This window comes from Carassius auratus, unplaced genomic scaffold (genome assembly GCF_003368295.1).
Source record: "Carassius auratus strain Wakin unplaced genomic scaffold, ASM336829v1 scaf_tig00214790, whole genome shotgun sequence".
Classification (NCBI taxonomy): Eukaryota; Metazoa; Chordata; class Actinopteri; order Cypriniformes; family Cyprinidae; genus Carassius; species Carassius auratus.
In genome coordinates, this window is record NW_020527805.1 from 178,890 (window position 1) to 250,978 (window position 72,089).

The window sequence follows — 72,089 nt, forward strand, 5'->3', positions numbered from 1 at the left end:
ACACTGAGAAAAAAAAAAAGACTCTAAAAACTATTCCAAAAACAATGAGTCTCCTCAAGTTCAAAAGCAAATGAATTGTCATGAAGCAAGAAAAAAAAAATTGCTGGTCTATCTTTGGGTTATAGACACTGTTTCTACAAATGGAGAACCTGCAGCTAAAGGGTGCATCTCACGAAAAACACGTCCAGATCACATTTCACCCTAAAATCAAAGCAAAAAAATATTTTTGCATGACGAACATGATGCCTATATTTATGTAAATTTAAATGATTTGCAAATGAAATAATTTAAATTTAAGCATCATTTTCTTCATGCAAAATATAATTTCTCATTTCTTATTAAACATGACCTGAATATGTTCCTGACAGGTTTTGTGATATTCACCCTGAAATCCGTTTAAATGAACAAACCCATTGGCATAACATCTCACAAAGCTGACACTGCCCCACACTTGCATTATATGATCATTTCAAGACTGTCTCAGCAAGTTTGGAAAGTACCTGAAACTCGTGGCTAGCATTTTTGTTCATCATCATATTTACACACTGAAAGTCCCACAGTCCGCAGCTCTGTGAAGCTCTTTCATATTGTTTACAGGAACTTCCTTGTGATTGCAAAGCACTCTGGGAATTACAGCTTTCAGGCAGAATGGTTTGTAAGGCTGGATGAATTGGTTTTTTTCCGTGACAGGCTCATCAGAATATGTCCATGAAGCACCTGACATTTTTTCTTTGGTTTTTCAGCTTTTTTAGTAAGAAAAGTTGCTGATATATTACTATGGGATGCCTTTTCTTATTATTTTTCAATTATAATCTTTCTATATACACCTAATTTTCCTGTTAGACTTGTGTCCTCCTTTAGTTTTGATCAACGGAGGTCCATTTCTGTCCCGTATGGCGCGTTCAGAGCAAAAGCTCTTTCATTTCTGGTCTGGATCACTTTGGTTGTCTTAGAAGCGATTGTCATGTCATAGAAACGAAGAAACAAAACGATCAAACATGCAAGACTTTTCACCTTAAATTCGACCTCTTTTTTCCCACTATTTCTCAGTAAGGCCTCCAGACGGACTCGTCTATGCGTGTGGATGCACTCATCGCTGTGGGCGAGTTGCTGTGGCTACCGTCTGCATCCACACCGTCGCTCTGGTTGCCGAGGCTGGCGTTGAGCAGGCTGTTGTTTCCAGCGCCAGTGCCTCCGGCTCCGCCCGTCCCGGTGCAGGACGTCAGCATGCGAGAGGGCGACCTGTCGCCTCCCGATCCGGTGCCGCCGGTTGGAACCATGGAGAACTGGTAGGAGCCGGATCCAGTGCCGTAGTACAGGTGATACGGTGAGGAGTTGGTCTGGAAGTGGGAGTTCTGGTTCTGGTTGCCGGGGTATGGAGGCGGAAGGTAGGTGTGGTAGCGGCTGGAGGTGGGCATCCCGGTCACGCTGAGACCGCCGATTCCAGTGCTGGACGGGTTGGCAGAGTAAGTGAAGGGACCCGGATAATGCATGTGTGAATCAGAGAAGCGAGGAGCCGTTAATGGAGAGAGAGACGGGAAAGATGACCTCTGAGGGAACAGATCTGTACCTGGACGACAAAAATAAAGAAAGTGTCACTTTAACATTTAAACAACAAAAAGAGTAACAGAATGCAAGTCATGTCAATATGATTCCATGCTTTTCCATGATACCTAAAAACATTTACATTTTGAATAATTTGTAAAAAATTCAATACAATTGAATAAAAAGATCACATTTCAGGCCAAAAATAAATAATTAAAAGATTTAGCATTAAAAATGATGCATGTGATTTTGTAAATTTAAATGATTTGCAATTAAAATGATTACTTTTCCACAGTAATGACAACAAGACTTATAATACTAAGAATTTGAACAATACATGTTTTTTCCCATGAATGCTAAATAGTGTTTACATTTTTATTTAAATAATGTGTAGAATAAAATATATAAAAAAGACTGAATTGAATTAAAAAAAAATTATAATTTTTTTAAATAAATTATCAATTCAATAATTACAATTATATATATATATATATATGAACTGCCTAGTGTCACGAGTGAACTCCACATGATCGATTGAGAAACTGTTGAAGTAAAAACAGTTCGTGCAAGCCTATTATGAGTATGCTCTGATGTCTGGAGTTTCATTTAGCGTTCAAGTCCTGTGCGTCAGAATTTACGAACAGGTGTAAGAGAAACGTCTGTGCACCTGCACACAAGCACAAAGTGCTGCCTGTTTCTGGCTTTATTTTTCTGCTTATTGGCCACATGTGAGCAGGGGCTGCTGGGATACTGGAGCAGACTTTGGCATGCCAGTGCCTGAGGGAGGAGAATGGCGTCTGTGCGTGCCACCGACTCATTTAAAACACTCTCCCCCCATTCATCTGGGCCACTGGGTCCATTTGCAAACAGAAACAGAGAAAGAGAGAGAAAAACATACAGTTTCATTTTGATTTCCTCAAACCATGCTCTCCCTCTCTCTTTCCCTCAGAGGGGTTTTGACTTTCTCTTTTACCCGTTTGGGGGGCCAGAATCTGATTTGAACTAAGGAGAATTCAAGGTTTCAGCTGCCGTAGATTGAACTGAAATGGCAAGAAATTCCTGCCAGTCTCCACAGTTTTACTCATGCATACACACACACACACACACAAACACACACACTCGTTTGTTTTTGTGAAAAGTGGGGACATCCCATAGGCGTAATGGTTTTTATACTGTACAAACTGTATATTCTATGGCCCTACACCAACCCTAACCCTAACCCTCACAGGAAACTTTGTGAATTTTTACTTTCTCAAAAAAACTCATTCTGTATGATTTATAAGCGTTTTGAAAAATGGGGACATGGGTTATGTCCTCATAAGTCACCCTCTCCTTGTAATAAAAGTGTGTCATTCCTATGTCATTAAACAGAGTTGTGTCCTGATATGTCACAAAAACAAGAGCACACACACACCATACGAGATTAATTACTCGAAGCGGAAATCTGACAAACGATTTGAGAAACAGCTGCAGACCAGATATAACACCCAAACTGTAGAGGCTGTTCACCCTCATTACCCTCACAGACACACGTTCACTCAGACTCAGTGTCTCCCTCTAGTGCCTGACAGGATACTTACAACATGAAAGTTTCCAGAACAGAGGTTATCAAACTTTTCAAGCCCCTTGGTGGCTTAACCACAAAATATTTATTTATTTATTTTAATAGAAGTAAATTTCTTACACTCAGTATTTTTTTTCATTATGTTTACACTCACATTGACCTTATCATGTTTTATATTAATATCAATATTACCATTAATATCAATGTTAATATTATAAAAGTCTATTATTGGGAAAATAACTATTACAATTGATACTAATCAACATTCTTAATAAGTAAATATTCATAAAAATACACTTTTTTATTTTATAATAATATAAAATAATAGTAATGGATTTAATGTTGAACACACTTTTATCCTCACAAGATGTTTAGGTTTCTCTTACAAATTTGCAGTGACATGTTAAATATAAATATTAATAAAATTGTTATGGGGAAAATAACAGACAGTTCTAAAGAAAAATATGAAATATTAATAAATTAATATAAAAACGGTTTTGGGAAAAAAGTTCAGCATAAACAATATTAATAGTAATTATTGTTGTTTGGAAAATAACAGACATGTTTAAAGAAAAATATTAAATATTAATACATTTTATAAATCAATTAATATTAATAAAAATAGTTAATGGGACAAGTTCTACAGAAACAATATTATTATTCATTCTAATGCAAATATTTGAATGCTAATATTAATAAAATATTTCAAGGGACGTTTGGTCTTGGCACAACTAAGCCATGACTAACTGAGGGGGAAAAAAATCCTTCTGTGCAGTCAATGGCAGTTACGGCCATAAGGTGGGAAAAAGCGCTGTTTTAAAGTTCAGCATTAATTTTTCTAAATGAAAATAAATGGAAAAAATGTACATTCAGCTGTGAACGGCCCCTATCAAATGCTGTTATCCTTCCCCCATTGTGATTTGGCCCATCACAGCGATCAGTTCAGTTCCACTAGCCCACAGTCAAGCGTGTAACCTGGATCCCTAAAGAGGTCTGCTTCATTTGACTGCTGTAGAAACTGATTTTGTTTGTTAACAGAAGAGCAAGCAGTAGCTAGGCGGCAGGAATTGTGCATGTTTTGTCTGGGATCAGGATTCTGGTGAGGATGCAAATCTCGGCCCTCACCTGGAAAATGGCAATGCAAAAACCGACGGATTACACCTGGACCAGGCAAATCATGTGGCCAGGAGAAAGAAAGACACGGAGACATAAAGACTGAAATATATACTCCAAACTCTTTCTAATCTAATCCAGTCATGTATATTTGCTTCAGAATATAGGATATCAAAAATACCACATGTCCAACAATCATACAATGATGTGGATCCCAGACTTGCGTTCTAGTTCATGGTTTGAGTTTCTACTATGTGGTTTTATGCTCAACTGGTGACACAAACCCACAGGAACCAACCAAACAATCACTAGATGTAGCTTCTAACTATTATTTTTAACCAAATGCTGTTGCACAGTGAGTATTAACATGTACCACTAGCGTTTGATCATTTGTCTGAACATCTACAATTTAAATAGTTTTTTATACCAGGTACATTCTTTTTGTAAAATATCTTGCTTGTAAAGCATGTTTGTGCTTTATATATAGACTGAGCTTCGAGACACTGATTTTTATTGATTTTTATGAAGCTAATATATGTGTGTGTGTTTATTTATTATATATAAATGACATTATTATAGATAAAAGATAACACAAACACACTTTATAAGCAAGATATTTCACAAAAAGAATGTTGAGAGCAATAGATATGCTAGTACAAATGTAGATGTTTGGAAAAATCATGGTGGCAATCTCATTTATTTGTCCAAATGACAAACGGATGGTTTCCAAGCAGGTAGAAAACTGGAGCACGGCTGAAATGGCTAAATGTTTGCACGGGATGTTGATGAATGATAACTGAAGGTAATGGCATATCGCTCCAACAGGCAGAGAACATGAGACGCAGGCAAACATGGAGATCTTGTGTGTTTATGTTAGAGCTGTAGTCCATAAGACAACACGGCACGTCGCATGCAAACTAGCTCATCTCGGACATGTCTCATACATCAGGACGGCTCAGGTTACCATTCACAAACATCTGATACTGTACTGGAGATTTACAAATCAGGTCGTTGATTCAGGACCTGGATCACAATGAAATGCATTTGTGAAAAAATCAGGAATGCCCTTTTTTTTCTCCAGTGAGGAATTTTGAACGTATTGACTCTAAAATCCATTTGTTGAAACGACTGCATTATTATTGATCCAAAAATCACAATTATTAAGCAGCTTTAGCTGTTGTAGGACATTAAAAGGAATCAATATTCTTTCAGAAGCAATTACTATGAAATATAAGAACTGTTGGATCTTGTTATTTCTGTAGGCGTTTCTGATCATTGCCGTTAAGAGCGGTGAGTCAACATAACACTCACGCAGGTCTGCAGCACAGAACCCACAGCACAAGTTAGATCTATTTAATATCTCAATTGTTCCTCATGGACAGCAATGGAGAGCAAAATAAAGCTCCTCTACTACTCAGATGTTTCTCCTAAGAAAAAAACCTCAATAATCTCCTCCACACAAATGCAAACATTTGTTCAAGTTCTTCTAAACCCAAATGATCTGAGATTTTAACACTGACACAATAAACTTATATTTTAAGGACTTTTAAGAGAAACATCTGAGACAAAATAAGTACTTAAAGGGATAGTAATACAAAAAAGACCATAAAAGTTTATTGTTTCCTCACCCTCATGTTATTCAGAACCAGAATACATTTATTTATCATGTGACACACAAAAGAAGAGGTATGCGAACAGTTCTGGGTCCCACTGACTTCCAAAGTAAGAGAAAATATATATATATAAAAATTATAATCTTCTTTTGTGTTCCACAGAAAAAAGTCTTGGGGGAGGGGTGAATAATGACATAATTTACATTTCTCTTTGAATTAAACATTTAAAAACTTAATTAAATCTTATGATTTTAAAATGATTTTTTAGGGGAAATTTTACATTAGTTGTATATTAATCAGATTTAATATTGACCTGAGGTATGCTGCGAAAAGTTCAAATCCATATTTGGCAGTTCTACAACAAATCTGGGAATTGTGCAACAAAATCTTGCCTTCCAAACATGTTTCTGTGTGTGTGTCAATCTCTCTTTGGCCTCGTGCACACTGTAGAGTATCAAGAGAGACACCCACAGTTAAATGTTGGAGTGAATACTCTTAATTACCCTGTGATGGTTGACAGTGAAAGACTGTGAAAAAGAGACATGTATTTTGAAGAATGTTCATGTTCACATAAATTGACTTCCATTTTATTTTTGTCTATTAGGGATGTACGACAACTTATAATTTGCGATATACCAGTTATAATTCTCCTCATGATAAGAATTAGTCTTCCCGTGATCAGAACGATAAAATCTAGTTGTTACAGTATTTCTGTATGCCACCGTGCAGAGCAAAACGGTGGAAGGTGGACGTGAAACAGAGGGGGTTTATGGGTAAATAATGAGCTACCTCTACAATCTGGAACTGATTTGGTCAGGGCTGTAACGTGCAACAAAAAAAATCAATCTGTGCGATAAATGTACTACAGTAGCACATATGCGATACAGTTTTGCATGTGACTTTTTACAAACCTCTTGTCCAACAAAGAGATTTATTGACATACTTTTACTCCAAATTCACTTCATTCCATTAGTGGCATGAAGTATTTGAAATAACTTCTTTTTGTAACCCGATGAGGTTTCATATCACAGAATGAGGTAGAAATCATACTATTTTATAGTTTATAAAACAGTTTAAACCGTGATAAAGTCTATGTTGATTAGCATTGCATTCTAAATGTACTTTATTCTTAAATACCTAAGATGGTTTAAGAAAACAAATAAACATATTGTCACACTTGTGTGTTTAATGTCTTCATGTTTGATTAGTTTAACCATTTTTATCTTCTTTTTACTCGGCTACAGCAATAGCTATGTCTTTGTCCATATTAGGGATTTCCTGGAATGTCATGAGTTCTCTTACTTCTGTGATGCATTTGTGGAATTTCTGTGTGAGTGCAGCCCTCTAGCGTCCAGTATGAATGAAAGAGACTGCATTACGTTTGTGCTCACAATACTCTATTTTGGGTAAAAACAGGAAAGATAACAATTCTCTCTAAAGAAACAGAAGTTTTTTTGTCTCTCAGTGGATGCATATTAGTTATCATAATTTATATCATCGCAATAATTATCCAGAAAATATTGTGATATAGTCCATATCTCCCATCCCTATTGTCCATACTACGGAAGACAATGGGAGCCAAAACTGTGAGGTCACCAATATTCTTCAAAATATCTTATTTTGCATTCCACAGATAAAAAAGTAAAGCATACAGGATTGGAATGACATTAGAGTGAATAAATGATGACAGAATTAGAATCTTTGGCTGGACTATGCCTTTAAACATATTTGAAAACTTCCAAAATGATTTTCTTTACAACAACATAAAGGAATCTAATCTAATATTGACTGACCTGAAGTATGCTCAGAATTTTTATAGAAGTTTGTGTACCGAACTAAATTAAACACACAGTAGAGGAGTGACAATATTTTTAGCTGCAGTGTGGCTTTTAATAAATGTCAATTATTTCTTCACCTTGCAGAGCATGAATTCTGATGAAACTGCCATCTGGTGTTTTGAAATATGTCACCTGATACACAGCGAGTCTATTAGAAATTATAAATCAATCAAAGTGCAATTAAAGAAAGCTATAACTTAAATGTCACAGGGGCTGGTGTGACAAAGAGAATCTTGTGTGTGTTGGAGATAAAAATGACTCAGCTGGTTTGGATGTTTGGGGTTTGCTGGAACAGGAAGGGCAGGAATTCTGCATCGCCGTGGGGAAGGAAAACCGTGCCAGAACCAGGTACGTGGCTGTGTGTCCATGGCAGCCAGAGTTTGTGTGAATGTTTTCGAGTAAGAGTGTTTATATGTGTGTGTGTGCCGAATCAAGAGGGTGTGTGTGTGTGTATTTCATACACTAAGAATGTTTATAGATGTTTCTGGGTCCATGCATGTGGATGCGTGTGTGAGCAAAAGCAGATCATTTTTTATTATCTGTTTGTTTCAGCCCCTCCACAAAATGCTTTGTTCTGATCAGATTATTAATTTTATGATTCACCTATTATGAGGGAAAAACACCCCCACACGCATCATCTGAGGGGCAATGGTGTGTGTGTGTGTGTGGTTTTTGATGATCTGTTTGTTACAGTGATTCATACTTTCTTTTAACTACCAACAACATATAAGAGCACCACTGAACGATCATGGAAAATAAAAGTATATTTCTGAAACAGTATGGCTAAGAAATAGATCAAGACGAAATGGAAATAAAGAAAGTCAAAGTAAGACTGTTTCTTACTTGACCAGCGTAAGTCGTCTTCCACTTTGCAAGTCTTCAGTGCAGGAGGGTCAATCTGATCTGGCCATAATGCTACAAAAAAAAAAAAAAAAAAAAATGTAATCACTCGTCATTTCCTTTTTTTTACACTCACTCTCTCTTTCACACACACACACACACACTAATATATATATATATGTTAATTTATCAAACCAAAATATGCATTAACAGTTTATAATTGAGGCACAATGTGATATAAAAAAAATCACAAAATTATTTATCAATTATTTAGTATATTTTAGATATTTATATATTCCCTTTTAAAAGTTGCAGTAAATGTAAATCTAAATAAAAAAAAATATATAAAATAAACATAATAAAAATATTTTTCATTTATATACAGCAAAATAATAATCCAGAATATTAAACAAATGCATCAAACCAAAATGTTAATTAATGCAATAAATTATAAAGTGCTGTGTGATATCATTAAAAGAAAACTTAATGTTTTATATCCTTTTGATAATATTTAAGATTTATATGATGACATTGTATTTGCTCTTTAAATTGCTGTAAATTAACACAAATATTAATAATAAAATAAACATTTTTGTTTACAAGCTGCAATATTCTGAGATATTTTAATGAACAGAGATTTACCAAACCAAAATATGCATAAATGGAATAAATTTATGTGTGTGTATTTGTAGGATTGTGACACAATTAATTTGTCCACACACGTTCAATGTGATAGAGATGCTAGTTTTTATCAAATGAGCCGAGAAAAACAAACATGAAATCTTATGCTGGTGTCACATCACACACACACACAAACACACACACATAGAACCCCATCTGTCAAAAAGTGTGGGTGAGTAGATAAAGATAAAGACAACTTTATATTGCTGACGAGCCAAGAAAAGTATCAGTGTGTCAAGAGGAATGAAGGTGTGTGTGATCAGATATCTTATCTCTAGCGTGTGGTGCCTGTATGTGTGTGCATGATCTGAATGCTTTAAAACACAGCAGTCTCTCTCTTTAACAGTCACTGCACGAGTCTAAAATAAGATACTTTGGGATTTATAGAGCATGTTTGTGTGTGTGTGTGTGTGTGTGTGTGTGTCAGTGCACTGAACTGCCAATTTGACATGCAAATAAATCCTGTTTACTCTCAAACCGAGATCAGATAGTTGTTACAAGCTAATTGCTGTGACAAACACACATACACGTTTGAGATACGAGACGTATGTGAGTCGATTTTTACATTTTCGGAGATGTGAATGGTGCTTGTCCATGCAAAACCTAGATTTTGTTTTCTAGGGTGGTTGATTACTAGTCCAGGACAAAAGCTTGCGTCCCTTCAATGCAAATCTATGGGAGTTTGTTTTTAACTTGAAGTATCATTCATGTCTGTAACTCCAAAGTTTAATACTTCATGTTAGGAGTTTGAATAAATCTTGAGCAATAGTAGTAGTGATGCACTAACAACATGGTGTTCTCAGGCTCCCTCTCTGGTTTTCACCGCACAATGATACATTTTTCAGTATAAATGCTCTTGTTCAGGCCACAGCTGGTGCTTCTGCTGAAAATAAACATCTCCCTCAAATATTTTGATTGGCTGATACACAGCGTCAATAACAGACAGATTTCTACCACTATTAAAGCAGCATGTCACAGAAACAGTCTGTGAGCAGTACAATATGTGAGCTTTGTGCATCTCTGAGAGGACTAATGCCACTAAAAGTAGCAATGTAACTTAATAGTAATATGACTTTAAAAATATAAAATATAATTTGCAAATCTGCTCTAAAATATATATTATTTTAAGTGTATATAATACAATATACATTTAAAGCAATAAACAAAATAGTATTATTGTGCAGAGAAGAGAATGGAGAGTAAGAGAACTGGCTTTCCTCAGAACTGGCAAAATATAAAAATATGATAAATCAAACTATTATTATTATTATTATTTTTTTATAGGCAATGCCTTCATGAAGTTTCAGGGAGAGAGAGTGACAGACAAATTTTAACAATGCAAAAAAAATAAAAATAATAATACTAATAACAAATGGTCCATAAAGTAGACTTTCTTGTCATTATGCAAAATAATGACTCTTTTGCACAGACATATTTCATGTGCATGTCTGTTCTGCAGTGTGTGGGATATGCATGAGTGCATGAATACACGCTGCCAAAATAAACACACCGCTCTGCTCGCACCTCTGTGTGCTTGTTCTTTTTTATCTTCATTAAACTCCCTCTGCATTTTCTTTTATTCTTCATTCGTATTTATTTCTGTCTGAAACATGTTGCTGCATGTTAACTAAAGCTGAATTTAATTCGCGTCCCTGCTCCACCGGCATGACAACAGGTGTGTGTACGTGTGTGTTCGTGGGACGGTGTTGTGTGCTTTGATAAATCTGTTTAAGTATGAACCATGTCTGTGTTTGTGCTGTGAATTTTGTAACTTAATATCTGTTTACAGTCATCAACAATCTGCTAACCTCAAGACTCCAGGATGATGCAGTCAACAGTAACACACACACACACACACAAACACACACACACACACAGAGTTTGCATCATTCAGGTGGAATGAGAAACCATCTAATTACCCTGCGATGAGTGTGGTAAATCTGATTAAACATGCCTATTTTACACATGTCTGTCCGCAAACTTCATACCACACAGAGCTGTCTGACAGAATCTCTTGAGACTTAGGCATAAAGATGAAGTTGGGACGACGAGAGAGACAGACAGCCAGCCAGAGAGACAGTGCCCTGAGGTGAGAGATAACTATGCTAATATCAAACAATGAGGTTTTGATGTATCACACACACTCACACAGCACTGTTAGACAAGCAGTCTCCTGACAGCTAAAGCTCTGTTAATGTGTTATGTCTGCTTCAGAAGTGTGTGTGTGTGTGTGTCGGCAGTCTTGGTCTCTTGACAGCACCACGAAGACATAATTCCTCTTCTAATCCACCAGCAGATATGGATACTAGATGTGCTTCACTAGTTCAAGCACACTCCTGATGCGGTAAGCGTAAATCTCCCATTCTTCTCGCGCTGAGCTCTGGATGAGTCACAGCTTTGGTTTTGCAGGAATGCTTGTGTAAGCGTCCACCCTTCAGAAATCAGGTCAGTCTGATGGAGGAATTTACCAAAAACCCCAAACAAAAACACCAGCGATACATTCACTGGCTCACTGTGGATACACTGCTCATCAATAATGAAGGTTATGAAAGTAACCACATTTTTATGGGGTCCGGTTGACCATTACATTATGTCCTAACCAGACACAAGTTACAAAACAAAATTATATATCTGTTGTTTTAGATTTATATATAAATGTTTACATTTATTCAGCAAGGATGCATTCAACTGATTAAAAGTGTGATTAAAGGCATGCTAAAAATATATATGTGACCCTGGAGAACAAAACCAGTCTGAAGTCTCTGGGGTATATTTGTAGCAATAGCCAAAATTATAGATTTTTATTTTATGCCTAAAATCATTAGGATATTAAGTAAAGATCATGTTCCATGAATATATTTTGTAAATTTCCTACCGTAAATATATTAAAACGTAATTTTTTATTAGTAATATGCATTACTAAGAATTCATTTGGACAACTTCAAAGGCAATTTTCTCAATATTTAGATTTTTTTGCACCCTCAGATTCCACATTTTCAAATAGTTGTATCTCGACCAAATATTGTCCGGTCCTATTAAACCATACATCAAAGGAAGGCATATTTATTCAGCTTTCAGAGGATGTATAGATCTCAATTTCAAAAAATTGACAATTAAGACTTAAGGTTTTGGGTCACATATAAAAAAATATTTTTATTAAATAAATGCTGTTCTTTTGGTCAAAACATCTATCTAGTATCTATTCATCAAACAATATGAGGAAAAATGCAAAAATATGAATCAGCACCAAATCATCATATTATTGAGCAATATACCGGCATATTAGAATGATTTCTAAAGAATCATGTTACTTTGAAAATGAATTGCTGTTGAAAAATCAGCTTTGTCATCAGAGAAATAAATTACACTTTAAATTAAAAATTTTAACTTATACAAATATTTTAAAATTTTCCTGTTTTTACTGTATTATTGGATAAATAAATGCAGCCTTGGGGAGCAGTACAGACTTATTTAAATTTTTTGTTTAAAAAAATCACTTTTTGTTATAACAAATATATATTTTTTTAGAAAAGACACCTCTTGAAGTTGTTTTCACAATTGTTAGTCACACATAAATCACTACATAATTCTCATACGGTGTTACTTAAAACCAATAATAAGAATGGAACCAATGAGATTTGAATGTGGGTGGAGCTACCTAACCTGACCCGATAGAAATAGAAGCTAAGTGACTGACAAAATCAATGTTGTACACCCATCTGGTTTTAACATTCTATCAGAACTTACAAGCTTACTGTAAGGCATAAATGAATAGGATTTGGTTCGCTTTTTGGATTTGCGAATGGTCAAAAGAATGAAAAAAAGATAAAAGAACTGCAGCGGGACATGATTTGACCTTTGGGAACATTTGGTCTTTCTCGCTTTTTGATTGATCGCAGAGAGAGATGTGTGTCACGACTGCTTAGATAATCGTAAACACACGACAACTCTGTTTGAGTTTTTAAGAAAATATGAGCGATTCTGCCTACACTACAGATGCAGTGAGCAAACAAAGATAAATAAAAAAGGCGTAATTGTTTAACAAAATGACAAAATCAAAGAAGTTTGATATATAAGATTTCATTGTGTATCCAGCTTACAAACAGCATCCAACTTAGAAACCGAGAGAAGTAAGGAATAAATCCATAGGTTTAGGACCCGAATGATTGAAAGAACTAAATAAAACTCATTTGAAGCTCTTGATCTTAGATGAGAGTTGGAGTGAGATGTGAGTCAGACGGCTGTAAACACACACCAGTCTGAGTTCTTTTGAAATGTGATTCAGTCTACTCTGCAGAAACAGTGAGCAAACAGAAATGAATAAAAGAAGCACATTTCAGCAACACACACACACATTACCGAAACGGGTGCGGTGTGAAATCTGCCTGGGTGTGTATGTCTATTTGAAAATAGAAAGATAGACTGCGAGCGAAGTGCATACGTGCTTTTGAGAGTGTGAGAGTTTTGCTGGTTTGCTAGCAGACATCATGCTCAAAGGTCTTTATATGCATCTGAGAACGAATCCTCAGCCACTATCGCACACGCTGACGTGGGAGCACAGCTTGAGAGGGCTTGCTAGATTCCAGACATCGAGGTGCGAGTCGTTGTGATGAGTCTGAACGTCTGACTCACGCAAACACATACACTGGATCTGTAGGGCATCTAGTGACAAAACACGCACCTGGTATCGGTGTGGAGTTGGAGGGGTTGTAATGGGTCTGGTGGGAGCGGGTGGTCCCGTTGCCAGGGTTCATCCTCATGCTGGCCCTCTGGAAACGCTCGATGTCACTCAGGCGATCGGTGAACTGCTTATGAGGGTCGTCCGGCTTCACTCGGTGACCTGCAGAGAGATGGAGAGAAAAGCAATGGGTTATTAGGATAGCAATATCCCGGGTACGATAAAAGTTAAGCATAATAAATCAGAATGATGCTGGCACAATGAACCAGAACATAAAATTTTGTCTCAAGCCTAAGTTTCTGAAATGTGAAACCTTAATGACTAATTTCTGAAAAAATAAATCAATCAATCAACGTGTCACGTAACACGTCTGGTCATTTTGTTTATGCACATGGAATTTCTGGTTATTTATTACTCGGGTGATTTCTGTGAGTGGAGTTTCTTCATGTAAACATACCCTTTTTAGTATCATGCACATATTATGTGGATGTTATAGGGTTTATTGGCTTTACAGGCATTAATAAAACTTAAAGATTGCATATCAAAGGCTGTAATAAATTCCATCACACAAGTCTCAGAACAACTTATTACCTACCATTCAAAATAATTCTTAAAAACAAATCATATAATTTGTGATGTAAAGTAGAATTTTCTGAATCATAACTCCAGTCTTCACAGTCACATGTTCCTTCAGAAATCATTCTGAACGGTGATTACTGCTTTAAGAAACATGTATTATTATTATCAGTGATGAAAACAGCTGTTTAATATTTTTGTGAAAACTCTGATACAAGTTCAAAAGATCAGCATTTATCTGAAATAGAAATTTTATGTAACAGTGTATTTACCGAATTATTATTATTTTTTTCAATAAAATCTTACTGACTTAAATATTTTGAATGGTAGGGTATAATGCAAAAGCATAATTTTTATTTTTATTTTTTTTTATGTTTTATAATGAAAAATAAGTAACTGAAGTAACTGAAATAACTGACATGCAGTAAATAGAGTGCAAACAATTTAACAGATTTCAAATAACATCTAAAAATAAACACTAAGATACACAGGCAAGACATCATCCACTAACTAATGGAACCTGTTTTGGAATGTTTCACATAGACAGCAGCTCAGACAGGAGCAGACACACTCACAAATGATCGCACATCAGCGTTCTAGTAAGCATAATAATACAAATATTGTGCAAAAAGGATCTGAAAAAGAGCTTATTGCTTTAAGACAGAGCTGTGTCCTCAGTCATGACTCATGTAATGCTTGATGATCCACAGAGGAAATCACCAAGAAAAACATTGCTGTGACTGTGTGTGTGTGTGTGGGCTTATCACAGAAAATAATTTGCCATAGCCATTACAAACACACACACACACACCATCATCATCATGCGTTTAGTCTGCTCAGCTCTAATGGATGAGTTTAATGTGACGATCAGTGGTGTGTGTGAGGAACATGTGAGCATTTTGTGGTTTTTAATGTGGAGTAATGGCTGTATTTGAATATTTTATTCATATATAGAGGAATAACAGACGCTGTGATATGGATTTTGTGTGTTCTTCCCCTCTCTTTCACTCAAGGGAAATACATCACTTCATGTTTTGGTACCCCTGAGGTAATATTTCTGTCAGTTTATCCCTCCCTCCATTTGTTGATGCCGTCTCCCTCTCTGATTTGATTTAAATGGTAAACAGTCATTTTTGTACTTTTTGGCTTGTTTATGAAGTGTGATATACACAAAACAACAATCCCAGAGAAAGGAAAACATCATTTCTCAGTTGTTTCTCCTAGACTGCAATGCGATTATATTAACTGTAAAAAATCCACTTCAAAATAACATCATTTAATTATATGTGCCGTTTCTTTGTAATTATTTGTGAAATGAATAAGCAATTTCTGAGTGAATGTTAAATACTACATATAGGCTGAATCCATTTAGAGACTTTTATTCTCCAACTTTTCGAAAGCTTCTCTTGTGAAAAGGACTGCAGAAATCTCTTATGTGCAATCAAACATCAATTCAATTTCTCATCAAATGATCTTAGCTGCTATCCATGTTCATTTTCTAACTCCTCTCTTTCTGTAGGTCTCATTTGTGTCATTTCCGTAGAAATTTGAAACAAAGTTGATGCTAAAATGCTAAACAACTGATATCTCTCCACTGTAGATTCCGAGGTATGAAAGAGAAAAATCAAGTCAAATGTAATGCATAGTCACAAATATAAAATGTTTAGCCCCTCTAACATTTTTAAAGCTTATTGCAGTTTAAAAAGTTACACAGTTGAAGCCTTTCTGTTCAGGCACTAGCGTGGGCAGTTTCTCTCCTGGATGGTCATGGGGTCAAACCCTACATCTGCCCTGTCAACACTGACCCTGTCTGAATTATTATGGATGAATGAATATTTCATAGGTAAGGGGCACTTAGACAGGAATGTTGACTTTTGTGAGAATGATATCATAACCACAGGACACACTTATTAATAATGAGTGCATCCCTCTCATATCACAGGGAAATGATCTGGGATGAACTCAGCACAACTGCAACAGACACATTATGATATACACAATATGCATGTACAGTACACCATTCTTATAATAAAGTCCTAAATGCTTTGAAAATCGCATCTTCACACGCATTTATTTTTTTTTGTATGAATTAGAGTATGCATTATTTTTAATGAGATAGGTTAACTTAGAATAATTCATACTGAAATGGTCATTTGGAAAAAAAAGTAGTGTCTTTTTTATCCGATTACATAATTTAGTGAGATTTATTTTTGTCTATTTTGAAATACATACATACATTTACCCATCGGAGTCAATGATTTAATGACTCATAAAGACTTGAAATGATTTCTGAATGAATCAATGTTTTGGAATGAAATGGTCGAGTAACTGATTCAATGAGCACTCATAAAGAAAGTTACTTGAGTAGTTTCTGAACGAATCATTTGAATTAATGATTCAGTGACTCATTCATGAATTGGAATGGACAGTAACTCGTTGACATTTACTGCCGTAATAATGAAACTTGAAGAAAGAGTGACTGAAAGCACACTAATGATGGAAGAACAGATCATTTGACAGACTCTCTCATCTGATCTTGTACAATAAAACAATGAACAAATTGTTAATCATTTACTCATTTTGACCAAAGTTAGATGTGAATTTTTTTTCAGTAGGGCAAATTCCCTGTACAAGCTCACAAAATAATCTTTCAACATATTCCAAATTAAGAGATAATAAAAATGCAGCAAAAGATAAATTACAAGAAACATAAATAATTAGTTCACTTTGCAATTCATTCTTTCTTCATGAGACAATTTCAATGAACTAAACTTTTTTATTATTATTAATTTCTTCACGACCCATCACTAATCTACACCACAGATGCACAGACTGACACACAAACACAGACAACAACTATTTTTCGCCAGAAATTCAGTGTAAAAAGAACAACTACAAATGTAGTGCACTCTTTAATATTAAAGTCTTCCTCATCTTGACCCATTCGGGACATGACCTGCTCTGTTTTAGCATTACTTAAAGTTTCATTGGCACTCTCACATAGTGTAAAATCATCCTGCCTAATAAATACTGTGATATCAACAGTATAGATATCATCATCATTCATTCGAGTCCATACTTTCTTTGAGTGGAGCGTGTAAACAGTGGCCCTCTCAGCACAGTTTCGGCTCTCATACTCACACTGATCAACTGATACGCCCAGCTTCCTTCCTTTTCCTCCTTCTCTTCATTTTCTCTCTCTAACCATGAAAAGAAAGAAACATATGTTCCCTTTTGGACTGAAAGAACACAGGCTCTTTAAGCGGTGTCAGAGTGTGTGTGCATTTGGGCAGGGCTGAAACTCGACATCCACTGTGGAGGGTATACTCTAAATATTTGTACGGGGGTCTATACATGGGACTGATAGGTGCTTGATAACATTGTGAAATCGATCTGCACAGACTGAGGGTAAAGCATGCTTTGCCGACTGACTGAAGAACGTTTAGTGATCTGTAAAATAAGCAGTGCTTATTTTGAAGTAATATCTGCAAAAACATTGGTAACAACTTTGGTAATTCAGCTCTTTTTTTCTTCTCCTAATTTACAAAAACTAATTTGGTGAATATTAAACTTTGTAAACATATAGACATTGGGCAGCTGAGGATGAGAGCTGTTAGAATTTGTTCATTGGTGTTATCAAGCTCTGAAAACGAACTATAAAGCACTTCTATGACTTTAAAAATGTCTTAATATGTTGAATAATGCAGTAATTCTCTCCACAGTTGTAGCTGACAGTTGGTGATTGCGAGTTTTTGCGTACGTCAGGTGTGGAAATCAAGGCCTCAGATGAAAGTGTACTTCCGTAGTAACGAACGCTGGAGACGTTTCTACATCTGTTCAGATCGCTGAACCTGTCTTCCTGTTTGAAACACCCTGAATTTGGTCTCTCTCCGTCTGAGAGTTGTCATGATGTTAGGCCAGTGTGTGACCAATCCCATCAGCCCATGACAGGAAGTGGGTTAGTGCCAGTTGAGTGTGTTGGGCGGTAAACTGAAATCCCAAACAGAGCCTCTATTCAAACTCAAACTGCACTGTTTCTGAGGTGTTCTGACTTTTTTGCACCTTAAATATGAAGGGTCTCAAAAGTACTGGTAGCAGACCAATATCTAATGAGAAATCTTTCCACAGTACTAGCAATTCAGAAGACAGAATTTGTAATAGAGGTAATACAGAGATTGGTAGGTGTCTGTCATACTGATTTCGGATATGTGCATGTGTGGAAATGTGGTCAAAATGCCTGTCTTGGCAAGGTATTAATGTAAACACAGTCGGTTATGTCTTAAGAGAATGTCAACAGATAGGACAAAAAAATCTGGATATGTGTCAACATTTTTAATCTGTGTATTAGATCTTGCTGTGTAAGTGCATAAAAATAGACCTGCCACTGTATGTTATGTTGTTGATACTGATAATAAAACAATAAACCAGAAGATAACCGCTCAATGCTTTTGAATGGTTATCTTTAGTAACTTTAATAACCTCCTTCAATTGAACATGAAAAAAAAATATTTGGTGAGTAATTGAAGATGTGTACTAAATACAAATTCATATCAATACATATATTTTCAATTGAAGCAATCAACCATGTGTAGTGGTTAAGGCATGTGAAAATCATATAAACAATCCCAATGGTTCCTGTTTGCAAGGAAATAGAGATTCTCTTTTATTATTATCTCTAATCCTTGGGCATGTTGGAGCAGGTGAGATAAAGAAAGACCCTTCAGTAGTGCCCATATCCATCAGACAAAACACCAGCCAGATAGAGTCACCCACCGCTTTGAGTTTTCTATGTCTGTGTTGTTACACCCTGAATGTGCTTTTCCTGTTCATGTCTAATGCAAAAAAGAGCATGAAAAACAAAAAGGGTGTAGCAACAAACGTTTGTTAGTGGCTTTTCATGACTTCAGTGAGAAATTACATATGTGTTTACATAGGTGTAACATGTGACATATATATTAATATATTTCACATATCTGAAGTTGTTTTATGAATGTGACTTATTTTTTAACTGCTTCTTTGTCTATTCTATCTCTAGATAAAGAAAACGCTCAAAAATAGCATAATTCATTTGTTTCATTAAAATGAATCACATATAATTCAATACATAATTCTCATACTGTTATTTCCCAATTTTTGATTTTTCTAAGTTGTGTAGAATGAGTATGTGCATCCAAACCTTTGAGGGGCAGTCAGTGCTCTTGTATGCATATATTTACCTGCTATGTGTGGTTTGGTGTTTGGTTGGTTTTGATTGAACTACTTGTAACTCAAACCAAGAAACCCTTCTGACCCTGAAGATGCGACCCTGACTGTCTTCGAACAAAAATGCATCTGACAGAGGTCTCCTGCTCTCTGCTGGCTGAACGCAGCTGGAAAGTTCAGAAATCCAATGCCTGGAGATTATAGGACATAAGAAATAGTGCACTTTGTCTAAAGAGCGCAATTAAGGAGTGCATTCCTGTGCCAAACTAATGAAATTCAAATGCAACTGAGCTTCAGTGTGAGGAATTTATTTAATATTCTCTTTATTTGAGAATATTCTGGAAGATGGAGTGGAAATTAGGGAGGAGATGACAGAGCAAGAGGCAGAAGTGTTCTGATGAGAACTGCTAGAGGTGTTAAAGGGCAGGAAGAGACCCTTGACTTCAAAACGCAAGCGCCTACGCGTATATGTGCGTGTAACAGGATTTGACGCAACTGCAGCTTGCAGGAGTGTGAGAACTGAGATGTATCTGTCATGTAGAACAGGTTTCAGTCTTAAAGTTCACACACTTAAATCTTTACTTTAACATCTAAATGAGACTTAACGTAGATATGAAGATTATATAGAGTCTAATTATAATGTGTATGTGACCCTGGAACAGAAAAGCAGTCTTAAGTTGCTGGGGTATATTTTTAGCAAAAGCCAAATATATTTTTTTCTTTTATGCCAAAAATCATTAGGATATTAATTAAAGATCATGTTCCATGAAGATGTTATTTAAATTTCCTACCATAAATATATGAATACATCGCTAAGAACTTCAATCGGTTAAAAATGTTATATAAATATAATTCTTTATATTTTTAAATAATAATATATATATTTAAATATATGTAATATATATATATATATATATATATATATATATATATATATATATATATATATATATATATATATAAAATTAATACATTAAATATATTAAATCATATAAAATGCTTTTTATATAATATTGAAATTAATTTTTATTTAATATATCATTTTATAATAATTTATAAAATACTAATGTTATTTTATATATACATAAAATTTATTTAGCCTTGACCATTATACATCGGCTTTGTCTTTGTGAATGTCCTCAATAACAAACATTATACTGCTTTTGCTTACAAGACAATCCACATGATCTGCAGAGTTTGACAGGCATTCCTAAATTTAATCTGATCTTTAGATCTTCCCATATTTATAAATAATAGAATATATTCTACTTCCTTTATTATCTTGCCATCAGTGGATGGGTCAAGGTTCTGAAAATCAAACTGACATCATTAACGTACGGCAGTCCTGGTCAAGCGTATCTATCTGTCTGACGTCAGAAAGCTGTGGAAGTGCAGAAGCAAGAAATGTTAACAGAACATTTTGAGCTTGAAACGTTACATTTTCATGGCACAATGAAGTCTTTCATCTCAAAAGATCAAGGATAAATTGATTCCTCATGATTCGACCCATTTAAAATCCTGAAACACTACCCTCTGACAAAGAGAAAATCTCCTTTTTCCAACAAGCTCAGCATGTCTGTGTTTCTTAGCAGTCTGGGCACATCTCGCTTCTTCATTTATGCTATTTGCAGAATTTTCCTCACTGTTAAAAATGGCAGAAAAATAAACATATGATTCACTATAATATTCCCGTAACACTCCTCCCTCCCCTTTCTGTCTCTGTCTCCTACTCAATGCCTCTCAGACGTTTATCATGGACGGTGAGGTGTTTTATTATGCTACTTTATTAAATTCCTCTTTAAAGCTACTAATGGTGTCTGCTTGGGTGAAAGAATAAACAAGGAAGTTCACAAACACAAAGCCCGTAAGATGTGTGTGGCTTGTGCAGGGGTGTAGATACTCCATGTCTCTTTTGTCAGTAAATGTTGAGTTAATCCCTCAAAGAAAATATGACTGGGAGGTGTAGATAATGAGAGAACAGAATCAACTGTAACATCCTCAAAGACACTGGAGCATTAGTATCAGCAAGGATTCATTGCATGAATGCTAAAGCAGCAATGCACCCATTCAGTGGTTAAATCTGCATTGCATGCATTTCCACTGTAATGAATTGTCTGTTCATTTTTCAAACGCATTCCAAGCATTGCCGTCCAATATTGGCTCCATTCATAATTAGCGTCAGCAGTGACGAAAACTGCCACTAGCTGTTAGCATTGCTTTGAAGAAACATTCTTATGATGCACTGATAGCAGAATGACTGTTAATAGCATAAGTGTGATGATGCCACCATTAAAAATGCACGGAACACTCACACACACACACACTCACACACACGCAAGATTTTTATCGTCCAACGGGAAAGAAAAATCTCAAATGAGTTTCAATTGAAAATCCATATAAAGCATGCAATCAGATTTTCTCATAGAAAGAGGGATATATTTATTTTTGTTTTCGATATCACCTTCTATATGCAGAACTATGTACTCATTTCTATGGGTGTGGCATGCATTATTTAATGGATGACACACCTGGCAGGTGTTTTACACGCACACACATACTAATGTATGCATGTACACTCCTTTATTTACAGAAACACAGAATGATATCTGTGGAAAAATAACACAGCAAATGATATTGTTAACAGATTTACATGCCCTCTACGAGCTGTGTGCTAAAATGCAAATACAATCGAACCCGAAACCCCTGATCATAATCTCGTCTCTTCTCTTCTCAATGAAATTTAAATTCAAATGGCATCTGCACTCAATTGCCACATAAGCTTTTGTCAGAACTGACTTCACTTTTCTGAGCAATTTTTGCAATGACTTCTAACCAGCTGCAATGTTTTGCTTGATAAATGTCCGCCTTAAAAATGAATGATGCTTTGTTTGACAGGATGTTAGGTAATGACATTTATACACTGAAAAAATTGGTGTTGTATTTATTCTGAAACAATTTTCACTCTAGTAAGTTTCACAAATAATAAGAAACAGTAAGTAACACAATGAATTATACATAACATTTAATTTTCTTGTAAAGCGCACTCCTATAATAATTTAAGTATGACTATATTATATTATATTGTCCTATGGAAAGTTCCCCCATGTTGTGGGGGGATTGTCCCGTCCATCAGGTTTATCAACTCCGCAGGTAAACTTTAATGAGGTATTATTCTATTGGCAGCACTATCAAAGTACACATACAGCCTCAGTCAGTGCCTGGGGGAGAAGAGGGTGCGGTTTTTCTCATGAAAGATGCCATCAACACAACATATCTGACAAAAGCAGAACACACACACACACACACACAATCCAGTGCATACTCACACACAAACAGCAAATGAACAAAGCAGTGAATTCAAAAGACTTCAATCTAATACATGCAGATTAATATTCAGCATGATTGGACCGTCAGTGTACACTTTTTGCTGTACAAGTTTAAATTTTTTATAGCAACAAAACAATTTTGATAGAGGATCTAGATGTCTAAGTCTAATGCAACCTCACCACCATAACCACATGAAATGACGCTCACTTGCACATCATTTAAAACTGCATTACGTCTGAAGCACCTGTTCATTAGTGCTAGTTGAGTGAGCAGAGTCTAAAGGTACGGCCGTGTGACCCGCTCTCCAGGAAACAGCTCTAAAGACTCATTACAAGCCAAGCATCAGTCAGCCAATATGATAAATATGACATGCATGAGGAAATCTAGAATTACAGATGTTAAAAAAGGTAAACATAGTGCCAGATTGAACCAAAAGGGGTTTTTGCATGTACTTTGCATCACTATGTGTAATTTGCATTTTATAAAATATCAAAACAAGTGGCATATCTCAAGTAACTCAGGTAATGATAGATTTTTTTACAGAACAAAAACATGTTCAGGTCATATTTCAAACGTTCAAAATAAAGAAAATATGTATAAAGAAACTGAAGCCTATTTTAAGGGTCATTAGGATTTATTGCATTATTTAATGCAAACACATTTTCTCTCAAAATAAGTTATTATACAGTAAATACAAAAATACTGTAATACAACTCTTTAAGATTTAAATCAGCATAAATTTAGCATTTTATTTTTGACAGTAAACACACCTCACTACCAGTTTACACTATTTCATGCAATATATATATATATATATATATATATATATATAAACTGTTCTATATACATATAAATTAAATTCTAAATTATTAATATAAATTAATTATATTGAAAATCTGATAAAATTGTATTTATATGTATATAGAACAGTGTATATATATATATATATATATATATATATATATATATATATATATATATATGTATATATATTGCATGAAATAGTGAAAACTGGTAGTGAGGTGTGTTTACTGTCAAAAATAAAATGTAAATAAATATGTAATTAAATGAATATTGTTTTCTAAAAGTAGGCTTTTTAAACAGAGGCACTAACTTACTCTTATCTCTCTTTGGCCTCCTCTTGCTGTGGTCATGGGCTGCATTAGCGTTATGGATCTGTACCCCTAGCAGGCGTTCAGTGCTGTGTTAATTTAGTGGCTCTAATGTGGTCAGGCACTGCTGACCCTGCTGGTCAGAAAGAGTGTCCACTTTCATTGAACCCTCTGTGTTTGCAGCTCAGAGACGCACCCTCGCTCTTTGCTCCCGAAACAGCTTAATAACACACCACAACTGACATCTGAGGTTGGCAACCATCTAGACCACGAAGGACTGTTCGCTGTTTAATATTAACACTTGCTGCTGTACAGGTATGTATACACTCAAATAAAGAATACAGGGAGACATCGAAACCAGTACTTACTCACAAAAATACACTGTTTTATTTGGGAACACACACACAGCGGCTCTATTCCCCAGTACCATCTATGACTCATCATCTTTTAACGTCGTCTGTGCGCCGAAAATAGTTCAAATACTCGTTGCACCATCCGAATACTCCATCCCAACATAGAATAACATCAAAATCATAACACACATTTACCGATTTATCAAAAATAGTGAGCAATTATCAACCTACAAGCTCTAATGCAGATAGAAAAACTCCAGGAACCAACAGATTAACTAATATGTTTTACTTGGCACACGTACTAAAGACTGCTCAGTCTGGTTTTTACTGCAGTAAATAACACGGTATAAAGCAGACACAAAAGAGAGACTATCTCATCTCGTATCACCTCCTCAAATACTTTCCCTTGCTATCAAAAACCGCAAAATAAATACTTTTCTACCAGAGTTGTGATTTGCGATCTAGCATGAAATTATACACAGACGACAAACCAATAAAACAGACAACACCTCTTTCTGTTGCATACTGTGCTGGTTTCATGCACAAAGAAACACGCAGCTCCTGATTAAGTACTTATATATAAAACACACCATTTGAGTTCATGCAGAAAATTGTCATGCAAAGAGGAGGTTACCAGTTCTGGAAACCGTTTTACACCTCTGTTAACGCTGTTTTTGATAGTCATTCAGGGGAATTCTGGGTACTCACGTCTTGGTTCTCGAGGTCCGTCCACGGTGACTTTGATAGCACGGTGGTATGTGGCGACCTGGGGTGGTCCAGTGAACACAGTGATGGTCAAAGTGAAGCTCTTTCCTGAGAAGACACAGGATAAAATGTCACCCTTTTTGCCAGTTTGAAATGATATTACATGATCCACAATTTTATTTAATCCTAGAAATAAATATAAGCATTTTAAAATCATGCTGGATGGAGTTTTGTTCGTGTAGCGAGAGTGCTGTTGTCACTAAATAAAAATGAGGGCATTTTAAAATTCATATACTTTTGCAATTCAACTTTTCTCTGAAAATATAAGGCTGATTATAACATTTGTATTGAAAAACACTGCAAAACACAAGCATTTTCATTTGCGGTTTCAGATTTTCAGACCCCACTGTCAACATGTTGAGTCAAAAACGGAAAGTATTTGTGGTTTGAAACAGTAAAAAATATTGTGCAGCCGGTTTTTTAGCAACATTTTTAGGACAAAATAATCTTCACATAATATCTGCATACTTTATATTTTCTGAATTCATTACAGAAAGTGGTGTATCATGTAAACTATCATGTAAACAATACTGTGATTGTTGGTTCCCAGTTTGAAAAGTACTAACATGTACCCTTTAGATATTAGTAGGCTACTAATATGTCATTTTAAAGCACCAATATGTACCTTTGAGGCAATAATATGTACCATGTAGTGGTAAATAAGGTGCAAAAATGTATCCTTTAGCTTTTGTACCTTAAGCTACTGCTCAACTGACCTTTTTCTCTGTGTAGTTTTTTTCGGTTGAGAAGAATTTCTACATTACATAAAGTTGATTATACACCAGAAAAGCCCTCAGGTAAACAGAAACTCTCTCAGGCTGAATGAAGTAAAGATTCGTGCACAATCCCAATGAGGTGGGTCACACACAGCTGGGAGAAATGAATGAGTTTCCTCTGAAAAGAGACAGCACTACTGCTTTGATGCGCTTTCAAATCCATTTATGATGTGGATTAGTCAGACAATGTGTTCCAGATTGTTCCCGGGACTCCTCTGTGTCTGTGTTGCATATGTGTGTGTGTGTGTGTGTGTGTGTGTTGATCTCTAAATGCAATGAAGCTGTGCTTTGAGGGGGAGAAAGCAGTGGCTTGTATGAGGGTTATGAGGGTGGGGTAATTGACTACAGAAATGAAAGGTACTTTTAATTCACACTCTGCAACGCTTTCCACTCATCCGTCTGCAACTATTTAGAGAGTAACATTTACAGGAAAAATGTGAGTGCGAGGAGCGAGGCCAAGAGGGAAAAGATGAGAAAGAAAAGCTTGTGAAAGAATGTGAGCTATGTAAAAGCTAGGTGTGTAAACGAGATGTTTAAAAATAAAAAAAAAACTCAAATCGTTTAAGATTTCTCTACTGTGGGGAAATTATTTCTCTGGGACAAGTAATTGAAGGAAGCTGTACACTTTTTTTTCGATCTCCACTATGCAATATTTTAGCTTCATTTATCAATTTTAAATTGTGTTTGCATGAAGAAAAAAATATTTAAACAGTATATATATATATATATATATATATATATATATATATATATATATATATATATATATATATATATTATAACTTATTTATTTATTTTTTAATCATAATGTATAAATATGTTGTTGGATTTCCACCGCATGCACAATGACTACAGACAGAAAAACAGATAGATGTGGTACCTCTCCCGCTCCTGCCCACAAAGCGCAGGTCGTTGAATCTCGCCACCTGGTTCTTCATGACGGCAGACGCGTTCCTCAGCTCTGCGGAATAATTCTCATCATTTCCCGCCATTACCGTGACCAGAGTCCCGTCAGGAACGTCACCGAGAGCCACCACCTGATAAACACACAGATCAACCCAACAAACCCAGTCAACAACACACACAAACCCAACAAACCCCAAACCAAACAAACCCGGGATGCAAGCCTCACACTAATTATTGCAATATAGCGTTGCATACATGATTATAATATATTAATCTCTGTAGTTAATATAATTCTATTATGCAAATAAAATGTGTATGATTAGCTCCGGATACATCGTTTCCCATTAATATAATAAATTTTAGCTTTTTTCTTCAATTTGAGAAACTTCATTTAAATTATGATTGCTGCAAGTGCACGACTTATATATATGCTAAATACAAAAATAAACACTATTTAGATATTAATAATAATTACATCTAGCCAAACAGTATTTTTTTTTCTCCCGCAAACAAAACATAACAACCGGGATGTTGTTGTCGCGGTGACCATTACAACTGATAAATTTCAATTAAACAACAACAACAACAACAACAATAATAATAATAGACTAATAATAATATTAATAATAGTATTAGTTGAAAATTAGGACCGTACAATGTGTTGCCAAATTGTCAGGTATTTGTTTCTTATCATTTGTTAATATTATCAGTCAAGCAGAAGTATGTTACGATGATATCATAATATATATATATATATATATATATATATATATATATATATTATGATATCGTAAGGAGTGTGCTGCTCCTGAATGGCGATTTGACAACTATCTTACTCTATCTAAAAAAACATTTTCTTTTGCACGTATTTTATATAAATATGTGAGAAGTGATAAATAATGACAGTACTTACAGTTTGTATTATTTGTAATGGATTCTAACGGAAAACGCTCGCGCAGCCTACCGTTGCTATGGTTATCTCTTCACAAGAGCGCGACTTCTGTAAACACTAGCAGCTATTAAGCGCGTCCTGACTGACTTGTGATTTAATCGACAACACAATGAAAAAAGTTATAATAGGCTACAGAAATTAATGTTTTATTTACGTTACCTTGAAAGCCACAGGCAGAGTTTTGTTGCACCTCCAGTGAGACGGCAGGACCGAGCAGAGGAAGTTGGGGCTGTCGGTGCGCACCAGTTCTCCGGCGTGATCCGCCAGCACGTCCACCACGGTGCGGCTCTCCATCTGCCGCCCGGCCCGAAGCGGTCCCGGTGCGCTCATGTTCGGACTCTCGGTCACTTTAGCGCACGGGAACGAGGCGGAGGGCGGCGTGAACCGTCTGCTCGTGCTCGGGTCTACGGGAATATGCATCACAACAGATTTACAAATGAGACCCCGTGAAGAGCTCAGGCACCCAGATGGGGTAAGTACAGAAAGTCCGTGACAGTGGACCAGGAAAACTCCTCTGTGACAGTTTACTTCGCGTTTTAATGCAGAACGCAGAAGCGCTTAAGTTTATCGCTGACTTCAGCAAAAAAACAAGAAACCGCAAGCACACATACGCGCGCTCACGATCTCGAGCTGCACGAAGAAAGGAATTTGAGTGTAAACACAAAACTGTAAGTAGCCTACGCTTCTCAACGCATGTGGAAATATAATTCTGAAGCTATTTATTAAACCGCATTTATTCCAGAGTGTGTACAGCAGGTGTGTGCTGCTCCCGAATGTCAGTTTTACTTTCAGTCAGAGCGACCCTTTCTGTTCTATAAGTCCAGAGCCTCTGAAAATAAAGTCCACACAAATTAATCCCAGTTTCAGAAGAATGTCTGCAGTAAAGTCCGGTTTAGTTGTCAAATGTTCTGTTTCCAATTGAATGTTTAATTTTAAAAGTGATTTTATGCTAGAAAAAAGTGTTCCGGTAGTCTCACGTACGAGCACACATAAGCTGCGCTTCGCGCTCTGCAGACAAGCGTTATTTACTCATCTCATTATAGCCTGGAGTGCGCTGAGCGCTCCACCAATCAGGAATCAGGGCCGGGCCTAATCGACCAATTGGCAGACAAGGATGGGTTTGACGCACCCATCAAACGCTCCGGAGCAAAACTGAAAGCTCCTCTATTATCAGCCATATACTTAATGAACAATCAATAAATATTTCACTCCTCTCCTCACATGCTATGGCACATAATAATGTATTAAAGTTTAAAGCCTGCCAAGTGTAACCTTTAAAAAACACCGACAAAAAGTTTAATATATTTTGTTGAAGTTAATCATGTCTGTTGTGCCAGTTGATCTTTATATACTTTTTAAATGAATAATGTATTGAGCAATCCAGAAACGGTTAATTAACATGATTTGTTAAAGCAACAAATATCCCTTCAATAAAAACAAAAAAACAAAAAACAAAAAACAAAAAAACAAACAATAGAAATAACAATAATTAAACAACGTTCAAATTGAAGGCTACTTACATTTAAACAAGTATTTTCTGCACATGAAAAACTGAAAGCGTTGAGAAATTTCTGCTCTATCGCACATGCATCTTATGCTAAAATAATCTTCTAATAACTAATGGTTTTTATACATCATAACAGTTCAATAATAATGTTTTTTTAAGTCTCATTTATGGTATTTAATTAGACTAATGAGTCCTTGTGTGGTTGACACACCCTGAGTTCACATGGTCACCACTAGTAGGCGCATTTGTCGTTTAAAAACCTTCAGTGGTGCCTCGGAAAGCGAATTAAAGCGCATTAAACTAACAGACTGAATGGGAAGGGGAAAAGACAGAGAGAGGGAGACAGACTGAAAGAAAAGAAAGGGGGGGGACCCATAACTAGCCAGGAATAAAGCGATTCTCGCAGTTACAGGTCATCTGAATGAATTAATATTTTCTGTGGATTTCATCTTCTTTTTTTTATTTGATGGTTACTGATGACACATACAATGTTCTTACGCGTCCTAAAACTGACGCTAAGAACACGACAAAAGTAACAAATTAATTAACTGACTGATTAACAAATCCTAAACGCGTTGTTTAACCTGTACGGTGTGTAAACTGGGAAAAGGAAATGCCATCTCTCTCTCTCTCTCTACCAATACCCAAACTGCTAATACATATATATGTATATATTATTATTTACAGTATTTACGTACATGTATACATTATAGCCTATAAAAATGTGCTTTTTTATTAAATGAGTTAAGTTTAATAATTTTACACGACTAAAGGAGTTAGGCTCAGTGCAGTCAGAAAGAACAGATTTGGTCTTTAATTCGCAATACAAATAGAGTTATTATTATTATTATTATATTATTATTAAATGTTTTAATAATATTTAACGTCTCATATAAAATTTAACGTCTCATATTTCTGTAAAGCCAACAGAAATCCCTTTACAACACTAATTTAAAATTTTAACAGATGATTCGTAACAGTCATTAAATACGTTTTATTCTGCTTGCATTCGTTTTTTTATTGGCTCATTCTGTGATGTAAAGAGGGAGTGTATGTTTCAGTGTAGTGCAGTGGGCTTGAGGTTTAACTCGTGTTGGCAGGATACGTGCCAGAAATCTGCGGGCTCACATGCTATAGATGAGACCAGCGTTTGGTTGCATGAAGGCAACATCACATTAAAACAAACAAAAACAAACAAAACACGTGTGCTTAATAATTAGAATTCATATACAATTAAAGGACAGCCATGTAAACATAATAATAATCATATACAATTAAAGAACAGCCATGTAAACGTAATAAAAATAATAAAAATAATAATACTTATTATTATTATCATTATTAGCTACTATTTATCCACTTAAATCTCAATTATTCCACGAGAACCTCAAAACGCCAAGAATCCGTCCTTTAATTTTTACCCTGTATTTATTATTTTAACTGTTAAACCACTGATGCTTATTTTCACCTCTGCGAGAAAATCATGTGAATATACTGTAGCCTAGGAGGAAAGTCAAAGTCTCACCCACACCAGTGGGCTAAGAGTGCAAAAATATGCACATCTCTTGATCATTAGCAGGTTTCATCATCATCTCCTTGAAAGATCTATTGCGAATGTGTCTTCCTCTTTTCACGCCTTCCATCCGCCCGTTGCATCGCGTTGTATTGAGTAACTGTTGTCGAAATAGATGCACATGTTGACATGTGTTGCACACAGCCTAAAGCCTATTAAATACAGCGGGATATTTTGATTATTCACACATATGCAATTATTGAGTCACACTGTTATACTACTAGCAAACACTAATCACTTCTAATAAACAATTAGAATGCATGCATTTAAAAGAAGTGCATTGCTGCAACATTTTGTGGCGCGCTTGTTCTTACCGATATAGCAAATGCAACATATAATACATACATGCTGTAGCGTGTGCAATATATGGGCCTGATATGTGTAAGTGTAAATACATTTTAAACGTCTGCTAAATATCTAAATGTAAAAATAAAGGCATTTTTGGTGCGCAATCTGTCAAAGTTCTTCTCGCTCAGCGCAATTTGTAGCCTACTCTGGCGCCACTAGAAGAGTTTTATAAACTTAGTAATCAAAAAAAAAGAAGAAAAAAAGAAAAGAAAAATCCCTATATAGCCTACTTATATAAAAAAGAACAAACAACATAAATTGTTTTCCTGAACACGGACGTGCCAAGAAACCTCCCAAACACAAGCTGGTCAGGGGTCGTTGTGCATGCATATATCGGTGATGTTTCAGCATCTGTTCATTATTAATACGTGACCGCACGCGCTCAGACTGACTCCGCGCCTGTCATAGTCAGACAGAGTCAGACTCAGCGCGCAGTTTCTACGGTTACAGTCGCGCTGCAGCGTGCCCTCCTTAATGACGCGCGTCCCTCTGATATGTGATCTGAGAGAGGCGCAGCTCACAGCCCGCGTCAAATACACATCCAGTAATCAAGCGCTGAGAAATGATGTGCGCGGATACACAGACGCACGAGCCCTCCAAAACAGCCTGAAAATCAATGAAAAATATTCCAGAGAGAGACTCAGAGAGCACCAACATGCCATCATTCTTCAAGGGTACAATGGGGTTAAATGCCTCCAGGAGTAAAAAAAAACCCATTTTGATTTGATTTTCTCCCAAAGCACTAAATAGCAACAAAAATCACAACAGCTATTTGCTAAACCTGTTTGTCACTATGCATTGCACAACCATCATGAAGTCTAAATGTTGATTTTGAGGTAACTTGATCCGTCTAGTACTAAAACACTAGATTTATGTAGCTAATGAGAATCCCAGAAAATTTCATACATTTTAAAACATTTTAACACTGCAACAAAAGGAAATGCATTTACCCCTTATGCATTTTCAGAAAAAAAAAAAGGTTTCCTATACAGTAAGTTGTTCAGAATGTTCTCTCTTAATGACTTGAAATTGCAAAAAATGTGATGTATTACTATATATATATATATATATATATATATATACACACATACACACACACACACACACACACACACACACACACACACATTTTAAAATGCTATTAAAAACCATTAAAAAGTAAATGTATGCAATATTAAATCTTATATGATTCAAGTAAAACCCAATATACTTTATTTTAGATGATGTAATTAACAATGAATTTCTTCCAAATAATATTTTGTTAAACATATATTAATTGTCCTTGCAGAATCTAAAAGCTCTACTTGGGAGGGCCAAAAAAGCCAAAAGCACCGCCAAAAATCTTGGTTGGCGAAGGATCGATACAGTACGCCTGAACATCAACAAGTTGCTTTCCATAATCGGGAAGGAAAAGATTTATTGCAAAGGATGTGCAAAGTGGGCTCACACTGACAATCACACTCCAATCACTACAGAGTTTAATTTGTAACATTGCACCTACTGTACTAAAAGAAATACACTACTCATTTGAAATACTTGAGAGGTTATGAAACGCCAAAAGTGGTTGAATAAATATCCAAAACTGGTTAACCATTTGCTGAAGTGGTTATTTAACAGTTATTTAAAAAAATATCATGTATTTGTTGCTAATCGCTTTTGCCTCATATAAATTCAATAACTAAAGGCTTTTTGCCACAAGTTTCATCATAAAAAACTTAAATCACAACATATTTACCAAACTATTTTGACACAAATTATGTTTTTCAATCAAAAAATATATATCAATGGTCATACTCTGGGACCAAAAAAAAAAAAAAAAAAACTTAACTCTATTGCTCTCTAAGTAGTGACAAAGATGCTAAACAGTTCACATGCCAAACTAAATTCACTAAATCTAACAGCAAATCAAAAATAACTCCATACGTCTCTAAGGTTAATGTTGAAAGCATGCGTACACACACACACACACACACACAACGAACCCACTTGGATTTTATGAAAAGGCAACAACAATCTGAAGAATACTGAATCTGAAGAAACCACAGATATGTGCCCAAACGCTTTGACTGGTAAAACATTACTTCATTAGTCATCACCCCAAACATCACAGGCATCCATACCCGCAGATAAAAATCAAATCGGGGCATAAAATGCTGACATAAGTCTGTGGATTTGCTATCTCCCCCTCTCTGTGGGCGGCAGCACATTTCTTTACGTTTACAAATTACAGAGGGAGCAAGTCTGGAAGCCGCAGAGAGCATTCCTTCCGTACAGTGTCTCCTTGTGTTTCAGCTGCGGGTTTCTCTGCCTGAGAAAGCAGTACGGATGACCTGCAGTCAACTCTAAATCTCCCGTTTACATGCTTGAATTTCAGCCCCACATCATATCAGGTGTCCCTCATGACATCATCACAGTGTCATATCTAAAGCGCAATGCATCTTTGTGAAGCCGTCGTGATGTCATCTTTCGTTTCATTGAATGCATCTAATACTTGAATTCATGTGAGGAAAAATAACATCAGTGCACAATGCTCATATTAATAGAATATATATAAACACTCACTGCACTGTTGACTGAAGCTTAGTTTACCGCCTTTTGTCAAATACAGTAAAGCTTGCGGTGGATGATTCACTCTAAGCTGTAATTTGTTTTATATTTTAAGTAAAGCGTGTCAGATCAAAGCATATTTTGCTGATGGATGAATCTGAATTGTTATTTTACTGAAATATTACAGATGATGCCATTCGCAGCATATATGGTTCTTTTCAAAGAATGTAAAACATACAATTCTTTTTGTATTTCTATCCAGAAGTGTTCCCTCTCTCACAGAGCACAAAATTAAAGCCATATTTGCTCAAAAGAACTGTCTAGGATGAATAAACTTTAAAAGTCTCCAAAAAACACATTACTCAGTTAAATATCTGATGGGTTCAGATGACGACGTCTGTCTATGATACAAGTCTTCTCAATTTCTCATGCACTATTTAAGTGAAGGTACAAATGCAATTTTGTGCATTTTTGCATGGTTTGATCATTTAAAACTTATATATATTTATACTTAAATTGTAAGCTTGATGTATTATGAAATTTACTATTAACTTCTGAGTGAAAATTGTTCACAAATTATTACAGTGTATCTGTTTTACAATAAGTGTTTATAAACTAAAAATGCTCTGATGCTTTCTTTTATGTGACATAACACTGAAAACGCACGATGTATCATATCATCAAAGCAGTCTGTTTTCATGGAGCATGCTGGAAGTGTTTTACTGAGGAAGATCTGAGTTAATGTTTGTGGTAGAAAAGTACAAAGATTTATTATTCTGTAAGGAGTATTGAGACTCTGCAGCAAGAACTGTCTGAGTAAAATGCCTCCCTTGAGAAATAAATCAAATGCTGTTTTATGGAGATATGTGCAATATCAATTTAATTTCCTCTTTCAGTTGGATTTGGACTAACTTCATGGTGGTATAGTCATCCTCCTGGCCCTTAGAGGAGGCATGTGCATCAGCTGAAGCTTCTGAAACAACACTGGCATGAGACAGGAAACATCAGTAGAAAGTAAGTAAGGTCTGATTTGCACACATTACACGTTACATGGTCTCCCTGGTGCATAACACAACAAGTCTTCATAAACATCAATTCAGTTGTGAGTTGAATAACATTTTGATTAATCAAGTTTGCACATGATCTGAAAATACACAAACACCTGCAAGAACACGCACACCCCCACACACAGAGTGACTCACATCACTCTCACTCTGTATCAAATGCATTGATATCACATCTCTAATCTACAGTAATTGCATGTTTAAGAAAAGTCTTTAGCAGTTAAACTCTAAAAAAGAGAAAAATAAAACCCCAGCAAATCCACAGTGAAGTGCAGCACAGAGCTTTATCACATTTAAGATACGCAGAGGAAGCACACATAGTTAAACACAGCTGTATAACCCATTTAATCATAAGAGCAAAAGAGAAGGTTTCAAATGTGCAAACATTTACCAACATAATTGAATGTTAGGGGTTAAAATAAAATGAAATGAAGAAGAAAAAATATCCCTTTAACAATACACCACACTGGTCACCAGAAGATATTACTGTGGAAAAAAAAACACACACACACAAATAAACCACATTTCGCTTCCGTAATAAACAGCAGGATTTTTTTTGGTCACCAAAATGTACCTCTTTTAACTCATATTTAAAACATTTGCCATTCCCAACCCAAAAAGTCACTTCCTCAGACTCTTCCTGTCTGCTTACAAAAAAGTTCTTATGTGGTCAGATAATGTGCAGCGTTTCATTAAAATGCTGATGCTGTTGATCAGCACTTTTGCCTCTGACCGTGGTTGACCAGCAGCATTCATTTATGAGTTCACAACTCATGAGAATCACCATGACTGTCATATCATCGCCATTATCTTAAGCACACAGCCTTATGAAGAGGAATTTGTGTGCTTTGAGGGTTTCTTATAACCCTGTTATTATTCAGTAATGGGTGATTCTTCAAAAAAAAAAACATTTGCAATAATAATTATAATAAAAAAAAGCTTTTCAAATTTAGTTTTATGATAAAACATATATAACATATTTCTACATGTATTTAGAGCTTACGCAGCATCTGGTGATGTGGAGAGACACAGATGAGACTGTTGACAAAGGAATTGTTGAACAAAGTCGTTATTTTTGTTTTCTTTGCTTACAAAAAATATTCTCGGTGCTTCATAACGTTACGGTTGAACGACTGATGGCAGATAGACTATTCTGATTATGTCTTTCATACTTTTCTGGACCTTGACAGTGTAATTTACTAATTTACTATGGGACACCCTCCCGGTTTTCATCCAAAATATCTTAAATTATGTTCTGAAGATGAACAAAACTTTCACGGGTTTGGAATGTCAGGGGGGTAAGTGATTTAAACACTGTGCTACAGTGTTTATGAATGGCATTTTTTTAAAGTATTTGTTGTCTCTCCACATTAAGCTTGGATAAAGAATGCAATATTTAAGATATTACACACACCACCTTTAAAACTCAAAAGATCTTTAAAACCATCTTAGGGGAGAGAAAAAACTCCCATATTTCTAAATAATATACTCTCGTGGAGAAATTTCTGCTGCCGCACAGTTCTATTATGTGGCTCTATTTTTACAGTCAAACCACAGTAATCCACCACCACCGCTGGGAAGTCTGACCCTCTAGGAAAACTTCAAAGCCCCTGAAAAAGACCCTTGAGCACAGCATAGAGACTGATTTTTTAGACTTGTTGGAACCATTTTGATGGAGTAAGCGAGAGATGAGTTTCAGTGGGTACACGGTGGTCCCACCCTGGCAACAGTTGGATGTACGGATGTCTTAATTAGGGAGACAAGAGAGAAAGAGATCAGGGGTGACCTTGTGGTGGGGCTAAATTTACACTCCACCCCACTGGCTCCCAAAATAAGCCACGTCCCGCTTTCATAAATGCCCCTCGCCACAGCCGCCATAACTCAGGGCTTTCCCAAAACAAGAGCTCATGTGCCGGCAGCGTTAGGAAGAGTGTCTGCCTGCCAGCAACCACTAGGGCCATCCACCAGCGTCTGCTTACCACATTTTACCCAGAATACAATGCCCCTTTGTGTTTGCAAGTGGTGGAACCTTTCTTAGCCGGAACACACAGACAGAGAGAGAAAGACAGAGAAAAGGGGAGGGGGAAGGACTAGAATGACTAGATAGAATTATGTAAACGATTGATAGATAGACAGACAAATAGACAGACAGACAGACAGACAGACAGACACGACACGACAGACAGACAGATAAGTAGATAGATAGTTGCTAGATTTTAAAAAGGTATTTCAAAACGAGAGAGGAAAACAAAAGCTGTGCAAAAAAAGAAAATGAAAGCAAGATAAAGTGGTAGAAGAGAAACAGGAGAAATGGTGTGAGATACAGTGGGCTTTTCATGTGGTCTCATTCATTCCCGCCTGCAGCAAAAACCACGTTTATGTTTTAGTTTGTTCAGATGAAGCGCTCCATCTCGCAAGTGTCTGAGAGAGAGCGGAGATATGCTGTATATGAAAGGAATGAGGAAATTAAAAATGTAGGTCGACATAAAACAGAGCAATTGAACAAAACAGCACACTTGTCAGAGCATGTGCACATGAACGCACGCAGTCAACATGCATGATTATGTTGATGTAGATTTTCTGACTGCAACACACTAAGCTCTGTGGCGCATAATATGGTGCATAATACATCAAGGTCATGGGTTCAGTTCCCAGGGAATGTATGAACTGATGCAATGTATACCTTCAGAAGTAAACTAAGTCACTACAAGCATCTACTTAGCGCATACTAATGTAAAAATGTATATGATTATACAATTAGTAACATGCTGTCAAATTTTTAAATCTTTGATTAGCCAGTCAGGCCTTGAACAAAATGTCTGTCTGTATGGTATTTGACTTTGCCTTTAAGGCTGATGTCACTAAACTCATACACAGTGCTGGAAGGTGTTGTTCTGTGCTGTTTTTTGAGCTAATCAATCCAAGAGCATGGAAAGTCTTTGCCATTGCGTTGATTAAAGACAAAGCTCTAAAACAAACTCGTTAACAGACTCGCTGCATGTTTAATCATTCATAATGGGTTCGCCAAGTTTGACTTCCTATCAGTGTCCCGTAAATGAAAGATATGAGTGTTTTCGCACTGCTGAGCTAATTTTTGCTGGCAAACATGTCTATTCCTAGGGAATGAATGTAAAAGTAATGAACCTTTAAAACATTACAACATTACTAATCAAAGTACCAACTCATAAATCATATACTGAAATTAAAAATTACTTGCCAGTTGGTCTGTGACCTCATCAGAAAACAACATGATAAATAAGGTAAAGATAAAGAGTGACTCAAATTAAAAACAAATACTAAATGTGTGCTATATAAAACATCTGTTGTGAATAAATATTCCTTGCTTTAGTCACCAAATGACAATATGAATAATAGCTATAAAAATAAATAAATAAATAATAATAATAAGTAAATAATTCACAAAATTCAATTTATTACAATAAATATAATATGGTATTTATAAACAAATATAAAATGTATAAACATAAATCATATATTTGAGTTAATATTAAATAATATGTATAACATTATTGTAATATAAATAATATACATATAATTTTAAAATAATTTAACATTTTAAGAGCCATTTAATAGCCAATAGACATTTATTTCAGATCAAATTTCTCAGTGCATGTGAAATAAAGCAATTAAACCCTGCATTAACCCCACATAAATAAAATAAACCCCGGATTGTTCCTGTAGAATTTTGACATTAAAGTCACTTCCTAAATTTGGTTTTCACACTTTCAGAGAGACAACAGTAAAATGAAGCATGGAATGTCCAACAGGAAGTGACAGTGTGAATATTTGTCATGCAGTTTTCTAGATGGAGGGAAATCGCCAAGTCATCGCTGTGACATTGCGAGTCAGCAGCATGATGTCTGTCATTTGTCTGCAAAAATGAAAGAAAGTGTGAGATATTTTGCAACTTGTACAGTATGTATGTGTGTCTGTTATTGGAATGTCGTGAGAGTGATCCAGACAGCCAGACCAGAGTCCAGACACAGAAGGGCAGAGAAATGGGAAGAGAGAAAGCATGAGTGAGTGTGTGTGTGTGTGTGTGTGTGTGTGTGTGTGTCTGTCAGGGGGGAATCCCTGTCTGTTCGTCTGAGGCTTTTCCTCAGAAAAGGAACTGCTGCAATTCCATAAACACACAGACACGTTCATTGTTTCACGTCTGTTCAAGCACACGTGTGCAACTGAAGATTACATTTTGCCAGACATCCTCAAATTAAAACTAAATCTAGTTCACTTGTGAAAGTAAAATTACTAACTCGTCAGATGAATGAAAAATCCACCTTCCCTATAGTTTATGAACTGTTCAAAGATACTAGATTACTATTTTAAAGGCCGCCCATCTAAAATGCACACTTTGTGCACAGTAGCTTGATAAAATTTAATGTTTGTGCTTGTGTATTTAGATAACTTCAAAGTAAAAATGAAATCAAAACAGCCTGTGAACAGTGTAGAAACATTTTTTAATCAGAAATTTCTAGTTAATTTCACAAGCAATTACAAAGAACGTACAAGTACATTTTGAAGTAGAAAAATGTAAACAGTATTTTCTTCCCAAACAAAATCGAATAAACCATGTATTTATTTCAATAATGAATATTGATGGTTTTATTTTAGGTGATTCATTCATGCATGTTTTTCCAAATAAAAGATTGTTTATCCACGTAGTAATTTAAGACCAACCTTTTTTTCTCTCAAATGCAATAAAACTTAAAAATGATTTTTAATTCAACTTGCCATTTCTTTGTAATTTTTTGTTAAATTTACCTTTGATTTCTAAGTGAAAATTGTTTCTACACATTTTTTTTTTTTACAAACCAATCAACATCTTTAAAATGATATAAAGTCTTACATTTTCTTGATTAATATCCACTTTCATTGTAAGAAAAAGAGCAGCTTGGACATTCTGCCTAACATTTACATTTTGTGATTCACGGAGGAAGAAAATAACAGATTTGGCTATTCAGATTAATCCTTTTATTAAATGTAATCTTCTATATGACATTGATGTTACACCAAATTTTAAAACACATGCACTGAAATAAGCATCTGAAGTAATTATTTATTTCATGGACTCTGAGCTGTTTCTTTTCACAAAGACCAACCTGAAATTCTCTTATCACCCAAAGCAGTCAATAAACCACTTGTAAACAACTTTTTTCTGGGAAGCTTTCCTTGGAATTAGTGAGCAAAAAAAAAAAAAAAAAAAAAGCCAACAGAGAGAATCAAAAACTCATAACCTCAGGGCGACCATCATCTTATATCCTATCATTATCCTCATATTTTCAACTCCATAATTAACTTGTTTTATTGCACTCTGGCAAATTAGGGAAAGAGAGCAAGAGAGAGGTTTTGAAGATGATTAAGGATTTTTGTCTCTGTGTGAGAGTTCTCATGGTAGTAGAGTCTCCATCGTGTATCAGTCTTGCACGCTTTCAGATGGATAATTGAGGCACTGATGACGCATTGGTCTGAGGTTTTAACGACAAATAAGACGACTGTGTGCAGACGCTTCAGGGCACAGTTTTAAAGAGGCAATGCAATCATTGCAAACGTACATTTTCCATATATTCCATTTATTCTTCACTAAAATTAGAAATGAGTTGCTTAAACCCTCAGACTCCTTAATTACTACTGAATTGCTTGTACATTTTTTTTCCTCTTTTACAATTTTGTGACAATGGGCCTGGGTTAAAGTCCTAATGTGGAAATGTTCAAGTTACACTGTGAAAACACTGTGTGAACTGGAGCTAAAAATGCGGCACTAATGTTCTTAGTGGTTTTGCATCTTGGTGGGGCTGTAGCAATGACAGTTATAGGGTGTGTTTGCTTGAAATGTCAAATGTTTATTAGCTTCTCTGCACTTTCGTTCAGGTTTTGGGTGAGGTCTGAAAGTGATTATCAGTGTTTAAGAGCAGGTGTTGAGCTGTGTGGTGAAAATACATGATTACTTCTGTAAATTTGCTGCAAGAGCTAGGGATGACTAAACACTACAGTAAGACACAAATTAAACTACATGAGATCTGAATTATGTTTTAATGACATACTGAAAAAGCAGCAGACATATAAGATCAAATTGACCAGATCCTCGTCTGTCCGTCTGATAAAATATCTGTGGTCTGTGGCTCTGAACGACTCAATCTGCTTCAAATTTTCTATTGCATGTTCTTATTACAGTCAAAATTATTATAATAGTTCAATCTTTAAACACATTAAAGCAGGACTGTATTAATATTCCTCAAATATTCTGGTTTGGGTTTGTTAGAAACCTCTAACCCTATATAATTAACCATTGCTATTAATTCAGGCTCCATTCAAATTTTGCAGTCTTTTTTTAATTATTAGTTTAAAAATCTCCCAATCTCCTAATTGGTCTACTTTCTTACAACTCTTACAACTCTTACAATCTATTTTGAAGTTTTGGAAATCTCCTAATGATCCAGCTGGTCTTTTATCTTGTCTCTTGAATTGTGATGTTTCATCTTTCTTGCATATATTTAAAGTCGAAGTGTGGCTTGCACCACTAGTGGCACCAAATAGAATTGAGAAAAATTAGAATGAACAACATTCAGTTGGCATAATAATTCAAATTTTTTCAATCATCCCATCTTCTATTAAATAGATAGTTTTGCCCCAAAACACACCACTCGTTACCAGTCAAATGTTTAAACACACTTCGTTCAATTGTTACTCGTAATCTTAATGCTTCTGCTTAATTGCATGAAATTTAATTTCTAGTTCTACTCTTTTAATACCATTTTAAAATAATCCTACGGGTGCATCTTCTGAAGCTGTTTGGGAGAACATCCAGTTAAAGCTTAGCTGGAATCTAGAGACAAAGTAGAGTTTTTATTTATGTCATGTTTTGATCACTACATCATTCCCATACTTTCATTTGTGTCATTTCATAGTGTTGAAAACTATTATACTGTACATCTTTAAAAAAAAGTAGAAAACAGTCACATACAGAATGAGTAGGTGTGTCCAGACTTTTGACTTTTTGGGGCAGATGCTCCATTTGTGAAAATCTGTCATAATGCCTGCTAATTGTTGATGGTCTCACTAAAAGTAACCTTTTAGTTTCTTTCACTTCACAACGTTTTGACTTTAAAACATAACATCAATAACTGTATGTTACACCACTCCTCATCAAGTTCACTCGGCACACAGATCTTTTCACTGTGTATTTTTACATGTACTGTAGATCTGCTACAGACCAATGGTCATCAGCTATTCTGGAATGGAACACTTATAATTCAGCACAAGTGCATGTCATATACATCACCATTAAAAGTTTGACGTCAGTAAGATTTTTTTTGTTTAAAGAAATTAATATTTTTTTATTCAGCAAGGATTTATTAAATTGTATCAAAAGTGACCGTAAAGACATTTATAATGCTACAAAACTTTCTTCCTATTCAAGAATCCTGAGGGGGAAAATGTTTCTTAAGCAGGAAATCAGCAAATTAGAATAATTTACAATCAAGGATGATGTGACACTGAAGACTGGAGTAATGATGCTGAAAATTCAGCTTTGAATCACCGGAATAAATTAATTGATAAAATTTATTCAAATAGAAAACGGTTATTTTATATGGTAATAATATTTCACAAAATTACAGTTTTTACTGTACTTTTTAATAAAACAAATGCAGCCTTGGTGAGCATCATTTTTTTTTTTTGTACATCTTATTGAAACCAAACTTTGAGAGTTTACACGTTTTTGCAAGCAAAAATCTAAATTATCCATAAAACATTTACATTTATTTAGTTTTCATACACTTCTGCCTGAAACTTACAAATGAATGAAAGTTACAAGCATATGCAATTAATCATAAGGAGAGACAATGAGCAATACTGCAATAAAAAGTTACCAGTGGTGGAGAAAAAAGTTTCATAAGCATAAAACAAAGTGTACTGTGGGACTGCAATCTCTCCTAATGGTCCATTAGTCACTGGAACATGTGAGGCATAGAGATGTTAGATGCATTTATTTGAACATGCTCAAAGAATCAAACAGAAACTATTTTATGAGCATTTCCACTGAGCTTTCCAGTGCTGTGGATATTCTGGAAGTGTTCATCCTGCCTTCATGACGTCTGTTCCACTGCAGCGAGGGTCTCTCAAAAATAGCTTGTCTAGACATACTAAATGACATTGACATCCCTCTACCTCCTCCAATCATGACAGATCGTTATGGAAGGACCACCAAACACCTCTTGTTCTTTAGACTCACTATGTGTTGTGGTAATGTATTTCGCATATACCCAGGAATGCTGCTGTCACACACAATCACACACCCTAGCGCTGAAAACACACACTAACTCTGGGTGAACCCAGTACACAGCTGCCACTGAATGGAACAAACATACATGAAAAGCACTTTTGATGCATACGCAATGACCTTTTCAAGACCTAGTACTCTGGTTTACAAAAGAACACACTGGCTTTGTTCCATAACCTAGCATACAGTATTTAGCATTTTAAGGCTTGAAACATACTAATATTCTTAATGGAAAATCTTCAAATCTTCACACTTGATTTTGTACATCATTGTAATTTATAAATCAACTTTAGTATGCAATCAGTGTTAATGTCATTAACAAAAACTATGGAGAAAAACCCATTGGCAACCTTTTTTCCTTTACTAAGAGGCAAGACAAAGACAAGATAATGCCTACATCATTAAACACTGTATCAACATGACAACGGTGACTGTATCAACATGCAATATTGTTGATTTAAGAAGGGAAGACTAAAAAACTAAAACTCTTTATATCCATAATCAATCTATTTTCTTCAACAAAAAAGAGCAAAAAACTATAGACCTTCGAGAGTTTTCATGCTTGTGGTTGCCAGATGTCAGGACCATTTAAAAAACCCATTTAATTTTATACAAAATTTAAATATTTCGACCCATATGGCTATGAACTGTTTATTTTCTCAGAATTCTAGAGTCAAATCTATAAAGAAAGATAGATCAATTACACAAGAAAATCTCTTACTCATCACAGCCATTAAAAAGTCCTGACACAAGCTCTGATCGCTAGCTTCATGACCAGTGACAAGAAATCCCTGCAAAACACACCCCTTATACTCAGGACATTGCCCTGATCAACTCCAGTCCCAGAATAGAGCCTGCACTTTATAAATAGGAATTGTTCTGAGCTAAATTAGACACAGAAGCCAGACCCTCCACTGAGACCCTCATGCAGTTTTCATTATATTCTTCCCTGTCCAATATCCAGACCCCCAATATTTGGTTACAGATTTCAGTTCTTGTCTTAGATGCTGATATTTTCAGGGGCCGAGGGTAATGGGCAGGAGCAGAAAGTCTTTGAATGTTCTCCAGCACAGTGAAATATCAATTTATAGGAGCACGAACCATGTGTTTGTGAAATGAATAAACTCTGAAGTTTTGTACGACCTGCATGTTGCATTGGTAAATCTGCGGGCTAAGCACTCAGTGTCCTCAAATTCTGCCATGAATGCTACAGAGCATAATGTGATAGATGTTTTCTGTAGCTCCAACTGATGGAGTATAGATTTGCTCGTATGTTTTGTGAGGTCAGGTCAGTAGAATTCAACCGGAAGACTCAGTATTCCAGTTGCTCCTCTATGCATGTCTACGTATGTGCATGCATGCAGATGTATGCTTGTGTATGCATGTTTGCACGCTGTACAAAATGGGTTGTTTGTGGAAACTTGAAGGTAACAGTTTGCATGCCTTTTTCTAAGTGGAATTCAATTACTTTAGGTTAACCAACCTAAAAATGGAAATTCTGTCATAATTTACTCACTGGGATTTTTTTTCCAAACCTGAATGACTTTTGATATATTTTTACACAATCTTTATTTTTTGGTGCTCCTTTCTCTTTAATTAGTTTGACTAAAAGTCTCGACTTTACCCTAACCCTAACCCTAACCTGATGCCCATTTCCACAAGATGATATGATTCTTTACGGTCTTAATGAAAATCTGTAAAATAGTTTGGTTAAAATTTCTTAATGGTAGTATAAAACAACACAGTTTTTTCCGTCAAAAACAGCTATTTTCAGAGCAAGCCGTTTTGTAGCAGTTTCCTTTAAATGCAAATGAACTTTCTGAACAAAATCAACAAATGGCAACAAATATATGTTTGACTGACAACAGTGCATGCTGGTAAGAGAGTGAATAGGCCTCAACCAAAGATTTTTTAGATATTTTTTCTTTTTTTCTTTTCAGGCCATTTGAACTCAAATACTGCATGGGTCCAGATGTGTTAGTTGGTGTGACCAATAGAAACAGAGAAAAACCTAAACAAAGCAAAACAAAACAAAAAAGAGCATATAGAAATAAACTACATTGAGATGCATTACTGGTGTTTCTGAAAATAGCAAGTATGCAAATGGAAATAGTCAAGCAAAGAAACATATTTACTAGATCTGTAAGTCATTCTTTTCATTGCATGTTTAAAATTTAGGCCAATTTAATGCGAGCAGACCTTCTCACTTATGTGTGTGAATGTGGTTGAGTGTTTGCATATGTTTCCATTTATGCATATAAATGGCTTGTATAGATAAATTATAATAAATTTCTATATTGAGTGTGTGTGTATGTGTGTGTCTGTGTTTTCGACTGCTGTTTCAGTGCAACAGGTGTGACCTCATTGTGGTTGCTGGTGAGCAGCAGAAGCAAGCAGAGTCTGCATCAGATTAACACGCAACACACACACCCCCTTTTGCCTTGTTCCTTCAATTTTCTTTCTCACACTCACTCTTTCTCTTCTGTGTGAACCATTTTATGAGTCTCTTTCCGTATCGTACAGTATTGTACATATGCGCTTCAAAAAATATATTTTATTAATTTTTTTTCTTTTGTTTTCCAGTGAAATATCTAAACATACTTAAAAAATGTATAATTTTATTTAATAATATGTACTTCATATGCATAATAAATGTACTTAAATGACATTTGTTATTCTTTCCCCACAGAAAAATGTTATTTTTATTTCTTTTTATTCATAAACCTCAGTAAACTGTATTAGATTTTATGTTTAAATCAAGGACAAAAACCTTCCATTGGGTACGAAAAAAAAGATGGTCATTTACCTGGAAATTGTCTAAATATTTTATGCAGTTTTGCTACTCAAGTAAATATATCCAGTTTTAATGATGATTATATATTATGACTATAATAAGACAAGACAAAATTACTGATTATTAAAACTACAATTTTATTTCTTAATTTGTTTTTTGTGGTTGTTGTGAGCTGAAGACGTGTCATGACTGTTTTCATTAATTTAGCTTTAAATTTGAGTTTGGAATTTTGAAGGACTTTTCTGACCTAAATAAATATACAGTAGTTGAGAATAAACTAAGGTCATGATTTAGACCTTAGATAGAGATAGAGCAAATACACTGCATAAATATGCATATATATATTACACGTAGTTTAAATTGATTCAGATCTCTAATCAAAATAATCATTAAATATATTTATTAGATATGCTGTTAATCCTTATGAAAAGAAATGGAGAAAATGCACCAAAACGGAGAATGATTTTACACGACAAATTGTAAACAGGTTTTTTTGTTTTTGTACACAACAACGGATATCTGAAAAACTCAGATTAATGGCTTTCTGCTTTTAAATGATTCACTTTTGGTTTCATGTCCGAACAATTGAATAAGGATATTACATATTCACAAATTACTTCCAATGGATATTAGAGATGCATTTTGGAATGCGAGAATACCAGTCAGCATCTGACTCTAAAAAACAGTAGAAACAGAATTCATAGTTCATTGATTCAAGAAAGAAAGAGAGAAAGTCTATTACTGATGAAATCAAAATTGAGCATATTTACTTTCTTAATACACATTACACCAGTTGTGACTGATTCATCATTGCACATTATTGCAAATTAAAAAAAGTTTTGCCAAAACATATTTTATAATGCAATTCAGTTCTGAAACGACATTATTTTCTTTATAATCACACATTTCTATGACTTCCCAACCTCTTCGCTCCAGTCACCTGGCTCTATTATGAAATGTAACACTCCAGTCCCAGCCTATTTTTTTTTCATCTGTTTTATCTGGAAATTAATTAAATTGCAAAAGTAAAATGAATTGCGAAAGGTATTTCATGTTGACTTTAAGCAGAAACCAACTGGTTAAAAATATCCTGCAAACAGTACTGTACCTCTCTCACCCAGACTCTTATTCTGGCAACACTGCTACTAAAACAAACACACTTTTTAACACTTCTGTTTCTCTTCCCTGTGTTTCTTTTCCTTCCTTATTTTTGAATGAAAGCACTTTGTTAAGACAAACTAAAACCCTCAGCTCATCCCACAGGGAGCATAACCACCACAGACATTAGGATACATTTTTCCTAAATTATTCTGATTAGTAATCAGCCAAGATTTTTCAATGACTGATGGTCCCTTCAACACTGAACATGTGGGATGAGAGTGGAACTGCATGCATGGAGTTTACAGTAACAAAGCAAATATAAACCCCCACTAGCATTTAGCTACTGTTTACGACATCAGCATTCACTCTGTCCTATGCTGAGCTACTTAATTTTACTCACACAGATCCATCCCATATCGGTAAATGTAATGTAACTATATGTTATATTACATTATGTAATGTTAACCGGATCAGAGTTCTGCTGATGCATGTAAACACAGATTCAACCGTACAATGTGAAGATCAATTCAGCAGCAATTACTCAAACTTCTAGACTTTCATGGATGCAGATGAATGGGATATGAATGGATCTGAAGTCATCTATTTGAGATGGACTGCAAAGAAGAAGAAAAATAATGCAGGCAGGCATTATATATTTTAGCTCTGCCGGCTGGGTGACATCACTTAAGACCGAAAGTATCACTTGTAATCTCTGCTTTACTTTGATCTTACAATTGTTTTCTGAAACAAATATATTTGACTCTTAATTCGGATTGGATGAGCTGCTTTTGAAAGCAATTGCAGGGAATGCATGAACTGATTAAATTAATACTTAATCTTGAATGCAATGCAAGCTGCACTTGATGAAAGCATCTGCCAAATGCATAAATGTAAGTATTAATATATATATATATATATATATATATATATATATATTAATTTACAACACTGTAAATTAATGTACACACTCGCACACACACATACATATATATTCAAAATTAAATCAAATTCAACATGAGTGCATTTTGCAACCCTTTTTTTCTTCTCTTATATAACATATTTCTAAGTAAGACTTTGTAAAATGTAGGAGAGGTCATCATTAGAAATCGACTGAATTGTGAAAAAGAGAATTATACATGACAATGACAGGTAATTGGAGGAGTTTGTGATGTCAGCCAAATAGTAAAGTCATTATGAAGTCAAACTTTTTTTTATATCTAGTAATTGCAGTGATGCATCAAGAACAATCAGATCAGATACGTGGATTTAAGAGTAAATATCAGAGTAAATGTTGATCTCACGCTGACTTTAAATTCCATCTCGCCCTAAATGAGCACTACATAAGGAGAACGATTCTGCATTGTTTTTTAAATAAAATCGGACTCGATCCAAGGACAGGAAGCTCAACATCAACAATGTTAATGTTACCATAGTGACAAATGGGCTCTTCTGAGGAGCTCAGGAGATGCAGATGCCAGTAAATCACTAATGTTGATTTGGGCTTGTACCCACACATATACACAGCGACCACAGAAAGGCCGAGAGTGCCCTGGCTCCAGAAGTTGACTGGTTTGTGAGTTCCAGTAAAGGTTGGTCTAGCTGGTTCCTCCCATGCGCCCTGCGCTGAGAGAGCGTTTATGGTCCTAATGCTTGCGGTGAGCAGGCCATTATGATCCAAACCCATCAGAACTGCTCCAAACAAACTGTGGCATAAAAAAACATCTAACAGAAGACAAATGCGCAGGTAACTAATGCTCCGAGTTTGCAGAAGACAAATTTGTGCATTGAATACCCTGATCTAGGTTTCATAGTATCTATAGAAGGCCATAAAGGCTCAACATCAAACTTATATTCATAAAATTATATAATGCTCTTTTGCATCAACAGACATTTAAAGCAGTCACTTTACAAAGGAAAACAAGCATAAACGGATAACCAAGTTGCACTTTATTAAGTGTTAGATAATAGTTCTCAAGGGAGTTTGTAATCCATGCACAACACGTCAAACGCAAGTATGCAATGTCACACATCCATAACTGCTAAACTGCCACAGACACACAGCAAACTAGAGCAGATACACTCTTATGAGTGTTTAACTTCCAAAACTACGTCTGACAGCTTTCTGGTCACCACAATGGCGGAGGAGGAGGGAAGGGAATGCCACGACGGGTTACTTACCTCGCAGTAAACTGGGCGAGTAGCTGGAGAATGTGTCGAAGATGCTGTTTGAAGCCATGTGTCCCGCTCAGGAGGGAAAAGAACTGGCCTCTCCGCCACCTCACCGACTTCAGCCTGAGAGAATGACAGTCGGAGAAAGAGAAATAGAGAAACTACATAGACTGTCTGCAACCAAGAATTTGGGGTTTGAGAGTGCCACAGGAATCTTTCGCCACAATCCGACTAACAGAACAGCATATGTGCCGTGTGGTGAGAGCGAGCGAGAGAGAGTGAGAGAGAAAGAGAGAGAGAGAGAGAGAGAGAGAGATAGAGAGAAAGACCAAGCCACTCTGAGCAATGGATTCACCTTTGACGATGGACACTTTTTTCTGTCTAGTCGTGGTTTTTGTAGTATCTACGTGGTTTTGATAAGGTAGTTAAAAGTTCAGGTGTCTGATGCTCTTGCAATGGTGATCTCCGTGGTAACGGCCTGTCAGTCACATATCTGAGGTATCCGAGGTCACAGCTCCCGCGGTAGGGCTGCTGCACGGCAATCCCATGATCTGATTGGTGGACCTCAAGTCACATGACTCTCTCTCTCACTTGCATGCAGTGAAGTTCTCTTTTTTCCCCCAGTGTGTTTCACACCCATCTGATTGGCTGATGGGTGTTTTTTGAATGGTTTCTCAGAGGAAGATGGGACCTTCGAGAAGAGGGATCACTAAGTTTAGATGTGACACAAACTCTCAAGTGAAAGAAACTGCGGGATGTAAGAGGATTATTAGGGGGAAAAGACTGCTAAAGGGTGTGTGCAAGTGTGTTTTTGGTGGTTTTGATCCTGTTAAACCACCCTTCCACCCTCACTCACCACTTGATAGTGTCTCATTTAAAACATCCATGACAGTCATTTCATTAGGTCTCCCACTCACTTTTTACCCTCATTTGTTCCCAATACTATGTGCTTTATAAGGTTGACATGGTTGTGGGCGGCCTACTTTTTAGTTTTAATATATTAGTGGTATTTCACACCTTTCATGTATGGCCTGATTTCAGTGGCCCTGTTAAAAGCAAACATGTGTTTCTTTTTATCCACGCAATTTAACTATGCATGTCAGTATGCATATGTGTGCATATGAAATTTGTCCCTAGAATAAATGTAACTTTTGATGCAGTTTTGATTCACCATATGAAGTGACACATAAGACAGCAAAAAAAAAAAACTAAGGTGTTCAGGATGGTTGCCAAGGTGTTGTTAGCTTTTTACGAAGGCTTTTATACAGTATATGGTTGCTGGGGCATTGCTAGGTGGTTGCCCAGTTATTTTGGCTGGTTGCTAGGGCTTTACTACATCCGGTGTGTGTGTGTGTGTGTGTGGGGGGGGGGGGGGGTCCAAAAACCAGTCAGTATCTAGTGTTACCAACATTTGATTCACGTAGTGCAACACATCTCCTTTGAATAGAATTGATCAGGTTGTTGTTTGTGGCCTGTGTAATGTTGGACCATTACTCTTCAATGGCTGAGTGAAGTTGCTGGATATTGGCAGGAACTAGAAAACACTGTCCTACATGCCAATCCAGAGCATCCCAAACATGCTCAGTGGGTGACATGTCCTGTGAGTAAGCTGGCCATGAAAGAACTGTGATGTTTTCAGCTTCCAGGAATTGTGTACAGATTCTTGCAACATGAGGCCTTGCATTATCATGCTGCATCATGAGGTGATGGCCGTGGATGAATGGCACAACAATGGGCCTCATGATCTCATCATGGTATCTCTGTGCATTGAAAAAAGCCATCAATAAAAAGGCACTTGTGTTCATTGTCCATAACATGTGCCTGCCCATACCATAACCCCACCACCACGGGCCACTCGATCCACAACACTGACCTCAGCAAACAGCTCACCAACATGACGCCATACATTTATGTCTGCCATCTGCCCTTTACAGTGAAAACTGGGATTCATCCATGAAGAGAACACCTCTCCAAAGTGCCAGACGCCATCGAATGTGAGCATTTGCCCACTCATATCGGTTTAGAGAACAAACTGCAGTCAGGTCGAGACACTGATGAGGACGACGAGCATGCAGAGCTTCCCTGAGATGGTTTCTGACAGCTTGTGCAGAAATTCGTTGGTAATGCCAACTGACTGATACAGCAGCTGTCCGGATGGCTGGTCTCAGACGATCTTAGAGGTGAAGATGCTGGATGTGGAGGTTCTGGGTTGATATGGTTACATGTGGTCTGCGGTTGTGAGGCCGGTTGGATGTACAGCCCAATTCTCTAAAACACCTTTGGAGACGGGTTTTGGTAGAAACATGAACATTCAATACATGGGCAACAGCTCTGGTGGACATTCCTGCAATCAGCATGCCAGTTGAACTCGTCCTCAAAACTGGCGAAATCTGTGACATTGTGCTGTGTGATAACACTGCACACTTTAGAGTTGCCTTTTATTGAGGCCAGCCTAAGGCACACCTGTGCAATAATCATGCTGTCTAATCAGCATTTTGATATGCCACACCTGTGAGGTGGATGGATTATCTCGGCAAAGGACAAGTACTCACTAAAAGATTTAGACAGATTTGTGAACAATATTTGAGAGAAATAGTCCTTTTGTGTACATAGAAAATGTCTTAGATCTTTGAGTTCAGCTCACGAAAAATGTTTTGCTTTTATAATTTTGTTCAGTGTAGATAGATAGATAGATAGATAGATAGATAGATAGATAGATAGATAGATAGATAGATGAGTGTGATAGAGTTTATGTTGTAACATGCCACTTTGCAGCCACAGTTCCATGAAAATGAGCACTGGTCAGCCGACAGCACAGGGAAAATGACACAGTGGATGTGTGTGTGTGTGAGGCAAATAACACACTTCCAGGGAGTGTGGCCTATGGTGAGGCCACAGAATGACTTCAAGGCTTTTATCAACCTTATTCCAACCTCACAAAGCTTCCCCAGACAGATCCAGCACGCTCCAGCAGTGTGTGTTTGTGTGCACCTATGTAGAATCTACTGCTTGAACATCTTTGTCACATGAGTGAAACAGGATGAAGAGAAAGGACTGTAGGGAGGCAATTGAATTTTATTAATTGGGAATTGATTGGATTTATGTGGGCATTTGATACCAGAACAGTATGGAAGGTTTTCTTTTGTTTGAGGAATTGCAGACTGCAGGTCAAATTCACCCTTGAGAGCATCTTGATTCATTCAATCTACTGCTATTTGCTTCTGCTGCTGTAATGTTATACATTAAGTAACTGACTATTGGCAAAATTGTGTAAAGTGCATCACCTACAACAGTAACCCCTTCAACATTCTTTTTTTAAATTTTTTTTTAATTTTTTTTTTTAATAGATGAAACATAGTATAAGACAATAAATAGTTTAGTTAGTCTATCTTTCACAATGTCAAGTCTAACAGTAATATTTTATGCACATTATAATTCTGTATAAATTTAGCAAGTAAACCACAAATGTGTGTATTCCCCGAAGAGTGTATCAGACATTGAGGATTGGACCATCCAGCTTCTGCTCTGTGTTTTGGAAAAAGTTTCTTAGCAGCGTCGTTCACTAACCACAAGCAAAAATGGTGGAAGTAACACTGCAGTAAGCTGACAGATATGTTTTTTTCTCTCTCTCTCTCTTGTTTATCAAGCCTGTGTATTTAAGTTTAACATAACTGCAGTGTTTTGCTGAGAGACCTGCGGTGGGATGAACGCTGCCAATGTCCCTCCACCCCACGGGTGGGGCAGAGCGGAGTGGTGGCTACAGCATGTGGTCGCAATCGCAGATGTGCAGGGGCTTATTTTGTGGTGTATAAATTGCAGGCTGCCCCATGTGCAACTCATAAAAGGGGAACACAGCAAAGGACAGAGGGAAAATACAGTGATGAGGTGGCCATCTTCACTTCAAACGCATTTTCAGACCAAAAGCGAACGCCTAGAGTCTAAATCTGGCCATACTGCTTAAGGGGGATCGAGGCTTTTGGATGGGAGGGTGAGAAACAAACTACAGTCAGCCATTTCGATTTCATGTATCCCAGAATCATACTGCTTATATCAACAATGACCCATTAAAACAACACTGACTTAAAGAAATAGCTCACTTAAAACTTGACTTACTCTGCATTACATAACTTCCTCACCAATAGATCCTCTGCAGTGAATGGGTGCCATCAGAATAAGAGTCCAAACATCTGATAAAAACATCAAAATAATCCACAAGTAATCCACACAAATTCATCAGTTAGAATCTTGTGAAGCAAAAGACTGTTTGTAATACATTTATCAAGATGTTTTTAACTTGAAACCTTTGTTAAAATACAAGTACTCATAATATTGGTTTCGCCAGACAAAAAGTATTCGTGTCTGAATCAGGGGAGAAATATGCATAGATCAAGCACTGTTTACAAGCGTGAAAAGTCCAAAACAGTTCTAAACCAATAAATTGGTAAATTTCGATGTGAGAGCACAATAGGTGATGAACTTTCTAGAGATTATGTTAATATGGCAGATGCATCGCGAATGAAATGTTTCTCCAAATCTTATTTTTCATAACAATAATATGTTAGTCCGGCAATTCCATCTGGTAAAGACATAAATCCTTAGAGTCCAGCAATAACTTCTCCATTGTTGTTCTGTTCAGTCATAGTACTTGCAGGGTGTTACATTTGGTCTGTATTAGTCCCGCTCCTCCTCCACTGTGATTGGTCAGGTGACTAAAAAGTGACAGTGAACATTTTTCAACTCTCGGCACCGAGAAAAAGAGCTGATTGAAAAAGATGCTCAGCGCTCAGCATGCTCCTTGCATTTTAAAAAACACAGCACTCCCATTGAAAACAATCGAAAAAAAAAAAAATGCTAGCCTTTAACACTGGACACAGGGCCTAAACGATGGTGAATTTGTTTCATACAAACATACACCTTTTCACTTCACAGGTTGTTAATTGATGGACTGGAGTGGATTACTTGTGGATTATTGTCATGTTTTTATCAGCTGTTTGAACTCTCATTCTGACGGCATTCACTGCAGAGGATCCATTGTTGAGGAAGTTATGTAATGCTAAATTTATCCAAATCTGTTATGATGAAGAAGGAAACTCATCTACATCTTTGTTCGTTCGTTCATTTATTTATTTATACAGCACCTTACAGGCTACACAGTAGTTCCAAAGTGCTGTACATTAGCAAGACAAAAACATAAAAACTTCCATATACTATAATGCCAGGGAGTACAAATATGATCTCAAACGATCCTTAAAAGCATTTAAAGTTAAAGGTGCAATGTGTAATATTTACAACAATCTATTTACAGAAAGAGTTAACATCCAGTGGCAAATTATTCCACAGTCCTGGACCAACGACAAAGAAAGCACGATCTCCCTTTAATTTGAGACGTGCACGAAGGAGAGGTAGGAGAAATTTATTTGATGATCTTAGTATTAACACTACAGTAGCCTAGACAGGAAAAAATTACTTTTTCCAGGTCCCTGGCTGGAAGAATTTGCTTTAATTTGGCTATTACCCTTAGACAGAAGAAGCAATAACAAACTACTGTCTTTATTTGTCGATTAAATATGAGAGATGAGTCAAAAATTACTCCCAAGTTCTTTACTTGATCCTGCAGGTGCACCTTCCATGGGCCCAAGTTATCATTTACCATCTGGCTACCAGCTGTGCGGCCAAAAATAATAACTTCTGTTTTATTTTCATTCAATTGAACGAGATTTTCAGCCATCCACAACTTTACTTCCTCCAGACACTTAAGATCATTAAAGATCATTTTCAAAGGGAGCATGTACAGTGAAAACAGGACTGGACCCAAAATAGACCTTTGCGGGACCCCACAGGTAATAAGTGCGGAGGCAGAAAAATAGTTATCAATCTTCACTGAAAAAGATCTACCTTCTAAATAAGAGGCAAACCAATTTAAGAGGCAAACCAATTCTATGTGGCAAGATATTAAGATCACAAATTGAAATTCCCAAAGACAAAAATAGAGGGAATGGCCAAGTTCATGAGTGCTACTCGTAACAGATTGAATCAAATTAAAAGAGTCCAACATTTCTAAGAACTCAGCGACCATGTGTTTTTCTAGGCAGCAAGCATGTACATTAAAATTGTACACAATTAAGATTGAATCAGACAATAGTACAATGTGGGACAAAAAATCTGAAAATTCTTCGATTAAGCCTGTGTGATACTTAGGTGGACACTTAGGTGCATGATAAATATTTACACAAAGCACTGGTTTCTTATAATCCTTGTTCTTATAGAAGTTATCTTCCTATCCACTGATTTTTGCCTCTCACAAAAGCCATAAAGCCTTCCAAGAAGACAGTAAAGGCTTATGTCATGCTTGAACTTTAGTTAGGCTGAAACTTGAAAGTTAAGTTGCATGACATAAATGCAATGTTTAGGTATTATTATTATTATTATTATTATGAGTTATGCCTTATTTTAGTTTGTACTGTCTACTTTTTCAAAGTAATGAGAAATTAATGTTTTTTTTTATTCATATTAATATTTAATTTTATAATTGTATTGATATATTTGCATTTTGAATGTGTGTCAAGAGCAGTGATACACGCATTAATATAATGGATTCACGAGGGCTTACTGTATGACTCCAGTACACCACCGCAATAATTTTTACCTTGATTACTTCATTTTACCTCCAGCCGAGAAAACGCATCTCTTCTGGCCATACAGTGGTGGGATGTGTTAACAATCTGTTCAGTCTGTACCTCACACAGCATATGTGACATGTGAGGGCTAGCACTCTTCAGAGACAATCACATAATATGAAAGAGCTCGTGTTTAAAAGCGAAACACACTGGAATGAATAATTCACTGAAAACGCAACATGTTTGATTCCTTTCTGTAGTACTTGTGTCACGGTTTTACGCTGCCTGAAGGAATACGGAGTCGAGGATAAACGGAATAAGGCTTTTAATATATCCAACACAGGGGATATCCAACATGGAGCACAGAGGTAGACACACGTAAGTAGGAAATGAAGACCCGACAAAACAGAACTGAAAGGACAAGGCTTAAGTACAAAGGATAATGGGGAAACACAGGTGGATGGAATAACTAAATTAACAGGGACATGGAACACATGAGGAAGATAATAGACACACCTGGGAACTAATCAAACTAAACACCGAAGACACAAACTGGGTCACGGGCAAAAACACACTAAATGAGTCCAGGTGTGTGACAGTACTCCCCCCCCTCCCGGTAGGTGCGTCCTCGCACCGTAGAAACAACAGGGGGAGGCGTGGGTGGGAACTTGGGAGGAGGTTCCGGTGGAGGACGGACTCCCAGGAGGGGGCCAGCAGACAGGGACCACAGAAGGAGGAGCCAGGGAGGAGACGGAGGAAGGAGCCAGGGAGGAGACAGGAGCAGGAGGAGCCAGATGGTCCACCAGAGACCAGCCAGGACTGAGATCCAAGGTGGAGTCGACGGCGGGAGGAGCCATGGTGAAGGAAGGGTCGACGACACCAGGGGGCCGACAGGCGGAGACTGCACCGGTGGGTGGGGAGCCCAAGATGGAGCAGCACAGCCGCAGAGCCAGGGTGACGACGAGGATCCGGAGGGCCTAGGTGGAGCTGAAGGCTCAGGCGACCAAGGTGGAGGCGGGGTCCTGGCAGACCGCTGTGGAGCCGGAGTAACCGAGGATGGAGGTGGAACCGGAGGGAAGGAGGAGCCTGACAGAGCCGGAGGGATGGAGTGACGAGGTGGAACCAGAGGAGTGGAGTCCCGAGGCGGCGGATGGTCGACGACTGACCAAGGTGGAGCCGGAGGGACGAGGGAGCCCGGTGGAGCAGGTGGGATGACAGGCCACGGTGGAGACGAGGGAGCTAAGAGCCAAGGCGGAGCCGCTGGGTCGAAGGACCGAGGAGGAGTCCAGGGCTCGGAGGCTGGAGGCGGAGACAGGGCCTTAACACGCCAAGGCGGAGCTGGAGACTGGCAGTCCAGCGGCGAACCACCGCGCCCCGATGGCGCGGACTGAGGGTGAGCTGCGGGACTGACTGGCACCAGCAGGGATGGCGAGGAACTGGCTGGTCTAGGAGGAGGAGAGAGGAGAAGGATGGGAGGAAGGACAGGAGGATCAGGACTGGATGGAACCAGCGAAGGAGTAGAGGGACCAGCAGGTTTGGGAGGAGGCGGGAGAGGGAGGCTGGGAGGGAATACAGGAGACACAGAAGGTTCAGGGCTGGGCGGAACCAGCGGAGACACAGAAGATTCATGGCTGGGCAGAACCAGCAGAGACACAGAAGATTCAGAGCTGGGCGGAACCAGCGGAGAGACAGAAGATTCAGGGCTGGGCGGAACCAGCGGAGACACAGAAGATTCAGAGCTGGGCGGAACCAGCGGAGAAACAGAAAATTCAGAGCTGGGCGGAACCAGCGGAGAAACAGAAAATTCAGGGCTGGGCGGAACCAGCGGAGAAACAGAAGATTCAGGGTTGGGCGGAACCAGCGGAGAAACAGAAAACTCAGGGCTGGGCGGAACCAGCGGAGACACAGGAAACTCAGGGCTGGGCGGAACCAGCGGAGAAACAGAAAACTCAGGGCTGGGCGGAACCAGCGGAGAAACAGAAAACTCAGGGCTGGGCGGAACCAGCAGGGAAACAGGAAAATTAGGGATTACCTCCATAGACCAGTCCATCAGACCCAGAACTTGCTCCATATGACCTTCAGAGACTGTATCCGGCTCACCCTCAGTCGCAGGAGTGTGGGCAGGGCTTTCCTCCACGCCCTCGATCTCCACGAGGACTCCCACGATGCACGGTGTGGCCGGCTCACACACCTGGTCAGTCGCGCTCTCGAGATCCTGTTCCCTGTCAGTGGATGGCTCGGGCTCTGCGGCTGCGGTGGGCTCTGGCTCCGTGCGGCGTGATGGTGGCTGGCTGGTCTCTGGGTCGGGAGTGGGGCTGGCGAGGTCCTCTATGGGGCAGATGGTGAAAGATGAGCCATTTCTCGCCAGAGTCCACTCCACGAATGCGGCGAAATCCTCTCGAGGACCATCTTCGGACGACAACGCTCTGCATTTGGAGTTCAGGCTGGTGTTGTAGAAGGTGCAGAGCGCGTTGTCCGGGTAGCTGGTGGCATAAGCTAATAGAATAAACTGTCTGGTATGGTCCTCGAGAGAACGTCCTTCCTGCTTCAGCAGAAGGATGAGGAATTCGGGACGATAGAGGGGATCCATAGAAACACTACAAAACAAAAAGACTGAGAAAAAACGAAAGCAAAACGGAGGGAAAGACGCAGTTTTCTACTTTCTCTTTTGAAGGTCGGGTCTTCATTCACGGTTTTACGCTGCCTGAAGGAATACGGAGTCGAGGATAAACGGAATAAGGCTTTTAATATATCCAACACAGGGGATATCCAACATGGAGCACAGAGGTAGACACACGTAAGTAGGAAATGAAGACCCGACAAAACAGAACTGAAAGGACAAGGCTTAAGTACAAAGGATAATGGGGAAACACAGGTGGATGGAATAACTAAATTAACAGGGACATGGAACACATGAGGAAGATAATAGACACACCTGGGAACTAATCAAACTAAACACCGAAGACACAAACTGGGTCACGGGCAAAAACACACTAAATGAGTCCAGGTGTGTGACAACTTGCACATGTGCATGATATTAACTGACAGCAAATGCAAGATCAACAATTAGTTGTCTGCTGACATGATGACTTTTTTAAGATGTGTTGACATCTATAAAAAGTTTTGAATGTGTAGCTAATTCATCAGAAGGGAAAAAATATACTTGTCAGGCCACTTCAGCAGAAAATGCACAACAAAAAGCAACCTTTCACAGCAACGTTCAACGTGTTCCCGGACACAGTCAGCCTCTTTCCGTCACCTCTTTTCTCTGTGTGGACACTCAGTGAATTATTCTTAAATTAAGATATTAAAATACTACAATATAGAGAGCACAAAGAGACCTCCTACATTTCCAACAACCTTGGTTCTGAACAGTGTTGGGTGTAACGCGTTACTAAGTAGCTACATAAATTACTTATCCACTGAAAAAGTAAAGTAAGGGATTACTGCTCATTCTTATGTAATTTAATTACAGTTACTTATAAAGTACTTGCGTTACATACAGTAAATAATTTAAACAGTTCTAAAATCAATATTGAATTTGAAATCTAAATTTACTGTCTAAAGCTTAAAACGAATGCAGCGTCTTTAACCCTCTGCACGCCAGCGCATTCACTTTAAGTTTTTCCTGATTCACGGAGAAACCTTAAATAGCCTACTCAGACACAGATAATACTAAAATCAATCGAGTGTACAAATGGCCTACTTATATTTGTGTTCACTGATAATAACAACAAAACGTGCTTTTGCAAAATAAACAAAACAAACAGTGCACTTACTGATGTCTAGGTCTGCTTGAGCAACTTTCTACTCGACACAAACTGTGAAATTTGACACAGAGACTTTTTACTAAATGTATATCGAAAACAAATATTCTCTGAAAATATAATCCTTATGAAACTAAATTGAGGTCATATGCGGAGGGTGAACTAACTCCAGGGTAAGCCTAAAAGCACCCAAATGTATTAAACATCATTAACAAGTCTTTTTAGGCAACAGCCAGGCATGGTTGTTAATTAGGCTAATAAAATATGTTTAATGGGACATGTTTGTATTGAACATGATTACAATTTAATAAAAACATTAGAAATGTATAATTAGGCTCTATAACGTTTCGTTTCCACGATTATTCAAACAACGGAAAAATGAAAGCTAACTTTATATGAACTGATATTATCACTAACTTCAGAGGCGTCATACCCATTCAAAGTTAGGGGTCACGTGCCCCTCCAGATCTCTGAGCCAAGTGGATTTTAAATGCAGCTTCCAAAAGACAAAAATAGCCTACTAATATTTTTATATTTGATACAATCACACCGGTGTGATTAGATCGTTCAGTGCAGCAAAGCATCAGATGCTAAATTCAAATCCGCGTTTGCGCGGTGGCTGGTGCTGAGCCTGAGACACGCGTTTGTACAGTACAGTGCTGCTGCCTTATAACAAATCACACACGATTCTGTTGATCTTATGAATGCAATGGCCATTTATGTAATTTATTCATACCTACATTAAAGTGTTATTTTTACAAAAACCTGTACAGATTTTACTAGTGGTTCTTGCCAGACTTATTTAGCTTTTCTTAAAGGGGGGGTGAAATGCTATTTCATGCATACTGAGTTTTTTACACTGTTAAAGAGTTGGATTCCCATTCTAAACGTGGACAAAGTTTCAAAAATTAAGTTGTACGTTTGAAGGAGTATTTCTGTTCCAAAAATACTCCTTCCGGTTTGTCACAAGTTTCGGAAAGTATTTTTTGAGTATGGCTCTGTGTGACGTTAGATGGAGAGGAATTTCCTTATATGGGTCCTGAGGCACTTCTGCCGGAAGAGTGCGCGCTCCCGTATAGCAGAGCACTGAGAGCAGAGGCATTCACTGATCAGAGCGAGAGCGTCGCGAAATGTCACAATAGAAGTGTGTTTTTGGTTGCCAGGGCAAGACAACCCTGCACAGATTACCAAAAGAGAAACAGCATTAAGGGACCAGTGGATGGAGTTTATTTTTACAGAGCATCAACAGAGTTGTGCAAGTGTTTGTGTTTGTTCCCTGCATTTCGAAGATGCTTGTTTTACAAACAAGGCCCAGTTTGACGACGGATTTGCACATCGTTTATTTCTTAAGGATGATGCAATCCCAATGAAAAAGGGTCACGATCGTGTGTTGGAACCGCTTGCGGTGAGTAAAACTGCTTCAAATATCTCTGCCTCCTTGTTAGTGCGTCCGCCTCCCATGCCGGAGACCCGGGTTCGAGCCCCGCTCGGAGCAAGTCGTTGCTGCTGCTCCTCTCGTTCAGTTTCAGCCTCGGGATCTGATTCTGGATCATAAATAAACGGCTGAATCTGACTGTTAGCCATGGTTTGTTTTGGATGTTTTTTTCCTCACGGTAATGTCACAGCTTCCACATGCTCTCAACTCAAAAGCCTACTTGTGCTCATGATTCTTTAGCTCCGCCCACACGTCACGCCTCCAGCCGGTCATGTTTTTCCGGGAAAAATCGGTACAGACTGTCTTTCTCTTATGAATATAATAAAACTAAAGACTTTTTGGAGTTATGAAGGATGCAGTTCTACTCTATAGGTACTCAAGATTAACAGGATATTGAGTGAAAACGAGCATTTCACCCCCCCCTTAAGCTTTTTGGTGGTGTTGTTGTTATTCATATATGTTGTTATTGAGAGTATTTTCTAATTATTAACCAAAGAAGGATATATTTTTTATAAAAATGTTTAAGTATTATAGTTGTTTAAAGCTAAAAGGCTAAACTATTCTGTTTGACTCAAATTGAAAGAATAAAGAGTTTAATTTCCATTAAGGTTTATAGGGATTTTTAGATGTAGCCTAATTAGCGATTTGAATAATTAAGTTATTGAGTAATTTAGTTACTTTTCAGACAGAGTAATAGTAGTAAAGTAATTTAAATACAATATTGATGATGTAATTAGTAATAGTAATTAATTACTCTTTGAAAGTACCTTACCCAACACTGGTTCCAAAGGATTATTTTTTCAAGTCATGAACCAAATTTAAATTCATGAACCAAAACCACCAAACCTGCTCCAAGATGAAACACAAACTCATTTAACTCTAAAGCATAAGAGTATGTGACTGTGTACTTTACTTCTTTCACCAGTACTGCAAATGAAGTAACTGAATCTGTAATGGTGGTACAAAACAAATATAGCTTTGTTCATGCTGTATCACCAGTATATTATATAGCTAAAATCATTATCTCTATGGAGATAAACAGTTGATTTTTATTGATGATCAATGCATTCTCGAACCTGTTTGCTATTATAATATATCATTATATCCTTAGCACTCTTTCTAAATTACTCTCATTCACCTGTTTTTGTCTAGTGCTGTTTGAGATCCTCTAATGGGGAAGTGGCTGCTTTTATGTGTTAATGAAAGATAACATTTGTGTCAATCCCTGGCTTCTCACATGTCTAAAATAACATAAAGCCCAAAAAAGTGTTGGATCCTTTTTTTCCCACAGGTACCATTGCTGATGGTAGAGTTTCGATTCATCGTTCTTGTTTTTTAATGCCACTATTGATACCAATTGAATAGGTCAGGTTTTTTGACAATAATGGGAATCTCAAAACGTTCAGCCTCAACATCCTTTTTTTGTTGTTGTTGTTGTCTTATATATGAAAACCATCCAATTTGTGAGAAAGACATAGATTATTAAGTCAGAACATCTTTCCATTGTACAATAAAAGTGATTATCAAGTTTCAATCTTAAAATAGAGATAGTAAGAGATAAAAAAATAACTTTGGCCTGTTTATCGCCCTGCCAGCCTGTTTAGCTCCGCCCATTTCCACAGATCTGTACCCGCACCTCCTGCCTTCCGCTTTCTCACACACTCTCTCAACCACAGTACCTTTACTGGCAGAAAAACACACCAGCCGAATGCATTTTCTTCTGGAACTAAATATTAAAGAAAAAAGCACTCAGCTAAATGTTATTCCATTAATGCATATTGATGAGTGTTCGGTAATAATGAGTATCATCTATGATGGCCCACATACTTGCGTCAATGATACTTTCTAATCTGATACTGTGTTTCTGTCCAATCTCCTTCACACACAGGAGTACAGCCAAATTATCTGCATACAAATTCTCAGTAACCCGGAATACACAATCTGCACCCTCACTCCGATATTTCACACAGTCTCCTAACACCCACTACCCTTTCGTTAAGTTCCTTAAAGATCATGTCTGTCAGGTTTACGTGGCTTTTACAAAATAATTTTTTCTCATGAGAAAGCATTGTCGTCAGTTATGGTGTAAGCACAAATTCCCAGAGAATTCATTTGCAAACCTATGAACTAGATCGGATCATCATCATGTTGAGAACTTTTTTATCACAATGTTTGAAACACTATTGCACATTTGACTAGTGCAATAAGTCATCACTTTAAAGGGAGAGTTCACCCCAAAATAAAATGACTGCATTCTTTGCTGTGTCACAGAGTATTGCAGGCAGACTGACGAAGGCAGAAGAATTAAGTTTGATAATGACAAAGTTTAATAATAAATCCAAAAGGAGCAGACAGACAGGCGTTAGCAAACATATAAACATAACTGTGACCGGACCAAGAGTGATTGTGTGGGTAAACTACATGAAGCAGACACAAACGAGATGATTAATGAAACACAGCTGAAACACACAACTAATAATGACGGTAGCCATGCAAGCTAAAGAGTGGCAGGTAATCAGAACAAAGGAAGCCATGAACTGAAGGCAATACAAACTGAAAGTCTTAGAACAGAACTAAACTAACTGAATATTATGGTGACGTTGTACAGTACAGTAGAAGGTAATTAATCAGTATTGATGAGTAAATGATTAAGCTAAGATAGGCAGCATTTAATAAAAAAACGTATAGAACACATCAAATTAAAAGCATATTAATATCAATCTACCACCCCAATAATCAAGTTAATGACATCTTTACAACTTCGCAATAAACTGTGTATACAATATACAACCGTAAACAGCCATAAACTCATAAAGACTTTGCTAGCCATGTCTAAAATGTGCTACTAGGTCACATATTTGGAGTTGTGTGTCATTTATTCCATCTTTGTTATCTTTGAGGTCGTCTACATGCTAGTGTACTCCATACAGTTGACCAAAAGTTAGCTTCTATAGCAGATACACACATATATCTGGGAAAACAGACCAAAAATCTGAATATTGATGACTCTTCTTGCACTTTTCTTGAATTTACAAACATAATTTGTCCAATCAAATTCACTCAACAATGAAAATCACCTACTTCTAGCATGGGTCAAGGTTTACAATGTGAATTAAAATATATTGGCTATTTAAAATAAGGGACAAACCCTTCTATGTCACCCCAAACTTCTATGTCACCTGTTTAAATAGGAGATACGTTGCAGGAAAGAAAACTGTTTCATTTAATTTGATAGGGTTTAGATATGTTTTACTAGAGAACAAACAAACATGCTTACTCAAAAATATGATTTTCATTTAATTTTATATGGTTTAGATATTTTTACTGGAAGGCAAAACAAAACAAACATACTTACTAAAAATTTAAAAAGTGCAATGGGGTTAATTATAAGCTTCCCAAGCTAATAATACTGCTTTGCCTTGTCATCCTTACAAAAATGACCTCCTCCACATTAGGGATGCTCTGTGATCCACCACTGCTGCTGACAGGGTAAAACTCCATTAATGTGGGGCTACAGAGTTCCACTGGCAGACTCCACTGCGTGGGAGCCCTGAAAGCCACGGTCTCCACCTCAAGATTCACCATCTCACATTCCTCAAACCAGACCAGACCAGATCACACCAGATCTGGGCCAGAGCATGGTCGACCAAAACCCAACCACCAACCTCGGCTCCTTTCCATTTAGAGTACTTCAAACATGCAGATGTGTGTCACATCAAGCCATGCCAGTCTATCCCGCATTCGCATTTCTCGTTTACTCTCTCCCACAGCATGAAGATTTTCTTAGTTTCGGTTGCGATTGGCTTTGATGAAACAAACACATCATTTCTCATTCCAGACCTGCATGGGGTTTCTAAAGTAACAGTGCAGATAATTTCACTTATCAGTTTTGCATGCCTCAAATATTGCATCTTGTATCGGTGTGTACATTTGACCATGCATCTGTGTTTTTGCTCACATTTATGCAGAGTTTTGTTTGTGTGCTTTGTGAATGTTGCGTGCTATAGCACCAAAAACACTCGGCTCTAAATGCATGTGCGTGTTTATGCACAGTCGTGTGTGTCTATGTTCGGGTTAGTGTTTGTGTCTGTATGTGCATGTGTGTATATTAGACCTGTTGATTTCCTGTGGTGCAGACAGAGGTTTGTATGTGCCAGACAAAAAGGAGAGCTCAGATCTTGGGACAGGATGCATAGATGTTGTTCTCACTGAATGCAGACAGACACATTTACATACAGTACACAGTGTGTGTGTACATATAATACAGCAAATATATAACGGTTGCAAAATCTATATTTGGACACTTAAGTTGAACTAATAAATGTTTCTGTGTCAATGCATTAGATGCACAACATGTTAGCAGGTATTAAAGAAAGATAGCATGCTTTTTAGCAACACTCACAAATCATTGTGCAAAGAAGCGCTGTGCACACATTTTTAGTTATGCAATGAATGAATCATTACCTTTAAGAGTTAATGTTGTATGCATCTATTTTTTTTTCTCAGTCAGACGGATGGAATCTAATGCTGTCTGCTGTCCTGATAAAATCATACCTTCACATAGAGAAATGAGATAAGAAATGTTATCTAACAGATAACAGTTCAGCAGTGTTTAGATGTACAAACGTGATAGAAACAGATAAAAGCAGTCTGATGATTACAGTTATAATTGAAATTACTGAAATAAAATAAAAAGTGCTTTAAAAAAAAAGCTTTTTTGGGGGGGTTATATGAATGTCAAAGGTCCCCTGAAGTGCCGTGAAACATGCAGCCTTATTCTATTTGGCAACGTAATTTCAACTGAAACAGGAAGAAAAACGGGCAATATCGTGCAGCCCCACACACTTTTAAAAATAGCTAATAGAATTATGATTATATATCTGCTCGGGCCAGAGCCGTTGAGCTCAGTAAATTCACTTTTGACAGCCACAGTCTAATAGATTACCCCCTAGATTTAATATTAAACTCTTAGTAAAACAAAATAGTGGTCATAATAATGCAGTGGCTGTGTAGTTGTAAATGTTTTTAATATACAGTATGCCGACTCGTGCTTATGACCCGCTCCATGTGATCACATCTCTGGACCGGAGCCAAAGGTTCGGATGAAACCAGGCCTAATTTGCATCAAACTAAATTATATTTACACTGTGTGAATTGCCACACACTGTGTGCAATATTACCTACATTGTGCACTACGAGGAAATACTACACTGTACAGGAAATACCACGGTAAGAACAAGTGACTGATCAGCCGCAGCTTCAGTGTCTATTTATAATGCAGGGGGTGGGCGCTTCAAATTCTAGAGAACATTTGATTGGTCAGAAGATTTGATGAGAAGATGTAGTGCGATGTAACGTCAAAATAAAAGTTGAGCCGTTTTGGCAGAAGTGGCGAAATGCAAGATTTTGAATTCTTATATCTTCTAAATGTGAAATTTGTCACTGTGTTAGAGTACTCTGCCTTGTAGATGACTGTAACACTACAAAACTTCACAATCACGGGAAGAGGGAGGCGGGAACCGGCTGACCTTTAAATCAAAACTTTATTGACAAAATAAACACAAAACACGACAGCCGCTCATGGACGACACAAACAAAAACCAAATACAAAATAAAGCCCAGGCCCAGTCCTCTCTCGTCCTTTTCTGTCGTAATCCTCGTCTTTATACTTCCGGAGCTCCTCCGTGGGACTCGAGACCGGTGAGTGGTGCAGTTGTCGCGGACTTTAAAAGTACATTCCATTTTATAATTTGGCCAACATCAAGAGAATGGTACTCATAAATGTACTCATTAAATGTTCTCATTTCACTAGTTCACGCTTACATATAATTAGCTGAGGTATGGTATGCGTATTTGGCGTGCTGTCCGGGGAAGGGCTTCGAGCTCGGGAATTGCCCGAAGCTAGAGTACCCCCCTTCCCCGTATATTGTAAAGTGAACTTGAAGTGAGGAGATGGGGTGGAGGAGGGATGCTGATAAACCGTCAATGGATAGAGGTAAGTCAGCGATATTTATACTGTGGAATTGATTACTTGATTGTGGTCCACCTGTGATGATTAGGCTAAGTATCTGACGCGCTCCTCCCGAATCTTCATAGATAATTACATAATGTTGTGAGGCAAGAAGTAAAAATTTAAATGTTTAAAATACAAAATAGCAAAAAATGTTTAATAAACAATGTATAAATACCAAGTTCTGTCATGAAACTCTAGATGGCACAGGCTGATGAGTCCTTAAAGGGGGGGTGAAATGCTATTTCATGCATACTGAGTTTTTTACACTGTTAAAGAGTTGGATTCCCATGCTAAACATGGACAAAGTTTCAAAAATTAAGTTGTACGTTTGAAGGAGTATTTCTGTTCCAAAGATACTCCTTCCAGTTTGTCACAAGTTTCGGAAAGTTTTTTTTGAGTATGGCTCTGTGTGACATTAGATGGAGCGGAATTTCCTTATATGGGTCCTAAGGGCACTTCTGCCGGAAGAGTGCGTGCTCCCGTATAGCACTGAGAGCACAACAGACCTTCACTGATCAGAGCGAGAGCGTCGCGAAATGTCACAATAGAAGTGTGTTTTTGGTTGCCAGGGCAAGACAACCCTGCACAGATTACCAAATAAAAAACAGCATTAAGGGACCAGTGGATGGAGTTTATTTTTACAGAGCATCAACGGAGTTGTGCAAGTGTTTGTGTTTGTTCCCTGCATTTCGAAGATGCTTGTTTTACAAACAAGGCCCAGTGTTGACGACGGATTTGCGTATCGTTTATTTCTTAAGGATGATGCAATCCCAAGGAAAAAGGGTCACGATCGTGTGTTGGAACCGCAGGCGGTGAGTAAAACTGCTTCAAATATCTCTGCCTCCTTGTTAGTGCGTCCGCCTCTTCTGCCGGAGACCCGGGTTCGAGCCCCGCTTGGAGCGAGTCGTAGCTGCTGCTGCTCTCGTTCAGTTTCAGCCTCGGGATCTGATTCTGGATCATAAATAAACGGCTGAATCTGACTGTTCGCCATGGTTTGTTTTGGATGTTTTTACAGCAATTCAGCAGCAGCAGTGTAGCAGATCTATTCTGCCAAGACCAAATATTAACATTGTCATATCCATTACCATGCTAAAATCTTCAGAGAGTTCTCATGAACATTCATAATTGTTCATAATTAATTTAAATATAAAATAAATAAATACTGGTATCAACGTACATGAGGTTTAATAGATTTTTTTTATTTGATTGAAAATGTGAATTTAAAAAACCAATTAATATTCTGAGTAATTTCTCTGTAATTTCTGTAAGTTTCTTTTTAATATTCATCTGTTCATCATCCATCCATCCGTTCATGTATCTTTTTATCTGTACTCTGTTAATTTGTAAATCCATGCATCTCTTTCCTTACACCCCCACAAACACACGTTCAAGTTCTGTGGAACTTCAGTTTTTGGGGTGATTATCAGAATGCCATGAGTCACCGCAGCCAGAGTGCATTCTGGGTAGAGATGTGACCACAAGTTGAGAAATGAGTGTTCCACGGTAAAGCGGCTGTGTGTGTGAATTGTGAGTGTTTGTGTTCCATTTTAGAATGGGCGTGTGTGTGTTAGTGTAAGTGTGTGTGTGTGTTCCATGGTTAGTTGTGCGGTTGGTATGACCTGCTTTCAGTTGGGCCCATCACTCATTTAGTTCAGAGAAATCTTGTGAATCAGGGTGTGCTTCATGTGAGAGAAAAATAGATTTATTTCAATCTGTTGTCCTCACTTGACATCCAAAACTAACTATTACATGAGCATGTCTGTGTACGCCTGTTCCTAAACATGTCTGTTCGTATGTATGCATATGATTCTGTGAATATATTTGTTGTGTGACCATCATCTGACAGGGCCGTGCACGGGGGGGTTGGCCCAGTTGCTAGAGCAACTGCCACTATGCCCTCATTGGCTGAGGTGCCTCTCTTGAACTCCCAAGCACCCCCTCCCCTCACTAAATGTGACTGTCCCCCCAATCTGATATTGCCTAATGCCATTGGATCAGAATCTGAAATCTGTTAGTCGCTGATATCAATGTGCAGTTTTACAAACGACTCGACCACAGACCACATCTCTGTTCATATGGTACGTAAACACTTAGCAATGTTGTTACAACATTTGTAGATCGGGAAGAAGGAGACGGGAACCGGCGAACATTCAAACTCTTTCATAAAATAAACCAACACAAAATGAAAGTAAAGCAGCACCGCTTGCGGACGACTTGTACACACAAAACAAAAAATAATGTCCAGGCCTGGTCCTCTCTCGTCTTACACTGTCATCACTTCCCTTTTATCCTTCTGGAGCTCCTCCGTGGGACTCGAGACAGGTGAGTGATGCAGGTGTTACTCATTATCATTCACTCCACCAGCCTCGCTCCGTTCCCATGGCTCTTGGCCTGTCCCACTCATCACAAACCCTCATCGCCCCTCAAAGGCATGGGGAAAATCCACTCATTTCTCAACTCCCCCTCCAGGGGAGACGATCATGGCGACCATGGCGGCCACCTAGGGGTAAGGACAGACAGACAAGGAGAGAGAAAAAGAAACGGTAGGATGAGGAAAGACAAAGACGAGACAGGGGAGAGAGAAAACATAAAAAATTAATTCAGCTGGATAAATTCTTCTGTGATGCCTGGCGGCGGCACTGGATTGCCATTTAGTGGTTAAACCATGGTGCATAATATTGAGTAAATAAAGATATGATTGAACTATATATATATATATATATATATATATATATATATATATATATATATATATATATATATATATATACATATAAACATACATATACATATACATATAAATACGGCTGAGCAATAACTGCCCCACCCCCAGTGATTTCGACCACTGTCCCTCAAAATGTCTGTGCACAGCCCTGTCATCTGATGTGTTTCTCTGTGTTTCAGTGTGCTGGCTGCAAATGTTCCATTCTGGAGATATTATCATTACACTGCACGATTGATAAATGGTTTCTGTTTCTGTCATTTTTCTCTTCTTTCTGTTGGTCTTCTTGAGACCACACAGCAGTTTCCCACACTTTCATTTGTTCCTCTGCAAATAGATGTGAACATGCAGTAGACCAATATTCACACACACAACTGCATATCGTCTTTGAACACAAACAACACATGGTACTAAAACTGAAATGGGAACACTAAATTAAACATCATCTGTTGTGTGGACCTCTTTATTTTTACAAAAAGAAAAGAAAAGAAAAAAAAAGAATACAGTGTTACAAAATCACGATGATGATGATTTGATCTAGTGTGAGAGATTTGAGGGATTTGAGAGAACCAGACTATCATGCACTTGCATCCAGATAAAATAATTTTAAATAAATACAGAAACCCACATTTATTTATTTATTTATTTATTTATTTATCTACCGATCGATTGATTGCAAAATGGTGAGGATAAATTATTCTGTGTTTCCAAACATAATTTTGGAAATTATCCTCAAATATATCAGAATGAAGCATAAATAATATAAAAATACTAAAAAAATTTTTTTTTCATTTATTCATTAAATATTAAATGTATACATACACACATTAGTTATTATTATTACTATATTATTAGGGCCCGAGCACCGAGGTGCGAGGACCCTCTTGTTACTATTTGTTGTTGTTATTCAATTTACTTCTACTGTATATGAAATAACATTATTATGATGCTCCTCTTATGTAATATTCTACAGAGAATTATACACAAAATCAGTAATTATAATTTACTGTTCAAAAGTTAATCACCAACCCAAGAGTCATAATCACTGGTGCTGTACTCTTTTGTTTTGTTTTAGAACATGAGTGAAATAATCACACAGAACCATCTCAAACAATGAGCAGATAGTCAGGGTTCTCTTTGTGTCTCACGGTGTTTGCAGCGTTTGTGGTTGTCAATGCTCTTCTGTGCGCAAACAAAGGAATTGTGAGGACACATGCAGAATGCACCATGCTAAATTCTGCATCATTTGTGTCACACATGAAGCTTTCGTGACAATAGCCTCAGGCCTGGTTTCCGCCACTGCGATATGTGCCTGAGCGTGGGTGTGTGGAAACATCTCTCTCTTTCTCTCTCTGAATCTATCCTTGCACATTAATACAACTTTCCATATATCATATTTGAAATCAAGTTGTTTTGTGTAATCCTCTAACTGCTTGTTAACATTATGATAAAATTTTTTATTAAGACATTATGATTATTATAACTTTTTATCATTCTATACAAATCAGGAAATAATCTAGTATGAATTTAGTGGTGTGTAACTTGGATGTAAACATAACTTTTCAAAATATTTATCACATTTTTCACCAACTGAAAAATTTACTAGCCATAAATATTTCTTTTTTTTATATTCCATTATTTGTGCAAAATACATATTTTTATTCTCACTGTTTTGTTTTCAACAAACAATCCAGCATCATAAACAAGATGAGCTAGTCTGTATCTCGTAGTGGATCTTCACAAAACATATTTTTGGGGGCTTAACATTAGCAGTTTTCCATGATGTTGACAAAAACATATTAGATTAATTTACTCAAATTACTCAAAAACAAATCTTGTGGAAAATCTTGGTCTGTGGGAACATCTTTATTAGTCAGTGCAAAAAAATCAACCTACGAGGTGTGAAAAACGTTACTTGGCGCTCTTGATTTTTCTCACCTGGTTCATGTGAAAGTGTTGTTTCGTTTGATCATCCTGCTGCGTGTCATCTTTATATTGTAGAAGTAGAAAGATGTGTGTTTATGGGGTAGCAGAATAAAGAGGTTTGTTTATCAGTACAAGAGGTTTGCAGTAGGAGGTTAAAAGGGCCAAACGCTCCTGTGGGCTCTGTGATTGGGGCCACAGCAGAGGTTTGTGGGCAAAGACTCTGCATTTTAAAGCCCAGGAAATCAGACCAAATCAAGTGCATGAACACATACTCTGCCAGAAGAGAACAACACAGATGACTGGTTTTTATGCGGATTCATGGTTCATCGCTCAAGCCTGTTGCCCGCAGCATTCATTCATTTAGCA

At 37.2% G+C, this 72,089-nt stretch overlaps 1 protein-coding gene across 2 annotated transcripts; it reads right to left on the bottom strand.

Annotated features, from left to right (window-relative positions):
• Positions 1-391: 391 nt before the first annotated feature.
• Positions 392-49,719, bottom strand: LOC113092942 (runt-related transcription factor 3-like). 2 transcript variants are annotated; one of them, XM_026258739.1, is made up of 8 exons: positions 49,599-49,719; positions 49,253-49,366; positions 28,001-28,245; positions 26,864-27,020; positions 25,151-25,255; positions 13,876-14,034; positions 8,517-8,588; positions 392-1,570 (listed from the first exon to the last, which is right to left on the bottom strand). In XM_026258739.1, the coding sequence occupies exons 2-8, from the start codon at positions 49,308-49,310 to the stop codon at positions 1,047-1,049; spliced, it is 1,320 nt and encodes a 439-aa protein (XP_026114524.1). In that variant the 5' UTR covers positions 49,311-49,366; positions 49,599-49,719; the 3' UTR covers positions 392-1,046. The 2 variants fall into 2 exon arrangements, with proteins under 2 accessions (XP_026114524.1, XP_026114525.1); XM_026258740.1 differs by lacking the exons at positions 8,517-8,588; positions 49,599-49,719 and having other exon boundaries at positions 49,253-49,518.
• Between the last annotated feature and the right edge of the window lie 22,370 nt (positions 49,720-72,089).

What these genes read in the sequence shown, in the direction of transcription:
- LOC113092942 (XM_026258739.1), bottom strand. Translation starts at nt 49,310, where the DNA reads ATGGCTTCAAACAGCATCTTCGACACATTCTCCAGCTACTCGCCCAGT. An exon ending in CTCTGCCTGTGGCTTTCAAG is followed by an intron (nt 27,021 to 28,000) that starts GTAACGTAAATA and finishes TGTGTTTATCAG; the next exon opens with GTGGTGGCTCTCGGTGACGT. An exon ending in CAACTCCACACCGATACCAG is followed by an intron (nt 8,589 to 13,875) that starts GTGCGTGTTTTG and finishes TTTTTTTTGTAG; the next exon opens with CATTATGGCCAGATCAGATT.